Below are 72,089 nucleotides of genomic sequence, written 5' to 3'. Positions count from 1 at the left end.
GTGGAGGAGGGAATGGACCGGTGTTCTGCCTTACGGAAGTAGATCTTGTTCTGAGAGTCATATCTTTTCGACAGATATTGCGCCCACTATTCATTTCATTGGGTTATCGTTCACCTGTTGGACCAGTATGCCAGGAAGCATGGACTTGTCCACGGAAAACATAATATGGCTGTAAACAGCACCACAAAGAACATCATCGCTATAAATTTTCAACGGATCTCCGAACAGACCCTAAACTGCACTTGGACACAAATGTTGAGCTTTTGCGTGGGAGGTATCCTAAAGGGAGGACCGATATGGGCCATTTTAGAACATAAACTACGTTTTAACAAAATATGACGAAGGCCAAATTTTGGACCAAATCGGTTTATCAGTTCGAGACTTATTGTGCTCTCCAGCTATTACATAAGGTGCCATAGGGTTTTTTTATACCCTCCACCATAGTATGGAGGGTATATTAAGTTTGTTTTTCCGTTTGTAACGCATTGAAATACTCATTTGCGACCCTATAAAGTATATATATATTCTTGATCAGGGTAAAATTCTAAGTCGATCTGAGCACGTCCGTCCGTCCGTCCGTCTGTGGTAATCACGCTAGCATCCACAAAAATGGAATAGGACGCTGAAATTTTGGGAAAATGCGTCTTTTGTTTGCAGGCAGGTCAAGTTCGATGATGGGCTATATCGGTCCACGTTTTGGTATAGCCCCCATATAACGGTACCCCCCGATTTACGGTATTTTGAAGTTTTTAGCTACATTTTCAGACCGATTTGACTATAATTTGACATTTAGGGTTCCTAAGTGTCAATAAACATATATAACAAAACTTGTGGAGATAGGTCCACGTTTTGGTATAGCCCCCATATAACGGTACCCCCCGATTTGCGGTATTTTGACGTTTTTAGCTACATTTTTAGACCGATTTAGCTATAATTTAACATTTAGGGTTCTCAAGTATCAAAAAACTTATATAACAAAAGTTGTGGACATAGGTCCACGTTTTGGTATAGCCCCCATATAACGGTACCCCCAGATTTGCGGTATTTTGACGTTTTTAGCTACATTATCAGACCGATGTAGCTATAATTTGACATTTAGGGTTCTAAAGTGTTGATAAACGTATATATTAGAAGTTGTGGACATAGGTCCACGTTTTGGTATAGCCCCCATATAACGGTACACCCCGATTTACGGTATTTTGACGTTTTTAGCTACATTTTCAGACCGATATAGCTATAATTTGACATTTAGGGTTCTTAGGTGTAACTAAACTTATATATCAAAAGTCGTGGACATAGTTCCACGTTTTGGTATAGCCCCCATATAACTGTACCCCCCGATTTACGGTATTTTGACGGTTTTAGCTACATTTTCAGACCGATTTAGCTATAATTTGACATTTGAAGTTCTTAAATGTCAATAAACTTATGTGACAAAACTTGTGGACATAGGTCCACGCTTTGGTATAGCCCCCATATAACGGTACCCCCGATTTACGGCATTTTGACGTTTTTATCTACATTTTCAGACCGATTTAGCTATCAATTGACATTTAGCGTTCTTAAATGTCAATAAACTTATATAACTAGTGGACATAAGTTTTGGAATAGCCCCCATATAACGTAATTTGAACATTTGACATTTGAAATTCTTAGTGGTCACCACACCTCTCCACCAAAAATTGTCAAGAAAGCCCCCATATAACAGTACCTCCCGATTTTCAGTAATTTGATGATTTTAGCTACAATATTAAACCGAACTAGCAGTAATTTGACATTTGAAGTTCTTAGTGGTCGCAACACCTCTCCATCAAAAATTGTCACCATAGGTCCATGTTCGGATATAGCTCCCATGTAACGGTACCTCCCACTTTTCAGTAATTTGGCAATTTTAGCTACAATTTTTAACAGAACTAACTGTAATTTGACATTTGAAGGTTGTAGTGGTCACCACACATCTGCATCAACAATTTTCAACATAGCCCCAATATAACGATACTTCCCGATTTTCGGTACTTTGAGGATTTTACTTAAAATGTTTAACCGAACGTAGGTCCATGTTTTTGTATAGCCCCAAAAAAAACCTCCCGATTTTCCGTACCTTAGCTTTATTTTTTGGACGAACTTTCTGTAATTTGAAATTTAAAAGTCAACAAAAATTCTGCAACAAAAATTGTTAATTTAAGTTCATATTTTCGTATAGCCCACATACCTCCAAACTAGCTGTTAATGACATTTGAAGTTCCCATGTTATGTACCAATTTTCGGTATTTTAAGGATTCTAGCTGCAATTTTTAACCGAATTAGGAGTTATTTGACATTAAAGGCTCTCTTCAAAAACTGTCAACATAGGCCCATGTTTTATTATAACCCCTATATAACAGTACCTCCCAATTTCTAGCCCACCAAAAATTGTCAACAGTTAGATATAGGCACCATAAAAAAGGGCCTCCCGAATGAAGTACATGTACATGTACATTATCTGACATTTTAACGTACTCACTTAAAGTTGGGGACAGGAATGAATATTTTATGGTGGAGGGTATGAAAAGTTCGGCCCGGCCGAACTTAATGCTTTTTTACTTGTTAACTTTCGGGCTGTTTTCCCAAGAAGTATGGACTTGCCACTGAAAAAAACTTTTACCGTCGTAATTGAGGCAGCGATTGCAGGTTGCTTCTACAGAAATCAAATTTAGTAAAGAGCAGGTCTTAAAGTGAACTTATCCGAAATTTTGTGTGGGAGGTACCCAAATTAATGGGCAAATATAGTCCATATTCAAACCTGAACTATATCTGGTATATCTAGGATCCATATCGGTCCTTTTCTTCAAGAGTTATCGTGCGCACAATTTTTCGGATCATTTTTGAACTTTTGTATGGGAGGTACCTGAAGGAGTGAACCGATATGGCTTATCTTCGAACTTAAACTAAGTTTAGACAAAATATTATGAAGGGCAACTTTTGAATGGACAGAGCCGTTCGAGAGTTATCTTGCTCTCCAACCACCACACACAGTTTCATAGGGGTTTTTTTTGAACCTTTCAGGCTATTTTCTCAGGAAGTATGGTTTTGCCCTTGATGATACTTATACCGCCGTAGGGGGGGGGGGGGGGGGGGGGGGGTGGGAGTCGTTTGAATACAACTTGTTGCAACAAAATTCAAAACTAAAGTGAACTTTTCCGAAAACTTGTGTAGGAGGTACCCGAAGGAGTGGACCTTGAGTCCATATTAGAACCTCATCTATGTCTGGTATAAATTTCACGATGTGCACGGTAGGGACCAAATCGGTTACTCCCTTCAGCCAGCCAGACAGACGGACGGACATTGCTAAATCGACTCCAAAGTATCTGAAACACATTTTGTCCAAACATACTTGGGGTCTAAAACCATTATTTCGATGAGGCACATTTTGCCCGTATGAAAGTGTATATGGGAAATGTTGCCAATTATTTCATATTCCATTTCCAAAAAAATGATTTTTGTTCTTTTCGCGCTACATCAACGATTTTTGGTACACAGGTTAAGAAAAAATTCCTCAGTATAAATCCGCTCGCGAGCAAATTTTTGGTTGTTGCGGACAAATGTTATCGCGGTTTTACTTCTGCTTTTAAGAAAAAATTATTATAAAAACGCTAATTATTTAATTGAGCACAATTGTCACTAAAAAGTTACCACGAAGTGACGTCATTAAGTAGATTGCATAATATTTGTAAAATGTTACTCAGTATTCGCGGAATTTACAAATGTAATCCGAATTTTTTGAAAATATAGGTCCATTTGCCCTACAATAATTACAAAAAAATAACAGTTTTAAATAAAGACTCGACGGGGAATCAAATGAGACCAAACTTATAATCAGCGGGATAGTAGTTAGGATATTATAGCCAAAATAAGCACATATTTGTGTTACAAAAACAAATTTTGGTTTGGAATAATAGTTTTCACATGCATTCTAGAGTTGAAAATATTGGAAAAATTCTACAGGAGTATTTCTTTTATTTTTCTTGAAACTCCCACGAAAATGGACGAATTTTGCTTAATCAACATTCACATAGAAGGTTTCCCATTGAGGAAAGTTATCGGGTTGTTGAAATAAATCATTAGACTTCTTAAAGGGAAATAGAGTTCAAATAAAGCGCATTAACTTATTTGCATTATTAAAATATGTGTAAATCGCGTAATTATCAAAATCGTTTTGTCCACATGTGATTTTCATGTACAGCAAGACCATATCTTTTAATTTGTATATATTTTTCGAAATATAATTTGGACGCTAAGATGTAGCATCGGCTGCATCTTAGCATTAAAAAACCTATAAAACATCGCTAATTTGCGCAAGGTACAGTAAATTTTGTTCCGCATCCGGTTTCAGTCGATATATATCTATTTCAAGGCGATCAATCAGGAACCATGGATGTAGCATCATACACTATTTTTATACCCTCCACCATAGTATGGAGGGTATATTAAGTTTGTTTTTCCGTTTGTAACGCATTGAAATACTCATTTGCGACCCTATAAAGTATATATATTCTTGATCAGGGTAAAATTTTGAGTCGATCTGTGCACGTCAGTCCGTCCGTCCGTCCGTCCGTCTGTGGTAATCACTCTAGCATCCACAAAAATGGAGATAGGACGCTGAAATTTTAGGAAAATACGTCTTTTGTTTGCAGGCAGGTCAAGTTCGATGATGCGCTATATCGGTCCACGTTTTGGTATAGCCCCCATATAACGGTACCCCCCGATTTACGGTATTTCGATGTTTTTAGCTACATTTTCAGACCGATGTAGCTATAACTTGACATTTAGGGTTCTTAAGTGTCAATAAACTTATATAACAAAAGTTGCGGACATAGGTCCACGTTTTGGTATAGCCCCCATATAATGGTACCCTCCGATTTACGGTATTTTGACGTTTTTAGCTACATTTTCAGACCGATGTAGCTATAATTTGACATTTACGGTTCTTAAGTGTCAATAAACTTATATAACAAAAGTTGTGGACATAGGTCCACGTTTTGGTATAGCCCCCATATAACGGTACCCCCCGATTTACGGTATTTTGACGTTTTTAGCTACATTTTCAGATCGATGTAGCTATAATTTGACATTTAGGGTTCTTAAGTGTCAATAAACATATATAACAAAAGTTGTGGACATAGGTCCACGTTTTGGTATAGCCCCCATATAACGGTACCCCCCGATTTACGGTATTTTGACGTTTTTCAGCTACATTTTCAGACCGACCTAGCTATAATTTGACATTAAGGATTCTTAAGTGTCAATAAACTTATATAACTAAAGTTGTGGACATAGGTCCACGTTTTGGTATAGCTCCCATATAACGGTACCCCCGATTTACGGTATTTTGACGTTTTTAGCTACATTTTCAGACCGATTTAGTTATAAATTGACATTTAGGGTTCTTAAGTGTTAATAAACTTATATAACAAAACTAGTGGACATAGGTCCATGTTTTGGAATAGTCCCCGTATGACGTTACCGCTCGATTTCAGGTATTTTGACTTTTTAAGTCACATTTCTAGACCGAATTAGCTATAATTTGATATTTAGGGTTCTTAGTGACCAAAAAACTTACATTCGAAAAAATTATGAACATAAGTCCATGTTTTGGTATAGCCCCATATAACGGTACCTCCCGATTTTCGGTATTTTGAGATTTTTACCCACAAGTTTTAACCGAATTAGCTGTAATTTGAACATTTGACATTTGAAGTTCTTAGTGGTCACCACACCTCTCCACGAAATTTTTTTAAAATTTTGGGAAAATGCGTCTTTTGTTTGCAGGCAGGTCAATTTCGATGATGGGCTATATCGGTCCACGTTTTGGTATAGCCCCCTTATAACGGTACCCCCCGATTTACGGTATTTTGATGTTTTTAGCTACATTTTCAGCATACATAGTTAGATTGCATTTAATTTCTAGAATATCCAACCATATTACGCGAGTTATTAAAGGGTAAACCTTGGCTTCAACCCTGTTAAATTTTCAAAAATATTGCCCATATACCCTCGTTAGCATAAATACTGAGGGTTTAAATAGTAATGATGGTGAATTATTGCCAATATATGTAACCGTTTCACAAAATATAAAGAACGTGATTTACATGCGCAACCGCGACTTTACTAGGGTGTCCAAAAAACCGGTTTTTCCAAACAAAACGGTTTTCGGTTAACCGAAATTTTCAGTTTTTTCAAAAACCGGTTTTCGGGTTTCAAAAATTTTCAAAACCGGTTAACCGGTTTAAACCGGTTTTGTAAAATAAGTACAAAATTGATCATAATTGATAAATATTTGATTAAAAATGTGCGGCAAGGGGAAAATTAAGTATAACTAATTCTTTATTATATAATTATCTGATAATATCCTTGTTATTTAACATTCAACCTTAAAGTGGAGACTGCAAACATAAGTCAGAAATTGTGCTCTAAGAATAGTAAAAGCCCTTACAAATATACGATTGTGTACCAAAGGAATTAAATTTACATTTTATTAAGTCTGGATTCTCCTTCTTGCATTGAGAACCTCAAATTATCGTGCCGGAATCAAAATGTACTTTGTTATCGTTACCCTTTACAACCTTAAATTCGACAAGTTCTTAGTTTACTGTAATAATTCAAAAACGTATGAATAACGTCATTCAAACAACCGTGTGATATTACGTATACGCAGTTTTTTCATAGATCGTTCAATTGAACTATATTGGAGTTGTGCCATTTTACACTAAATATTTTCAAGTTTAAAAGTATCTGACATTTATAATTTAGCCGTACCTTTTGTTAGTTATGTTTAGTTTACTTTCAAGAATACAATTGTAATGAAATTTTAAAAATATTACTACTTTTTTAAAATCGGTTAACCGACACAAATAACCGGGTTTTTCGGTTAACCGAAAATGACGTTTTTGGCGAAAACCGGTTTCGGTTTTGGACACCCTAGACTTTACACAAGTCCAAAATTGACTGTTCGATATTTCACTGATGCTTATCCTATATCGGAAAAATGTTTTTAGTATATTTTTGACATCAGTGGTTCTTAGTTACCCTAAAAAGTATTTTTTACACCCTCAGCCTTTGTTCTTGTATATACCCTTTATACACTTTGATACGACCAAAAATGTGCCTCATCGAAATTACCGTTTAGACCCCAAGTATATTTGGACGAAATTCGCTTCAGACAATTTGGAGTCGATTTAGCCATGTCCGTGCGTCTGTCTGGCTGGCTGGTGCGCACGATAACTCTCGAACGGATCAACCGATTCGAACCAATTTTTTGGGTTATCGTAATATTTTGTCCAAACTTCGTTTAAGTTCGAATATGGGTCACATCGGTCCACTCCTTTGGGTACCTCCCCCACAAAAGTTCAAATTTTTGTATAAAATTGTGTAAACGATAACTCTTGAATGGAGCAATTGATTTGCAAACTTTGCCCATCATATTAGTCCTTTCAGATATAGATCGGGTTCGAATGTGGACTATATCGGTAATCTCTTTTGGGTTCCTCCCACACAAATTTCGGAAAAAATTATTAAAAGAGCGTTAAGTTCTGCCGGCCCGACACCATGAAATGTTCTGATTTTATATGGAATAATTGTCCATGACCACAGCTTTTGATAGAGAATATTTTTACCACTGGGTACCAAGGCACATCCAATCTGTATGTTAAATTACAGGTAGATCATTCAACAAATTATAGCCAAAACGTTAAAATACCGAAAATCGGAAGGTTCCGTTATATAGGGGTTATACCTAAATATGGACCTATACTCAAAACTTTTAATGCAGAAGTGATGTGAGCCCTAAGAATCTCAAATGTCAAATTACCGCTAGGTCGATTAAAAATTGTAGTTAAATTCCTCAAAATACCGAAAATCGGAAGGTACAGTTATATAGGAGCTATTCCAAAACATGGGCCTATGTTGACAATTGTTTGTGAATAAGTCTCGTGTCTCCTAATGCCAAATTTTGTTAACAAATCTAGTTAAAATCAACAAAATACCGAAAATCGTGAGGTACCGTTAAGGGGAAAAATAGACATATGTTGACAATTTTTGGTGCAGAAGTTTGCGAAAATCGGGAGGAACCGTTAATGGGGGCTATTCCAAAACATAGACCTATGTTGAAAATTGATGGTAGAGAAGTTCCTCAACTGCAGGGAATCTAAAATGTCTAAAAATTTGGCGCACTTTCCCCTAGACCAAATTCCGTCGCACACTTCAAATTTCATCAAAATTGGAGAGAATTTGCGTGTTTGTTTCACCAAATACCTAAAATCGGGCGAAACTGTATATGGGAGCTATATCCAAATCTGAACCGATTTTTTACAAAATAAAAAACGTTCATCCTTTGACAAAAAAAATATCTTACCCAATTTTGTGTTGAATCGGACAATAAATGCGACCTGTACTATTATTACAAAAATACATGGACAGGCGGACAGACGAACATGCATAAATCGACTCAGAAATTGATTCTATGTATATCACTTAAAGGAATTATGGGTCTATCTCGCTTCCTTTTAAATGTTACGGGGGGAATAAAAAAGTTTCTTGTCTAGGGAACACTTATACTTACCGGACGCCATTTGAACCTTTTTGTTTGGAAAATTTGATAGTTTTTAGTCCAAACGTACTCAGGGCAGTTTAACATACGATCATGTGTTGTAATGTTTACAGTGACTGAAAAAATCACTTTAGAAAAAAGGAAACTTGTAAAATTTTGGTCCCAACATTTTTGACAACTTTCGACGCATCAATCAAATTAAATCTTTGTGTACCGATAAAGGACCATCCTATAGCACTATGAAGAACTGCTATAATGAATTCAATCGTGGCCGACATTCGCTAAAAACGATGGTCGTGAGGGTCATCCAAAAACGGTTGTTGTGCCAGAAAAAAATTAAGCCATGCGTGAATGGATAATGCAAGATCGACAAGTTATGTACCGTGAGATAAGGCCATGCTTGAGCATTTCTTCCATCAACTAACATTTGATATTGCATAAATACCTGGCCGCAAAAATAGAGTTTTCTCCTTAGATCCAGCACAATGTGACACTCACTCAAAGAAATGCTCTTTTCAATTGGTGCAAAAGAATTGTGAAAAAATATCGCTCATTTACTCAAAAAGTGGCATGACTCAAAAAATGCGCTGAGTTAGTAATTTTTATTTTTTCTACGACTTCTACTTTTTCTTGTGTCAAACTTTCATGCTGCTATCTTTATATAGCTCATTTACTGCGGGATTCGCATGATTCAACAAAAAAGTTTTTTGAGTTTATGAACCAATAGAACACTTCAAATTATGCTTGATCTCTCCTATAAATTTAGCACTGATATCTGGCTATGGTCCAAGTAGTTATTTTAGTTTTTGTGTAATAGTATTTTTAAGTTGCGAAGTCAAATTTCAATCGCCAACTTAAAATTCATTTTTCTCGAAACTGGAATTTTTGAGATGTCTCACCCTTTGAGTAAATGAACGATATGATCACGGTGCTTCAAACGTTTATAAAAACAAAACTTCTGCATAAAGGACTAGAAATATTAAATTACGTTAAACTAAGTTTGGAAAAAATGTTTGAAAAATATTAGACTTATCTTGCACAATAGCCATTATGTGCAGGCAGGGTTTTTGATCTTTTGGGCCATTATCTCAGGAAGTATTGGCTAACTCCAGAAAAAATTGAACTGCTGTAAATGAGGCCGCTAGAACAACCTACTGAAAAAAGAATCAAAACAATGCGAGCTCTTAAACTTCACTTTTTATGATTTTTGTGTGGGAGGTACCCAAAGGATTGGACCATTATAGTCCATATTCTAACCTGATTCATGACTGGAACAAATAATATGATGTGCAAAGTCTGTGCCAATCAGAAACTCCATGCAGGATTTCATGGAGCTTTTAGGCTAATTTCTTAAGAAGTATGGACTTACGCAAGAAAAAAAAAATTGTATCATCGTAAAGTGAGCCGCAAGGACAACCTATTGAAAAAATTTCAACAAGATCCGAGAGTTGCTCTTGAAATTCACTTCATCCAAATTTTGTGTGGGAGGTACGCGGAGGAGTAGACCGATATACGATGTTCAAAGTTTGGACCAAATCAATTGCTCCCTTCAAGAGTTCTCGTTCATACCACTTTATAGAAAAATATTGAACTTTTGTGGGGGAGGTACCCGAAGGAGTGGACCTATATGGCCCATCTACGAACGTAAACTAAGTTTTGACAAAATATTACGATACCCAAAATTTGGTTCGAATCGGTTGATACGTTTGAGAGTTAACGTGCTCACCAGCCGGGCAGACAGACGGACATGGCTAAATCTAAATTTTCTGAAACGAATTTCGTCCAAACATACTTAGGGTCTAAAACCAGTTATTTTGATAAGCACATTTTTGGTCGTATCAAAGTGTATATACCCTTTCTAGCCTAAAGGCTGAGGGGATAAAAATTTTATGTCCGGATTATTGAGGTTAGAGATGGTATTTACCGGGTATTTACCCTATTAGCCACATTAAACAACCAAATTGGCTGTAATTTGGCACAGTGAGCCCTCAATGAGTGCAAAATATCTTTGCAAACATTTGTCAACGTAGGTCCACGATATCTTATAGCCCCCATATAAGGGTACCGCGATTTCGAGTATTTACCCAAATATAGGGTAAAAACTCTTTATCTGCCGAACCACTTTACGTAGGCTTACAAAAGGTATTGAAAATTGAGTCCCTGGGTCCATGTTTTGGTATAGCCCCCATATTAGGGTACTCCGGTTTCGAGTACTTACCCAAATATAGGGTAAAAACTCTTTATCTGTCGAACCACTTGACGTAGGCTAACAAAATTTTACTCAAAACTTTCTCCTATCAATAGTATTAAAGGTATTGAAAATGGAGTCCTTGGGTCCATGTTTTGGTATAGCCCCCATATAGCCGTACCTCACGATTTAAGGTATTTTTCACCTATTAGCCACATTATAGAACCAAATTGGCTGTAATTTGGCACAGTGAGTCGTCAATGAGTATAAAATATCCTTGCAAACATTTCTCAACGTAGGTCCACGATATCTTATAGCCCCCATATAAGGGTACCCCGATTTCGAGTATTTACCCAAATATAGGGTAAAAACTCTTTATTTGCCGAACCACTTGACGTAGGCTGACAAAATTTGGCTCAAAACTTTCTCATATCAATCGTATTGAAAATGGAGTCCCTGGGTCCATGTTTTGGTATAGCCCCCATATTAGGGTACCCCGTTTTCAATTTTCAATAGGTATTGAAAATGGGGTCTCTGGATCCATGTTTTGGTATAGCCCCCATATAGCCGTACCTCCCGATTTGAGGTATTTTTCACCTATTAGCCACATTATACAACCAAATTGGCTGTAATTTGGCACAGTGAGTCGTCAATGAGTATAAAATATCCTTGCAAACATTTCTCAACGTAGGTCCACGATATCTTAGAGCCCCCATATAAGGGTACCCCGATTTCGAGTATTTACGCAAATATAGGGTAAAAACTCTTTATCTGCCGAACCACTTGACGAAGGCTGACAAAATTTGGCACAGTGAGTTTTCAATATGTAGAAAATATCCTTACAACAAATTGTCAACATTGGTCTACGTTTCGTAATAGCCCCCATTTAAGGGTACCCCGATTTCGAGTATTTACCCAAAAGTTGGGTAAAAGCTATTTATCATCCGAACCAATTGACGTAGGGACTAAAATCTTTGTTTTATCAAATAACTTCTGGTACGGAAAAAGGGATCTTTGGGTCCACGTTCTGATATAGGCCCCATGTAACCGTACCTCCCGATTTCAGAAACCCATATAGGGGCTACTAGAAAACCTGGACTTCCGTCGACAATTTTTTGCAAGGATATTTTATACATATTGCGAGCTCACTGTACCAAATTACAGTCAGTATGAATGTAAAAAAACATGGACCCAGGGACTCCATTTTCAATACCTATAATACTATTGATATAAGCAAGTTTTGAGCCAAATTTTGTCAACCTACGTCAAGCGGTTCGGCAGATAAAGAGTTTTTACCCTATATTTGGGTAAATACTCGAAATCAGGGTACCCTTATATGGGGGCTATAAGAAAATGTGGACCTACGCTGACAACATTTTGCAAAGATATTTTATACTTATTGAGGACTCACTGTGCCAAATTACAGCCAATTTGGTTGTATATTGTGGCTAATAGGTGAAAAATACTTTAAATCGGGAGGTACGGCTATATGGGGGCTATATCAAAACATGGATCCAGAGACCCCATTTTCAATACCTATTGAAAATTGATATTGATATAAGATATAAGATAGTTAAGAGCCAAATTTTGTCAGCCTACAACAAGTGGTTCGGCAGATAAAGAGTTTTTACGCAATATTTGGGTAAATATGTACTCGAAATCGGGGTACCCTTATACGAGGGCTATAAGAAAACGTGGACCTACGCTGACAACATTTTGCAAGGATATATTATACTCATTGAGGACTCACTGCGCCAAATTACAGCCAATTTGGTTGAATAATGTGGCTAATAGGTGAAAAATACTTTAAATCGGGAGGTACGGCTATATGGGGGCTATATCAAAACATGGACCCAGAGCCTCCATTTTCAATATCAGATGTTCTCTTGATATAAGTTAGATTTCACCCAAATTTTGTTAGTCTACGTCAAGTGGTTCGACAGTTAAAGAGTTTTTACCCTATATTTGGGTAAATACTCGAAATCGGGGTACCCTTATATGGGGGCTATAAGATATCGTGGACCTACGTTGACAAATGTTTGCAAGGATATTTTATACTCATTGAGAACTCACTGTGCCAAATTACAGCCAATTTGGTTGTATAATGTGGCTAATAGGTGAAAAATACTTTAAATCGGGAGGTACGGCTATATGGGGGCTATATGAAAACATGGACCCAGAGATCCCATTTTCAATACCAGATGTTCTCTTGATATAAATAAGATTTGAGCCAAATTTCGTCAGACTACGTCAAGTGGTTCGGCTCGGGTATTTTTAACTATTGTTAAACTATCCATTTTGAAACGATTTCACAACCTAAACCCAGAAATAGGGTATGAGATGTTGTATTGCCGATTCAACATAGTAAATACCCAAATAAATACCCACAAATGGGTATTTGCCCGGTATTTACCCAATTTACCCAATTTACCGGGTATTTACATATTGGGTATTTACCCACTGTCCATCCCTAATTGAGGTAAAAAAATTGCCGTGTGTCCGGATTACAGAGTCTACTAGAGTTGTGCCAAAGGAACTATATGGAACTATCTAGTTCATTTGGAAGTTCCAATGACCCATATTTTTTCTTTGAACCAACTGCATATACTTAATATCACACGTTATATTTCATGATGTTACTCATACTCATACTAGTACAAGGAACAAGATTACCCAACTCTAGAGCATTGATGGCCAAAAACAAACATTTGCAGCTTATACATTGCGCTTGTGTGAGTATAAAAAATCCGAACGACCAAAATTAATTACACTAACAAACCAACGTTCTTTTCATCGACTGATTTGCAAAAAGTAAACAACACGCCAACCTAACGAAGCCACTCGGAGATGTTTACTCTATACGTGTGAGTACTATCGCTTTGCCTATGCCCGTGGGCATAGGAAATTTGTTGTTTCTGGCCATCACTGATCTAGAGTCTACAGTGTAAATATTTTTAGTGTCCGGATTAACGATTATCGAGACTACACTGTATTTGCGTTTTCATTGTTAGACCAGAAACTTTTCTAGTTCCCGTCGTACATACAAATGCACAAAGACATAACACCCCTTACAACAGTGTGGTGTAGGATAGGATACAAATCATCAATATAGAATTGTGATTGATTTCGATCTACTGTTTCACGATTATTTTTTCTCCGATAGTTTGCTGTAAAGCAATATTGTTTTAAAAATATTGAGTCTGTTGTGTACTTAACAAGCAATACAATGCAAAACTAGGTATTGTTTTCCGAAAGGCTATTGCATAAATGACAATGTGACAGAGCGTTTAAACAAAAGGTTTTTTTTACATTAAGTAAACTGGAAGGCTACATAGAATAAAATTTTATAATTTAATACCAAAAGTATTTAAAGTAAAATTGCTGAACCATAAGCTATGTTCGGGAAGTGGTTGACCTTGTCCTGTTGATCTATTTTGGGGTCAACATATCAGGAAGTATTGGCTTCAGGATCGCAAGGGGTATCTTCAGAAAAAGAAAATTCAGAAAGATCTCCGAACAGCTCTTCAACTGCAAATATATGCACAAATGTTGAACTTTTGTGATGGAGGTAAAGAGTTTTTGGGTTATTTTGAGGATGATGTTGATTTGGGATCGCATGGAAAGTAGTGAGTCAGGTTTTGCGGGTCGAAGTGAGCTACTTAAAAATTCCGCTGTATTCTGCTGTCCCAGTCTGTATTAGGGGCATATGACGTCGACAACCGCAATAGTTCTGAATTAGTCTGTGTTGTGGTGCTACCGATTGTAAATGTCCATGCCGAAACATACTGTTGACATAACAAGGCAGATGGGATGCCAGTAGCTACCTTCCCGTTAGCAGCAAGTAATGTTGCCTCATTGAGAGAATTCTCGTATATGGCTACGCTGGTCATCTGAACACACCAGGTGTATGATTTGCAAACCTCTCCATTGTGTATTGCTCTGAAACAATTCTGCATAATTAAGGAAGATTCTGCTTGCAACTTTATAGGTCACAGTCAGTAGCCGTTAAAAATTTGAGTAACTTCTTTCTATTGTAAACTTTAAATTTAAGGTGCATACTTGGAGGTTGTCAAATACACAGTCTAGTATATCCGGATATGCTTCGTAGCCAAAGACTACTAACGGTCCGGGACTATTGAATCTCAGCAAATCGACGTCTAAACCCACAATGATTTTCAATTATTTATTGTTCTGGCTGGTAGCCCAGCTGTATCTATGTTGAGCCAATATGGATCTCCTAAGTCTATGAAAGGACCCTGGTGGATGTTCATTGAACTTTATTTAGACTACAATTACACTGTACAACAAAATTGAACTTTTTTTTTTAAATTACAAGAAACCCCGCACAGATTATGAAAGAGGACAGAAAAAATGAAGACACGTGTATCGGCGTTTTGAAAGTTTACGTCGAAAAAAAAAACATTGTTCCACAACATCCCATACGGGACTTCTCTCATATCAATGAGTGCACCACGATTCATATTTTAGCTCAATGATATGGGACCTACTTTTTATCGCCGAGTCCGAACGGCGTGTCTTAAGACACCACTTGTGGAGAAGTTTTTCAAGGCTGAAATACTCAGGAAATGTCGCCAACATTACTGAGGGGTATTTTGCCACCGTTGAAAAATGTTTGATGTTGCTTGGCCGAGGAATCGAACCCCTGACCTTCTGCGTGCAAGGCGGGCGTGCATACCATTGCACCACGGTGGCACCGTCGAGAAGTAACCTAAATAGGCGTGGCAAGTTCCGCCCATTTCTACAGGTTTTGAAATATTCGACATCAGATTTCTTGGAATCCTTGCATTTTAGGTATAAAGTGTATTTGGCAATATTACAGACAACAATGCGGGGTATGGTTTTATGAAAAAATTAACCCTCATGCGAGTCACTAAAGTGGTCTTTTTGGTCCATTTTTTAAAAAACGTTTAAAAACTCCTTTAAAATGAGATCGTATCAGATCAAAATATTCTACAAAATTATTTGTCATAAAATTTTACTATAGGTCCCCGAATACACCAAAACTCTAAATCGTACCTAAACGCCTGGAATCTGCCAAAAGTAAAATCACGTTTTAGGGTTAATGTTGTACTTTATCTGAGTTTATTAAGTTTTGTCCCACAAAACTTCATTCTAGATAGAAGACGTCAAAGACAAAAATATTCTCCATCAAATTTCAATATAAGTCGCCGAATAAATGAAATATGTATTTACAATACATATCAAGAAAATATATACATCAAGTTTGCCAACAAAACACCCAAATATTATTTGAATAAATAAGTTTTGTTCTTTTTTCGGGTTGATGCATGAAAGTAACATGCAAGTTAGTTTTAGATGAAAGTTGTTAAGGAAATATTCTACATAAAATTTCACTATAAGTCCTAGAACAAACTATATATCTATGTAAAACACTTTGTTAAGAAAATGACGTTACAAAATTAGATATTATAGGTAGAAATTCTTTGTTAAACTTTTAGACTCTTAATTAAAATTTATTCCATACTGAGTCAAAATCTCCTAAAATACTTTACTTTTTGGGGATTGTGTCAAAAGAAGAAATATTCCAAATTAAATTTCATTATGAGTCTTTGAACAAATGAAATTTGTAGCTATAATATTTAACATCTCCCGAAGCTTTTGCTTTTTATATTTGAGTTAGGACCATATTCTACCGTTTTTATTCACATTTTCGTTATCTGAGGTCACAAAATATATTTTATTGATGTTTTTCATAATAAATTCTTTCAGAAGATTATGTGTGCTCGATCCAAACTGTTTTTGAAATATCTATGGTAAATATATATAGGGAAAATATTGACATCCCTGTTCGGACTTTGTAAAATTACGCATTTTAGTACTATAAACTAGAATAACGTCACCTGGATAAGTCATAGGTTCCTGATATTGTATGTGAAAATTCGGGGATATTCTACGGCTATTGTCCAGTGAATATTTTGTTTTTGAAAAATGGACCAAAAATATCCCTCTAGTGACTCGCATGAGGGTTAATTTTTTTCATAAAAACATACCCCGCATTGTTGTCTGTAATATTGCCAAAGACACTTTATACCTAAAATGCAAGGATTCCAAGAAATCTGATGTCGAATATTTCAAAACCTGTAGAAATGGGCGGAACTTGCCACGCCTATTTAGGTTACTTCTCGACGTAAACATTCAAAACGCCGATACACGTGTCTTCTTTTTTTCGGCCCTCTTTCATAATCTGTCCGAATTATCTTGTAATTATTTTTTGTGTTGTACAGTGTTATTGGTCGCTTGTTAGAGATCGTTGGCTTGTCGTAACCTGTATAGTGCTGCTGCCGATGGTAAGGCATCTTGGATGTATTGTCAGGCAAATGGGATGCCAGTAACTACTGCCTCGTTAGAAGAACGTAATGTTGCCTCATAGAAAGAATTCACGTCTGCTCGTTTGTATAGTTACACTCGTTATCTAAGCACACCAGGGTGATTCGCAGCGCATTACTGTATATGGTTTGTAACCCTTTGCATTGTGTTTTGCTCCATACTGGATCTGTATAATTAAGGAAGGATCTGCTAACAAATTTAAAGGTGGGTATAAGGATCTCGTCGTTCTTGTGCCTGCCAGTACCTGTTCGAATTTTGAGTAGCTTGTTTCTATTGTAAACTTTAAATTTGGACAAAGTCAGGAGTTTGTCAAATACACAGTCTAGTATGTTTGGAATTATGCATTAAGTCTTATGGCTTAATGTGAGCACCTATCATTCCGTCCATCACACACTGATCTTCATACCGTATTACGTCCACCAACGCGCCCACGATGATGTGTGAATACCACGCATTTGAACGTGATCGGCTCCTAAGATCGGAGCATATCTAATACTTTTGCCTTTCTTTGAATCAGGCACCCGGATCATAATGCAATTCCACATTCGAGCGAATATTCTACCCGCGATATGAGTCTTAATAATATCTGTTAGGCTAGACCCCAAGATCTAGCGGCACTTGGTACACGCGGTACAAGAATATTGTCTCCACTCATGCTTCGCAGACAAACACTTACTGATAGCTCGGGACTGGTGACCCCCAACGGATCAAACACGGAAAATCATACAACACCAACATGATATCCATATGGACTGCTTAATGCGCCCACAGTCAATGAGTAGCACTCACGGAGTAGCGACATCGACATCCACAAGCGAACAACACCCACTCCTACAACGTCGCAACAACTCTCCACCACACAAACACGTCCAACAGCTGAGATGATAGTATAATAGGATTATTTCCACTAAGTCTTATCTTTCTCCAGACAGACACTTCACGTGCAAAACTACTTCAACTTCTAAGGGCCAGACCGTGTCCAAAGGTCCTATGCAATTTCACCCCGCTCTTCCATCCATTTACTCACGTTTGCTCAATCTCTAATACCGTTATAATATGGAAATTACATTCCAAACCCACACAAATCTGTCTCGGACAGACCTATTACACTGTGCAACAAAATGGAGCTCAATGTCTGGGGGGTGGAAAATTCCTATTGGAGATGAAAGCCCTTGGTGAGTATATACAGAACCCAGAAGGACGGATTCGCCGTGAGTCGAACTTTAGCGATATGGCGTGATGAATATTTTGCTGGAGACCCTAAAAGCCATCTGGAATCAGCGTTATATCTTTGTTCGCTGTTGTTTAAGCTTATATTTAAGATGACATGTCTTCAGTCAAATCAATTTTCGTAGAACATTTCGACCTTCTAACTCGCTTCCTTCAATGTCCTTTTCGTCCTTTATTTCAAGAACCGCAATAAAAGTGGCAAAAGATGACATTTTTCAGCTTCGGAATATTCTACGCAAATGTCGCTCGGAAGATTTTAGCTACGGTTCCCAAAGGCATAAAATTGATAAAATCTTGTTTAAGCGGTTGTTTTTCACTTTTACCTTAATCTTGCTCAGACAGCCCTATATCTATTTATTTCAATATATTATTGTTAGCCTATTGATGACCTAGAATTCTCGGAGTCATTAAAACAGTTGTATCTTGTTTTGCTAAGCACGTTAATTTCATTATTTTTTGGAATGAAGATCCGGATATCCGAATTATGGACCGGTTATTCTGATATTAAAACCGAATTTGTATCCGGTTTTTATGAACCGATTAACCGTATATGTATATCATTAGAAAGCTATTAAAATTGACAATCAGATATGACTAATATGCATTAGACGTTTTAAGCGGTTATGATGGTGGAACAAAAAAACGTATTTTTGAACCGTTTCTTAACGTTTGTGAGGATACATTTCCGTGCGTGAAAAAAATTATGATAATGACCTGGGGGGTGGAAAATTCTTTTTGGAGGTGAAAGCCCTTGGTGTGGACATACAGAACCCTGAGGGGCAAATCCGCCGTGAGTCGAACCTTTGTGTTATGGCGGGTTGAATTCTGGGATGGTGATCCATAATTACAAGTGTTAAAAGTTACGTAACTGAATTTCAAGTGGGTTTAGGGTTCTACTGGGACAATATGTGCTAAGTCAAATCGATTTAAGACGATTTCTGTAGAACATTTATTGTCTTACTCTTATCCTGCCTTGTTGTTTATGTCCTTTTTGTTGAAGAAGGTATAAAAATATACTTTAAAGAAAAGGAAAGGTACAATTTCGGGGTTAAAATATTAAAACAAAAAAATACTCAGCCGATTTGGCTAGGGCATATCACGAAAATAATCTTACGCCGACATAGCACATATTATCCCAGTAGAACCCTAAACCCACTTGAAATTCAGTTACGTAACGTTTAACACTTGTAATTATGGATCACCATCCCAGAATTCAACCCGCCATAACACAAAGGTTCGACTCACGGCGGATCTGCCCTTCAGGGTTCTGTATGTCCACACCAAGGGCTTTCACCTCCAAAAAGAATTTTCCACCCCCCAGGTCATTATCATAATTTTTTTCACGCACGGAAATGTATCCTCACAAACGTTAAGAAACGGTTCAAAAATACGTTTTTTTGTTCCACCATCATAACCGCTTAAAACGTCTAATGCATATTAGTCATATCTGATTGTCAATTTTAATAGCTTTCTAATGATATACATATACGGTTAATCGGTTCATAAAAACCGGATAAAAATTCGGTTTTAATATCAGAATAACCGGTTCCATAATTCGGATATCCGGATCTTTATTCCAAAAAATAATGAAATTAACGTGCTTAGCAAAACATGATACAACTGTTTTAATAACTCCGAGAATTCTAGGTCATCAATAGGTTAACAATAATATATTGAAATAAATAGATATAGGGCTGTCTGAGCAAGATTAAGGTAAAAGTGAAAAACGACCGCTTGAACAAGATTTTATCGATTTTATGTCTATGGGAACCGTAGCTAAAATCTTCCGAGCGACATTTTCGTAGAATATTCCGAAGCTGGAAAATGTAATCTTGTGCCTCTTTCATTGCGTTTCTTAAAATAAAGGACGAAAAGGACATTGAAGGAAGCGAGTTAGAAGGTCGAAATGTTCTACGAAAAAAATCCTCATTTGATTTGACTGAAAACATGTCATCTTAAATATAAGAATAAGAACAGCGAATAAAGATATAACGCTGATTCCAGATGGCTTTTAGGGTCTCCAGCAAAATATTCATCACGCCATATCGCGAAAGTTCGACTCACGGCGAATCTGTCCTTCGGGGTTCTGTATATACTCACCAAGGGCTTTCATCACCAATAGGAATTTTCCACCCCCCAAAATTTCGGTTCACAGTGTTATGAATGCATTTTGAGACCCATCGTCCGCCCCTCCCCACAAGGTTAGGAAATGTGTTCCCGGCTTATGTTATATATCCGGCCACCTAATCAAATGAATGCCATCAGTAGCAAACATATTTAATCTTGGTGAAGATATTCTGCAACCAGACAACCAGGATTTAATCTGAAACATCCCCCAATTAGCCGGTACCGATATAAGGGTACTACAGCGATATTGTTTAATTCTGCTCTAACTTCCAAAGATTGTTCTTAATATTTGCCGGTCTTATCCTGATATTTCGAGCTGCAAAATACAAATAGGCAATTGCAAAAAATTAGATGTATGTGTCCAAATATACAAATTGTCCTATTCGATTTAACTCCTAACAAAACACATAACTTTCATTGCCTGAAGCCCAAACACTTGTGGAAAACTTAACAAACCGTATTTACAAATTTCTTAAAGAACTAAAAATAAACAACAGCAGTGTACATTGGAACAAATCAAATAAATGTCGGTAGAAAGGCAATAACATAATTTTAACCTTTGTTTTTTTTCCTTCCAACCAACCCCAAGCAGGGATAACTATAAACAAACCAACATACATCGATATTTATGTATGTAAAATACGTTACGATGAATGTGTTATGTGGTGAAAGATACATGCACAACATTTATGTTCAATTTTTGTCTTCAAGTTATCGTTGTTATTGCTTTGTGCTTCTTAAGAAAAACTTCTAACTTGTACAGCCAATTTGATTTTATTACTTTATCCGATTTTCGATTTCTGAAGAAAATTGATTTTACAATATATGTATGTATCTAAGGACTAAGGATATACATATGTACATTTGTATGCATGTATGTGTGTTGGTAAAATTGTATTTTAAGGGTTTGCCGCTTTTCCATTAGCCAGATTTGGTATTTTTCTTATTTTCAATTTTCACAATTGCTTTGCATTTCTTTAGTGGCTTTGACAATATATCTGGAGTAGAGAGACAGAGACGAGTGGAGTGGAGAAATAAAGGGAGTAAAAACAAGAAAATTGTAAAACAAATGTAATTTTCACAATATTATTGTGTTTACTGCTGTTGTTGTTGCCTTTATTTACATCCCTGGTACTCGATTCCCATACTTAATTCCCGGCCTCTACGGGAGAGTGGGCAAGTTCAATGCGATAAGGTAATAATTTTTGTTGTTGTCGTTGTTGCCAGCACTACAAGTGTTATGCATGGTGTTTTTTGCAGTTTTCATTTCCAATATTGAATTTGGGATCTTTTTTTATTTATTTATTTTTTCCTCCCTTTCCACTAGTGGAATAACACCATAACATCCTATGCCAAGGGATTCAATTGCCAATTTTTTATTGACAGACTTTTGCCTCTACCGTTTACAACATAAACAAATTATGTACGTGATTTTAAAGGTTTTTATCGAATTTCGTCAGTTTTTCGGAGATGTTGGAATTTGCCACACAAAAACCCCTTTAATGGCTGCCATACATCTACTGTATTTTTCGTGAATATATTCAATAACTTTTAGTGATTATTTCCAAAGGCAAGAAGGAGCACAGATACCAAAAAGCCGATGTCGGTACATTGAAAGAATTATGAAATCATTCAATGGATTTTATATGTATTCGATTCTCATGAATGTAAATTGGTGTTTAAGTAGTTAAATATCAGGAAAGGGTAATTGGAAACATGAAGAACTTAAAGACAACAAAACCTGAGTAAGTAAGAACAATATGGTCTGCTATTCACGAAAAGATCGTAAGTCCACTTTTTTTGGAAAATCGCGTTTTTGTTATAGAATGATAGTACAGGTCAAAACACGTCGATGATATAAAGAAAATGGTATTATGCCCCGTTTTTCTATATGTTTTGCCCTGTCGGAAAAGGTCGTAAGTGCACAAAATGTGGAAATTCGAGTACTAAAAGGTCGTAAGTCCACAGAAAAAGTTATACGTATTTTGAATGAACACGACAGCTAATGTAGTTCAGATATAATGATAAACGGCATCCATGGTTGGGGTACATTGCAAAGAAGCAGCCTACAACTTTGGACGATAATAGAATGATATTTGGCGGAGCCAAAAGTTCGAACTTTTGCATAAAAATCTGATAATTTCTGTCTAACAATTAGTAGCCTTGGGCAATATCGTTCGTTGAGCGGATCGATCTTTTTCATTCCGCTAACCAAAAAGATCCGGGTCGTTACTTCGTTCTTTGGCTCTTTTTCGTTCAATAAAAAACTTCAGTCTATTATATTCTTGTTCGTTCGTTCTCTGAATTAGTAGTCAATAGTCGTTTTATCTGTCTTATGCCCGTAATTTCTAGCACTAGGTAACCGGGTAGGTAGCTACCTATTAGTTATCTTTACCTACGCGTTTGGTAATTTCTACATGCCATTTACCGAAACGTGTACATTTTGAAAACATGTGGTAACATTGCCACATATAAGTGTTTTACAATTTTTAACACATTGACAACGATCAACGAGGCGAAATCCTTGGTGTAGGTAACACGGCCGTTTTCCACCCGGTAACGTTGTAACGTAATTACTTATGGATTGAAATTATGAAATTTTGCTTACACGGGTGATATCTATGAACTCATAGATAACTAAGCGTAGAAATTACGGGCATTGAGATGTTGTGACCACTAAGAACTTCAAATGTCAAATTACTGCTAGTTCGGTTTAATATTGTAGCTAAAATTATCAAATTACTGAAAATCGGGAGGTACTTTTATATGGGAGCTTTATCAATACATCGACCTTCCTTGACAATTTTTGGTGGAGAGGTGTGGTGACCACTAAGAATTTCAAATGTCAAATTACAGATAATTCGGTTAAAACTTGTAAACATGGACCTATGTTCAAAATTTTTTCGAATATAAGTTTTTTGGTCACTAAGAAGCCTAAATATCAAATTATATCTAATTCGGTCTAGAAATGTGACTTAAATGGGATGGGGGCTATTCCAAAACATGGACCTATGTCCACTAGTTATATAAGATTATTGATATTTAAGAACCCTAAAGGCCGTAAATCGGGGGTACCGTTATATGGGGACTATACCAAAACGTGGACCTATGTCCACAACTTTTGTTATATAAGTTTATTGACATTTAAGAACCCTAAATGTCAAATTATAGCTAAATCGGTCTGAAAATGTAGCTAAAAACGTCAAAATACCGTAAATCGGGGTCACCGTTATATGGGGGCTATACCAAAACGTGGACCTATGTCCACAAGTTTTGTTATATAAGTTTATTGACATTTAAGAACCATAAATGTCAAATTATAGCTACATCAGTCTGAAAATGTAGCTAAAAACGTCAAAGTACCGTAAATCGGGGGGTACCGTTATATGGGGGCTATACCAAAACGTGGACCGATATAGCCCATCATCGCTAGAGTGATTACCACAGACGGACGGACGGACGTGCACAGATCGACTCAGAATTTTACCCTGATCAAGAATATATATACCCTCCATACTATGGTGGAGGGTATAATAATAATAATAACACTGTGATACAAATGTGAACAAATATTTTTTGCAGGATTTCTGATGCACAAATTCGGTTTTGTGGGAGTCCATAGAAGACGAAAATACCTTTGGTTTCTTTGGGTCACTTCGGGTTTTGATTTTATAACGGTAAATGTAGTGTAAAATGGGCTTTCTTGGATTTTCAAATTTAAACGGACATTACTTCTTTTTTCCACAACCGATTTGCACACACTGTTTTTCATTATAAAGGGGAGAGTAATACCTTTCGAACAAGCCATAGATTTTTAAAATCGGTTAACAAATGGCTAAGTAATAGTGGTTTAAGTGTGACGAAAACGCATTAAAAAACAGTAAAATGTTTTTCCTTGTGGTCTAGGCTGCGTAAACGACACTTAAAAGTACAATTATTTACTGTTAACAAGTCGGAAATTTAGTTGGCTTTTCAAAATGGGGAAAACCAACGAAATCGGTTGAAAAATGAATGCGTTATGGCATTTTTCGTGTTTCAACTTTTTGGTTTTTTTCATATTTTCCTTTATAAAAGATGGGTATCTTAGCATGTATGATTCTAATTGTGATTATCCTGCTTAACAATTACGCACGAGGTATCAATGTTTTATAAAGGAAAATATGAAAAAAACCAAAAAGTTGAAACACAAAAAATGCCATAACGCATTCATTTTTCAACGGATTTTTTTTATTTTGCCCATTTTGGAAAGCCAACTAAATTTTCTACTTGCTTACTGTAAATAATTGCACTGTTAGGTGTCACTTACGCAGCCTAGAGCACAAGGAAAAACATTTTACTGTTTTTTAATGCGTTTTTGTCACACTTAAACCACTATTAATTAGCCATTTGTTAACCGATTTTAAAAATCTATGGCTTGTTCGAAAGGCATTACTCTCCCCTTTATAATGAAAAACAGTGTGTGCAAATCGGTTGTGGAAAAAAGAAGTAATGTCCGTTTAAAGTTCAAAATCCAAGAAAGCCCATTTTTCACTACATTTACCGTTATAAAATGAAAAACCGAAGTGACCCAAAGAAACCAAAGGCATTTTCGTCTTCTGTGGACTCCCACAAAACCGAATTTATGCATTAGAACCCCTGCAAATTTTCACTGTAGCACAGTGTAATTAATATACCCTCCATACTATGGTGGAGGGTATAAAAATGTTTCGTATATCCTATTTCCATTCAATTTTTTTTTAAATATATATTCATATATTTTAATTTATACACTAAAAATTAACTACAAATAACGAAATGTTTTTGTCGTAATAGGGAGATAGAGCGAAACTTAACACTCGTTCAACTTAATAAACTAAAAAATCAAGTGCTATAAGAACGAGTGAAGCAAAAAAAAAAAAAAACAATTAGGAAAACCGTTAAGTTCGGTCGGGCCGAACTTTTTATACCCTCCACCACAAATTTCAGCCATTTCGGTGGATTAATGTGTTCACAACCTTCAAAATACCGAAAATCGGAAGGTACCGTTCTATGGGAGCTATACGATGGCGTGGACCTATACCTAAAAATTTATGGGGGAAAGTTTTATACACCCAACGAAGACTAAATACCAAATTGCAGCCATCTCGGTGTGATAATGAGGTTAAAACCTTCAAAATACCGAAAATCGGGAGATATCGTCCTATGGGGGCTATATCAAAACGTGGACCTATATAAACACTTTACGGTGGAAATGTTTCTTAGCCTCTGGAAACACAAAATACAAAGTTACAACCGATTCTGTTGTCAAATGGGACTAATACATTCAAAATATATTAAAACAAGTGAGCCAAGGCTATAGTCTGGTCGGGGCCGACTATGTGATACCCTACACCACTACCCCTGTTCATAAGCTTTTGACTAATAAAATTCAAAATATTAAAATTTGGATAGCTTAGCGCCTTTGCTCTGAATGTCTTCATTAATACAGGTCAATTTTTTGAAACGCATTTAAGTGCATCGACAGTACAACCCAAATAAAAAATGGAAAAGTGGTATGTATGCCAACCATCAATAGGCTTCTTTCTCTGTTAGACCCCCATCAACCCCCAAAATTTCGTGAGGATCCGTTAAAAATTTCGTAGTGTGATTGCACAAAAATGGAAAAAGGGATGCATTACCGACTATTGCGATATCTCTGTTGTTTGACCACCTATGACAACCTACTTCACATCGTTGTAAAGGTGATATTTTCTAATTTCCTTGCCAGGTTTTGCTTTCGATATACCTCCTACAGAAGGGAGATATTAACTTTGAATTAAAACTTTGGTCTTTTTTCCAAATATTTCTTTTTCACATTCCGACCCCTAATTAATATCCGACCATTATCAAAAATCAAAAGGGTTTTTCCTCTGTGGGACCCCCAATAGCACCAAAAATTTCGTGACAATCCAATCAAAATTGCGACCTGTAGCGTGATTTCCAAAAAAGTGGAAAAATGGGATGTATTACCGTCTATTGCGATATCTCCGTTATTTGGATACCTACGCCAACCTGCTTTACATCATTGTAATGATGGGATTTTTTACTTTCATTGTCAGAAATTGCTTTTGGAAGGTTCCTAACCTGTGATATTCGTCATTATTATTAAAATCGCAAAAATGAAAAGTTGTGTTCTATTAGCGGCTTTTGCGATATCTTCGTTGTTTGACCACCTACGACAACCTACGTAACATCGTTGCAAAGATGATATTTTCTACTTTCATTAGCAGGTTTTGCTTTTGATATACCCCTTTTAGAAGAGGAAATATTCGCTTTGAAATAAAACGTTGACTTTTTCTCCAAATAAGTTTTTTGCTCATTCGACCCCTGAGTATTATCCGACCATCACCAAAATCAATAGGCTTCTTTCTCTGTAGGATCCCCATTAGCCCGCGAAATTTCGTGGCGATCCGATCAAAATTGCGACCTGTAGCGTGATTACAAAAAAATGAAAAAATGGGATGTATTGCCGACTATTGTGATAACTCCGTTATGTGGCCACCTACGCCAACCTACTTTGCATCATGTAAAGATGGGATTTTCTACTTTCATAGTCAGACTTTGTTTTTGGAAGATCCCCAACCGAAGCTGTGATATTCGTCATTATTATTAAAATCGCAAAAATAAAAAGTTGGGTTCTATTAGCGGCTATTGCTACTTTACATCATTAGAAAGGTGATATTTTCTACTTTTATTGTCAGGTTTTGCTTTTGGTGTACCCCGTATAGAAGGTGAAATATTCGCTTTGGAAAAAAAACGTTGTCTTTTTATTCGCATAAGTTTTTTGCCCATTCCGACCCCTAAATATTATCCAACCATCAGCAAAATCAATAGGCTTCTTCCCCTCCGGGACTCCCATCAACATCCAAAATTTCGTGACGATTCGATCAAAATTGCGACCTGTAGCGTGATTACAAGGTTTAGATGGACAGACGGACAGACGGACGGACGGACGGACTGACGGACGGACACACATAGCCAGATCGACTCAGCTCGTCGAGACATTAATTTTGGTATATGTATATAAGTATGGTCTACGACCATTATTTCGATGCGTTACAAACTTTTTGGCCAAAACCAACTTATAATACCCTCCCCACATAGTGGTGTAGGGTATAATGATGAGTACTTTACATGGGGCGTTATGTGGGGGCTATTTCCAAACGTGGACCTATATAAACCAACTTTGGTAGGAATATTTTTTGGCCTCTGGAGACACAAAATACCAATTAACAACCAATTCGGTGGTAAAATGGGACAAATATCTTACAAATTTCTTAAAACGACGACGCGTCACGCGTCATTTTGTATGGGGGCTACACGAAAGCGTCGACCTACATAGCCCGCTTTCAATACCAAAAGTCCTACGTACATATAATAGATTTTCCCAAAATTTCATCCACCTACGTCAATCCGTTCGGACGCTAGAGTGATTTCCACAGACGGACATGGCTATATCGATGTAGAATTGCACGCTGATCAAGAATATATGTATATAGTTTGTGGGGTCTACAATGATTTTTTCGAGTAGTTACAAACGTAGTGACAAACTTAATATACCCCCATCCTATGGTGGAGGGTATAAAAAAAACGAAAGAAGCCCACTGAACGAGATAAGCTGAATAACATAATCTAAAAAAATTATGTAAAAGTGTGTGCTTAATATGGCTCCGTTCCACAGTGGAAAAAAGTGCCAATCTAGCGCGCCAAAAGTGAAAAAAATCACATACGCCAATTTAAAAATTATTAGTGCAGTATTGATTTGAGTACTTTATAACTAGGGAGTGTCGCAGGATGGCGCCTAGGTATTTTATTTTATTTTTAGTACACATAGTTCTTAACAAATTTGCAAAATTTTAGCTGCAACAAAAATATTTTTTGTATTCATTTTTAGAAAACGTTTCAATTATGACATTATTTTGTATATTTCGCACCATATCTCCAAAACTGTTACATTTTTCGTTGACTTTCCTTTAGAAAAAATATCCGCTTTACTGTAATTCATAACTCTTCAGAACATTCCATTCTTGTAAAATGCTTATTTCACGCTGTTTTTGGCACAATGCATTGATATCCCAAATATGAAAATAAACAGCCTGTGAACACTGCTTGAAATATGTTTTGCATAAACTATGATATGAAATACCGCCTAAACAACATGAAATAAATATTTCAGAGTTTCGGAATGTTCCAAAAAATTAATGAGCACATTATTTTAAACATTTTTGCTAAAGGTTACTTGTTTGTTTTGCTAAAGGTTACTTGTTAGCTGCTACTGACCATAATTTCAGAAATAAGATAAACATTCGTATATTTTATCTATTATATAATAAAAATTGCCATATATATTAATAAATGAATTAAAATGATCCTTTTTTGAACCAAAATTATCTAAATCATGGATAAACATACGATAAAATATTGATTTTAATTTTTGGCGCGCTAAATCGGTACTTTTTTCCACTGTGCGATCGTTCTTTTGAAGAAGTTCGTTCATGAACGACACAACTCTGCAACCCAATGCATTCGTGTTGCTTGTTTGTGTACATAGCTAGCTAATGGTGGTGGTTTTTGTTTCTGCTGAAGTGATCTAAATGAACGATATAAACGAATGAGCTGGATACGGATCCGTTCGTTCTTTTCACGGAGTCGTTCATATGAGCCGGGTCGTTCACGAACGACACAACTCTAATAATTAGACAGCGGAATTTTATGCAACCCCTATTTTTGGTCCGATTGATGTCAAATGTTGGGAATGGGCATATTTTTGGCTTCTGATTACATTGCAATCGAAACATATGACGTATGCAAAATGCATAAATTTTGCATTCTTATGCAACAAATATTTCAATAATAGGTACAAAAATGTTTATGTGTAAAATTTTTCTGTTTAAAATTCTCTTCAGACAAGTCAATAAACTAGAGAAATGTATAACCACAGCCACAACCTTCAAAATACCAAAAATCGGGAGGTATCGTTTTATGGGGGCTATATGAAGGTCTGAACCTAAATCGGCAAATTTTAGGTGGAAAGTTTTTTATCCCCAAGGAAGACTTAATACCAAATTTCAGCCATGTCGGAGGGATATTGAGGGTACAACCTTCAAAATTCCAGAAATCCGGAGGTACCATTCTATGGGGGCTATATGAAGACGTGGACCTATATCGATAAATTTCAGCTGGAAAGTTTTATACCCACAACGAAGACAAAATGCCAAATTTCAGTCATTTCGGTGGGATATTGAGGCCACAACCTTCAAAATACCGAAAATCGGGAGGTACCATTCTATGGGGGCTATATGAAGTCGTGGACCTATATCGATAAATTTCAGCTGGAAAGTGTTATACCCCCAACGAAGACTTAATACCAAGTTTCAGCCATTTCGGTGTGATATTGAGGCTACAACTTTCAAAATACCGAATATCGGTTCTATGGGACGTGTACCTACGCGGACAGATTTCAGTTGTAAAGTTGCATACCCCTAACGAAGACTTAATACCAAATTTCAGCCATTTCGGTGGGATATTTAGACCACAAATCCTTGAATATATTTTTGCATGCTCATGTTACGCACGATATGCAAAATATGCAAAAAGTTCTGGGCCTAATTAGTTTTATTTTGTAATAAAACGAGTTTCTGTCTAAACAGATTTTCTCTACGACCATCCTAACCATAAATTTATACTTGACAGCTATTGTATAATTGTGGGGGCTAAACGACCGCATGCTGCAATATACAGTGTTGGTCACAGAATTAGCACACCCCTTTGGGGCAAAATGATTTCAGCCATATAAGTGTTTTGATAGGGCAAATTGAAATATTTTCGTAAACAAAATACTTTTCTATAATGTATTTAACAGATTTAATGATATATGTGAATAGTATTACCAGTGGTTTTTTGAAAATAAAAGTTTTGTGAAGACGCCCAAATGATCGCGGGGACATATAATTAGCACACCCTAAGATTTTTTAATTTAATTAAATTAATATACAAAAATTAATTTATATTGAAGTTAATTCATATTCAAAACGTATTGAACATATCATTTTTTGACAGAAAAAATAATTTATCACCCCGGAATCTCAAAATATATCCCAATAGCGGGCCATTTTTCGTAATGTACACTTAAACGCCAGAAAGTCGCCAAAACTTTAAAAACAAATGTATAATTGGATCTGAAATTATTGGAATTGTTAACCGATTACCGAAATTTAAATATAAAGTGCAACAACTTTTAAAAAAGTGTTTAAGGTCGATGATTCATTCAAGAAAATTTTCGATTTGGAAGGGGTTTATAGAAAGAAGATCAATAAAATGCACCCTTATGTAAAGAAAGATCAACTTATAAAACCATTTGTAATTCAAAATTAAACGTCTGAATAACACCAAAGACCTATCACTACAAAACTGTCAACAAAACACTGGGTGAACATGTAGCACATGAGTATGTTTAAAGGTATAACCCCTTTCTAAAAATAGAGGATTTTGAGGTTTGCTGAAATTGGTTAAAATCCATGAAAGAAGGCATATACTATTCAAGATAAATGTTTTCTGTATTATTGATTTTAAATTTAATCGTTTTAAGCTCCGGGAAACATATTATATTGCGGTCTCACTAGACTATCTCCCGTTTTCCTTATGTTTAGAAAATTATTGAAATTTGCGTAGGTCCCATAGAGATGAACATAGGTTTATCGTGGCATACATCACGACATGTCGGTAAAATTCAGTCCAGATGTATAAGTATTTATAAAATCAATAGCTCAAAGCATCATATTACAGTTTTTTAATGAAAATTTTTGTGTCAAACGGACTTTACAGATGCACACTGCTGGTGGGTACATCCCACTATTCGCAAATTTACAAAGATGAACACGAATATGATGTTTTATTTGATGTTTCTATGGACTACTTGTCTCAATGAATTTGTTTACATGTGAAAAAATCGATAAAAACACTAAAAATACTGAAATTTCTATCAGTCCTTGGGACCCAAGGTCCACCCCATATAATTCCCTTCTGACACTGAAATTTCGGAGACTGGTGGAGAGTATAACTAGCAGACTGGTACTTATTCCCAAACGAAAGGGATTTAAAACTGAATGTGGACGAAAATATTGAAACTATTCACAATATTAGTGATTCTTTTAAGGTGTGCTAATTACGTGTCCAGTGAATTTAGGAAATTTTTTACATTTTTGGAGGTTATTCATATTGACAGTTGTGTTTCAGTTTCTGTATTGCGTTGTATTCTTTAAGCATACTACTGAGAATATATTATCACAAATACTTTATTAAATACAACTGCTTTTGAAGGTCTTTTTAGGCAAAATAAATTTTGGTAGTGGGGTGTGCTAATTGTGTGACCAACACTGTATGTATAAAAACCCAATTGGACATGTAATTTTCAATAATGCCAGAACTGGAAATTTCTCTGTCATGATAGAGGCAATTTGTGGCATGGGAGGAAACTGTGGTTCTCTAAAAACACTATATATTTGGGAGTAGGCCCGTTATCTAGCAGACACATTATCGCAATTTGCATCTTGGGAAGCGTCAATAGGTCTTGTTTCAGATGTAGGCTACTTTGCCGGTAGACGAGGGGCACTAAAAAACCTTCTGGCCTAGGCAACACGCAGTGTCGCCAGGCGTCTTTTGACATTTTCGTTTAAAAGTTTAACAGTTTTTAGCCTTAGCGTACTCAGGACAGTTTGACATACGACCATGTGTTGTGTTGTTTACATTGACTTGAAAAAATCACTTTGCAAAAACATGGAATTTACTTGTGAACATTTTCGTCCTATAATTTTTCACAAATTTGGGCATGGATAATCACGGCAAGAATGCATCGATCAAATTAAATCTGTGTATGTCGATAAAGGGCCATCCTATCACTTCACTATGAAAAACTGACGTAATGAATTCAATCGTGGCCGACACTCGCGAAAAATCGAAGGTCGTGGGGGTCGTCCAAATAGGTCGTTGTGCCAGAAAAAATTAAACCGTGCGTGAACGGATAATGCAAGATCGCCATGTTGTATACCTTTAGTATTTCTTCCACCAACTAAGATTTAATATTGCATGAACACCTGGCCGCAAATATGGATTTTTCTCGATGGATGAAGCAAAATTGGTCAATCGCTCAAAAAAGGCTCTTGTGGATATGTGCAAAAAAATTGTGTATAAAAACGATCGAGGTGCTTCAATCGACATTTATAAATGGGTTCTTCTCGCTGGATCCAACAAAATTTGTCAATAGCTCAAAAAGGCACTTGTGCATAAAAACGATCGCGGTGCTTCTAACGACATTTATAAGATCGTCACAGACGAATTTTGGATCTATACGTAAGAGCCCGAAACAAAACAGGAATCGACCCCATTCCAATGAAAGTTGTTCATGGAAGAAGACCTTCAAAGCAAATGGTCCCCTGTTTCTTCGGCAAAACTGACAGTGTGGCGACTATACGGCTTGAGATATGTATGTGGGTCGGTTAATTCTGAGTGTTACACTACAATTGGTTTGGCCGAAGTCTCCTCAGAAATTCCAAAAACGAACAAGAGAAGACGAATCGTTCTGCATCAAAAGCTTTAAAAAACATATTTTGGGGTGTATCAATCAAGCCACTGAAAAAAAAAACAACAAACTGTCCAAAGTACGCTTAGGCTAAAAACTGCAAGCTTTACAAAAAATGTCAAATGACGCGTGGCGACACTGCGTGTTGCCTAGGCCCGAAGGTTTTTTAGTGCCCCTCGTATGCCCTACAGGAGTTAAAATATGGACCAAAATTAAATTTTGATATCTTTCATACAAAAGTAATGGTCCATTCACGCGATATTTGCAATTTGCTAGATTTTTCTTTGTCATATATTCTTACATTATTTAAAATTTCGAGGCGATCGGGCTATTATCGTGGGCTACAGAGCCAATAACAGTATGCGTATATTCTGGTCTGAATCCGAACTCCATGTAAAATTTCGTGGCGATCGGTCCATAATTGCTACCTGGAGTTTGATTGCAATTTGTAATGGATAGACGGACGGACGGATGGACGGACACACATCTCAAAAACGATTTATCTCGTCGAGATATGAAGATTGGTATACCACATTGGGGGTCTCCGACGAATATTTCGCGGTGTTACATGAATTTTTGCCAAAACAAACTAATAATACCCTTTCCACATAGTGGTGTAGAGTATTATGATATTCGCTTATATAATTCAAAGTGACGTTGAGTGAATGCGTGTGTCTATAGGTGCTAAGGAGTTAGGGACTGTGAAATTGATGTCAAGTTTTAAGTTTGTGTATTTCACATCACCAAAAGGCAAGTAAAATATTTACATTACATTCATATTGGAATTCATATTACATTAGATTGGCATTTATGGACAAAATTATAATATTTGAATAATAAAATGGTGTTTAAAATCTCGGAGGATTAATAGTCTTGATGATGTGAACTCACAACAATTTGCAGAACTGGGTAAGGCTTTTAATCAAAACGTTTATGATCTCCAAAGCTTATCAAGGTCCTCTTATCATTAAGTCACTTTGGCACATCAACTTAAATATAAATATTTAATTAATTGTTTAAAGTCCTAACATTTTATATAAAATATATTTGCGTTCACTTTTAAGTTGCTGCATTCGGCAGCACATATAAATCTACACACACGAGTATTCTTGCATGACTAAATACATACTTTTAATGAAATTAAATGCACACCTTGTGGACACAATGAGCACTAATGCCCGGCAATTAATTTCAATTGTATTCATGTACATTTGTTTCATCCTAAACTTCAACATAATTCTATTAGATGCCATTAGCTTAACTTGTGAAATAGCGCACGGAAAGTTGGGAAGAGAGGAAAGAAGTAGATGTTTAGTGTTTCATAGTTTTTATTCGGGTGTTAATTTATGTATTTGGAAAGGCCTTGAGGGTACAATAGACATAGAAAAACCCCACAACAGTGAAATTAAACTCCATTAGCAAAAATAGTTCCAGCGGTAAATATAGCATTAGTCTTATCATCATTACAATCATATTCAGTTAGCACTTGTCTATTGAACAGGGCAGTGAGATGGTGGGCAAAATTAGTTCGGTAGTTGGGTGCTGCTCTTCTGGGTCGATAAATGAATATTTCATTTGTTTCCTTTTTGTTTTGTTTTATCTACAAATTATAGAAACAATACCCTTGTGTATCCTGTACACCGTACTCATTACTAGCATAGCTAATGTTGTTCGCAGGAATAATGATGTTAATGATGATGCTCAGATAATAGCCACAACTATTGCCACATGACGTTTGAACAGCTCAGTTTCCTCTCAATTATCCCCTGCTTCCTGATTCCTTATTGCTCCATGTCACTTACAGCTAACCATTGATCCAAAGGACATGTGAGCTCACAATGAACTTCCAGCAAACAGTTAACACTAGCTTAACACATTGCTCAATTTTGGTATGCTTTTAATGTTTTATTTTTGGCTGTAACATTGTGCCATCCAGCTGAGCTCATCGTTAGGAGGGTTTTTGTCCTTTGGAGCCACTTAAATTGACCATTCTTTATGTTTAAGGTTATATATTTGGACCGTTTTTGTTCATGGTATATCATGCCGTCTACTTCACCAACAACTTCAACACCACCAACATATTCAAATATTGATTGCAGCCAAGCAGTTCTACAAAATTTTAGCCATCATTATATGGGGCTGGCTTTTTTTTTGTTCTTTCTTCACCATGTTCAGTGTTGTTGTTGGATATCGAAATTAGCCGATAAGAAGCTTGATAAGCATTTTGTTAATTCGCCAATATAGAAACAGGTGTTCAAAAAAGACACATCCGCAATTTTTTTACAATGGAAAAATTAGATATGCGTGCTGTCATTAAATATTTACATAAAAAAAGGTTTATCGGGACAGGAAATTCATAATGATATGGTGAATGTGTTAGGGGAAAGTGCTCCTTCATATGCAACAGTAAAAAATTTGATTGCTGAATTTAAACGTGGTCGTACAAGCATTGAAGATGAACCACGTAGTGGACGTCCAAAAACAGCAACAACAACAGAAATTGTAGCCAAAGTGCATGATATGGTATTAAATGATCGACGAATAAAAGTGCGTGAAATTGCTAATATCATGGGCATCTCAAATGATCGAGTCCATTTAATTTTGCATGAAGAACTACAGATGAAAAAGCTTTCTGCAAGATGGGTGCCGCATTTGTTACCAGTCGATCAAAAACGCATAAGAATGAACATTTCTCAAGCTTGTTTGGATCGTTTTAAGCGAAATAAAATGGATTTTAAGCGTCCTTTCATAACTGTTGATGAGACATGGATCCACCACTATACTCCAGAGACAAAAGAACAATCCAAACAATGGACTGAAGATTGAGGAAGTGCCCCAAAGAAGGCAAAAACAATTCAATCGGCTGGTAAGGTTATGGCAACGGTTTTTTGGAACTTCAAAGGTATTTTATTGATTGACTATCTGCAAAAGGGTAAAACAATAAATTCAGAGTACTATTGCAACCTTTTGGATCAATTAAATGTACAAATTCGAGAAAAACGTCCTGGCTTACAACAAAAAAATAATTTTTCATCAAGACAACGAACCAGCGCACAAGAGTGTTTTAACAATGGCTAATATCAACGAATTAAAGTACGAGTTGTTTGACCACCCACCTTATTCTCCTGATTTAGATCCCAGTGACTTTTACTTGTTCCCACATCTAAAAAAATCCTTGCTGGCAAGCTTTTTACCTCAAATGAAGATGCAATTACAGTTGTAAACCACTATTTTGAAGACCTTGAGGAAAACTATTTTAATCAAGGGATAGAATTGCTAGAAAAGCGTTGGACTAAGTGTATTATAGTTTCAGGAGATTATATTGAACAATAAAAATATTTTTAAAAAACTAACTATTCCCTTTCACTGATAGGCTAAGAAGTTTCCGAACCGCCCTCGTACTATTGGTATGGCGAAGGTGGAGTAAGTGAAATTGTTTTTGTCCTTTTTTCCTGCCAACAACATGCCTCAGATTCTGTAAGTGGAACTATGTAGTACTCCTACTAAATGATGTAGTATGTGGTTGCATATATCAACGTTATTTTATGTGAATTCTGAAGTGAGTAATGGGGAAGAGATTTATTGTTTGTTCCGAGCTCGATATTTTTGATAATTGGTATACTTGTACTTCATATATTCTTACATTTCCTTCAAAGTGCTCTTAGGTAAGGGTATGCAAAGACATACAACTATAAAGACTGGAAGAAATGCATTTGCCATACAAATTGTTTCAAAAACAAGTAAGAACGGCGTTAAGTTCGCCCGGGCCGGACTTTTTGTACCCTCCACCACGTGTTTTGTGGCAAAATGGAAAGTACTAATCTCTTTCGTCGCGTCATGGTTTATTCCTAACTGAAGAGTATCACTTTCTTTTAAACAAAGCTTAATTCCATTGGGACATCGATGTTTTCTAAACATTTAAAATCCGAAGTGCCACGTTACAGTCATTCCATTTGGAAGATGTGTGAATAATAGGGTTATGACTTGTTGCCTTTTTTATCTCAAATATGAGTTCCTGTAGCAGGAATAAATGAACTTTTGCCCATTAATGACTAAAAAACGTTTATTCCATTTAAGTATTAAACAAGTAAAAAAGGGCTATCGTCGGACGGATCCATCTGATACCCTTCCCCACTTCCCTTGGTCATCGATGTCGGATGACCGGTTGTTTTATGCGGCATCCCCCTAAAGTGTTTAGTTTTGTTAGATGCTAGTGAATCCGAAGATGAAAGCCAATCTACCCCTCAGAAAATGCTTTTATCCGAAATACATACGTTTCAAAAATAAAATTGCAAGTTTAAAAGTTGTGCATGCTTGTAAATCTTGTTTCGAGGAAACTCAAGAAAAACATAGCAACTGTAATATTGTGTCCATTTTGTCTACAAATTGTTGGAAAACCCGTAGAGATTTGTATATGATTTCAGTAAGCTTACCCAGCAAAATAAAATGGAAGTGGTTCCATGTGAAATCATGATTTCACTGGTTCTTTTGCATGAGTGCAAGGGAAGCCGTGAAAGATCCGATCCTTTTCATCGAATTTCCATGAGTGAAATAGAAGTGGTGAAAGATCCGATCTTTGTCATAATATTGTCATGAGTTCAAATAGATTTATGAGTACCTGTACAGTAAATGACAAAATAATCATGTACCCGAATAATTGTTTACTTACAAAAGTAATTGTTAAAATGAAAATAAAAGTCAGATAAAAGTGATTGGTAAAGGCAAAATTGGCATATTTTAATTAAAAATACTATGCAAGTTGTTATAAAATAAAAGGGAAATATATTTTGTGTTTGGAAACCTGTTTCGTTTGGCGGATATTAAAGAGATGTATGAAAGAGGCCCGATCTATAAAACACGAGCTGTACCAGCTGACCGGACACCGATACGCCCGATACGCAGTGGGATACGATTCAAATTTGTCAAAATGCCGCCCTGAGATCAGCATCATATACATGAGGAGGCAAAGATTCTTCCAGTAAAGCAACACAATGAGATGATTTCTTTGCAATACTTGCTCGGGTGTTACCGTAAGAGCCATCCCAATCACTATTAGCTGGCTACCGACACACCCAGGCATATCAAGAATGATATTCATGGTCTAGAGAGTGAGGTCCAACAATAGAGGAGAGAACCTCTAGATCAACAGGCATATCAGGTAGGTTTGAATAGCATTCACACGGACACAGTTGCTAAGGCCATAAGCAAATACAGTGTGAATTATGTCCTCGGAGTACATCCCACATCTACCGCAGCTGAAGAGCGTCAGCTGCCACGAGAGTAGTATTGGCTCAACAACGCTGGAGATAGACCTAGAGCCAGATGGAACAGAAGAACGAACATACAAACAATAATAAACACTGTTACAACAACCGACACCGATATATAACGTATCGAGCTGTAACAATTGCATTGGATGGGCCATGTCAATGTCAACATGATGGATAATTACACTGTTCTTACAGTAAAATTTTGCAGGGCTTCTAATGCATAAATTCGGTATTGTGGGAGTTCATGGAAGACGAAAATACCTTTGGTTTCTTTGGGTCACTTCGTTTGTTGATTTTATAACCGTAAATGTAGTGAAAAACGGGGTTACTTGGATTTTGAAAATCATTTATTTCGAAAAAGCCATAGTTTTTAAAAATCGGGTAATAAATGGTTATGTTATAGTGATTTAAGTGTGACAAAACCGCATTAAAAAACAGGAAAATGCCAGTTCATAAACTACTCGTTAAGTACTAAACGTTTGTAATATAAAACATGTTAGGAGTTCTACTCTACACCACTTCCCCTGGGCACTAGTTTTCCGCGAAATTAATTTATATGATTGCGAAGTCTCCCTTGTTCCTTCGGGGATGTTGTGGGAATATATGTATCTATGTATGGTATGTATGTATGTATGTGGGTATGGTGACCTCAGGTACAATAAAAACACTTTGTTTATTGTTTAATTATAATAGTTCATTTGATTTATTTATTAATTTAGGTTCATTAAATTAAACTTAGGTGAAGTAAACTTAACATAAATATTTACATAGTTATTTTTATTAATTCTTAAGACAAAGTTCAAATGGATTATGTAAAACTTCTTTTACACACTTCAAAAGTTCTTATTGAGTATTTATTGACATATTTAAACTTCAAATTTGATCTTCTAGAAAACTTCTTTTATTCACACTTCAAAACTCTTTTGCTTCTAACTTCTTCAAATTGACTACAGCGACTGTGTGTGGTTGTCGTTCGTCGGCGGTCATTTCACTTCTTGTGAAGTTCTCTTTGCTGTCGTGGTGTGTGTAGTGTGTCTCATCTGTTGTGCTGTGTTTAGTGTATGTCTTTAAATAAAACGTATGTCGTATGTCTGATGTGTTTATTTCGCATTAGCGAGTACATTTAGCAGGTAGTGGGGAGCGCAAAGTAGTGTCTGCGTAACCCGTTCCTACATTCGGCCATCCTGACCTACATTCGCCCTCGAATGTAGTACCCAAGGCTTCATGTACTCGGCCACCGTCGTACAACGCCTAGGCCCTTCATGATCCCCTACCCTCTCGACGACGTATCTCCCATGGTTCAACTTTCGGACATCTTCACACGAATCCCTAGTCTTCGATTTCAACTTCACACCTGTACCTAATTGGTTTTGCTTAATGGCTACCAATTCGTTACTGCAATGTGAAGTTCCATACTTTCTTCTACCTGAACAGTCTTTTAAATTTATTTGACGTATTTTCTCCGTATCATTCTATATTTCCTCTCTTCTTGACTTACACTAGTCACTGACATTTTCTTTTACCTATCCTGTAGTTTTATTAAAATACTGTACCTTCGTACCTACTATTGAGCTTCCTTCCAAAACTTCTACACTTGTACAATGTCGGGGCACATATCTATCAACATGTTTCTTCCTTTCGAACATTCGATTCTTGTATCATCTTGGCCAAGATCCTGAATAGAAATCACTTGTAAGACATTTTGAAACTGTTTCCTCAATTTCGGGGTAGGATTGAAGTCCATTGGATAAGAGTCTTTGTTTACAAATGCTTTAACTTTCTCCTTATTTGATTTTGATGTACAGTTTCTACTCAAAAATCTTGCTCCATTTTTGTCAACAATAAGATCTACTTCATTCAGCACATCATTGCCTATCACAACTTGGAACGTTATATCAGATGTCTCTATTATATGAAAGGTGATTTCAATTTCATTATTGTCAATAATTGCTCCGGTATTTAGATTTCCACTAGTGCAGATACTTTTACCAGCAATACCATATAGGGATTTTTCTTTTCCCCACAATGTCTACTCTGCCTACAATATCAAGCACATCTTTTCGTATTAGGCAAACATCACTGCTGTGTCTACCAAAGCTACGAACTTTATGCCCAGAATTTCAACTTCTTTGAATATTCTGTTCGTAGACTGTGAAATCTCTTCGGTCACGGAGTTGTTGACTCTATCTTTCCTATTGGCGACAGTCTTTCCATCTGCATCTATTTCCCTCGACTCCATCTTACACTCGTAAGATTTATGTCCTAAACCTTTACATCTAAGCATTTTGTCTCTGGGACCTTTCATTTATTTGACAGGTGTCCCTTATCACCGCACTTAAAACAACGTACTGAGGTTTGCTGAAAATTACGTTCGCCTATACCTGCCTGAGATACTGTAGGGCTTGATAAGTCACATATCAGTGACCTAATATGAATACATTGATATAAGAGATGCCTCCCTTATCCCTACTGCGATGTTTTTGGAACAATTATATAAATTATACATTTCTAAAAAATATGCCAAAATTAGAATGTTTAATGTTTAATTTATTGAGCCTTTTTTACAAACGTTATAATTACAGTGAGTGGTAGTGATAATAAGTAAACTTAGGATTTTAATGTGTTATCTAAATTTACAATGTTGGTAGAAATGTGGACAGCACCATGCTTTTACAAATATTAGAAAAAACACACACACACAATAAAATAATGACAACAAAGTCATAAAATCCTTGCTCCCGAGCACCGACGTAGCCGGGGGCCCGGGCCCCCCCCGAAATGATTTTAGTTCCCATAGGATATTAGCTTATGTTACACATTTTTTTAATTTTTGAGTAAAATTTTAAACCGTTTTAAATTATTCAAGAAATATGTAATGTATTTGGAAGCATTACAGAGAATTATTTAACTACATTGGTACACTTATTGTCCAACATATTTGAAAATATAATAATAATGAACAAGTTAGGCTTTTTGAGCAATTTTATGCACAGTTCTTGTTAAGTTTTAAGGTGTTGTTTAATCGGAATTTTAGGCTGACGGTGTTACTAAGTTCAGAACAATACGTATATTTGTGTTTATTGAACGTTTGTTTGTAGGTCCAATACTTTGGCTTATAAACAACATCCAGAAAAACATTTTTGCGATATTTCGTTTTTGAAATTTTTTATAAGAGCAATTCAACAAAAAAATGTAAAACTGTTACTTAATCTTTGAGGTTTTAAGTATTTGTATATTTTCTCTAACACGTTGTTATGATGAACTATTTTGAAATTCATAACAATTACAAATTCTTTATTATGTTTGAAATTTGCAATAAAAATACTATTTTTTTGATATAATTTTTGTTCCACCGCAGTGTCCTAAATGTCTATTGGACAAAATGATTTTTCTGCCGAATTTTTATGTTTTGTTCCACCTTTCGAATGTTAATAAAATCAAGATTATTGAGCTTGAGGTCAATGTTTGTATTTTACTAGCTGAACCCGGTGCGGTTCGCTACCCTGAATAAGGTAAAATATATTTTAACAAATTTATTTGTTGGCCAATTTTTCGTCACTCATTGCAACTTTCATTAAAATCGGGTATATAAAGCGTGTTTGGTGCATCAAATACATGAAATCGGAGGAAAATATATATGGGAGCTATATCCAAATCTGAACCGATTTCAATATAATTTGAAAAATTTATTTCTAGACCCAATTCAGTCACACATTCCAAATTTCATTGAAAGTGGACCTACATAGCGTGTGTGCATAAAATACATGAAATCGGCCGAAAATATATATAGGCGCTATATCCAAATCTGAACTGATTTCAATATAATTTGAAAATTTTATTTCTAGACCCAATTCCGTCACACATTCCAAATTTCATTGAAAGTGGACCTACATAGCGTGTGTGCATAAAATACATGAAATCGGCCGAAAATATATATAGGCGCTATATCCAAATCTGAACCGATTTGAATTCTAGACCATTTTAGACCGATTTATTTTTAGACCAAATTCTTACACACATCCAAAATTGGGAGACATTATCTGTTACCATTCTATAGATACTTGCATAAAAAATCTAAATTTTTTGGAGGTACCTCCGATTCTTATGATATATCTCCGGATCAACGCGGAATTTCAGAAATTTTTATAGCCTCTGTTATCTTCAGGCCATGTAGTGATATACTCTGAAAATTTAAGGAAAATCGGTTTAGCGGTTTTTGAGTCCAAAATTACAATGAATTTCATCTTCATAGATTTTTCTGTGGATTACTCTTTGAATAAAACCAGAAGAAAACGGCATAGAAACCCACAGCAATTGTATTTTTGGGAAGTACTTTTAATGGATGCACATTTCTAGAAATGTTAATTTTTCCTGCTTCGGTAAAGGACCTTGTGACGACAAACGAAATCTAAAAACTGATCGGAAACAGGATCTTCTTCGTCAAAATCTCAACAAGTACCACTCGACTTTGCGGACAGGAATATACCATGAGTCTGTGTGAGTTGAAACTTTCATCTATAGACAGATCGAATAGCGGCTACACAGCCAAAATCCTTAAACCCAAAAACTATGCATTGGGAGATTTTCAGAAATTTGTAGCCAATTTCGGACGTATGAACATGCAAACAAAATATGGATTTGTATCATTGATCACAAGTGTTGCGGAGAAGGTATGGAGAAATGGACCGGACCGACATAGTTCATTTTTGGAGTAGATCTTATTTTGGGAGTCATTCCTTTTAAAAGATATTGCGCCCACCAGACATTTCAGTTCGCCACAGTATTATTTTCACCTTTTGACTCTTATGTCAGGAAATATGGACTTGCCCACGATAAACTTAATACCGCTCTAAACTGCACTTAAACAACTATTTTGAATGTTTGTGAGGGAGGTACCCCAGTATGGCCCATTTTCGAGCAAAAACTAAGTTTGGAAAAAATATTACTAAATCCAAAGTTTGGACCAAATCTGTTGCTTCGTTCAAGAAAACTCGCGCATACCACTTTAGCTAAAATTCTTGAAATTTGGGGGGAAATACCAGAAGAAGTAGACCGAAAAGCACCATCGAATTTTGTATATATAAGGCTCGCTGAAATATTGCGATAAACAAAGTTTGGACCAACGCAGTATCCGGTTCGAAAGGTGTCGTGTGCACTAGCCACTACACATTTTCTCTGGAAGTATAGACTTGCCTCTGAAAAACCTGTACGGTAGTAATAGGAGCCCCGAGAACACTTGTTGCAAAAAAGCAATGCGTTTCCAGAGAGTTTTTTTTATTTATTAATTTATTTATTTTATATTTTTACTTATAACTAATTATTAGCATAAAGGGAGTAAAGCCATGAACATTGAGGTCTTAAGCTTACACAGCTTATCCAGAGAGGTCTTAATCTGCACTTAGCTGAAAATTTTTGAAAAGCTCTGCGGAAGTTTGCCGAAAGAGTAGATAGATCAAAATATCACGAAGGCCAAATTTTGGACCGAATCGGTTGATCTGTTTGAGAATTATCGTGCTCCCCAGGCGACTACCCAGACGAACGGACATAACTAAGTCGACTCCAAGTTTTCTGAAACAGATTTCTTCCAAACACACTTTTGCCCTAAAGCCATTATAGAGTATAAAAAATGTGGGAAAAATTGTGTTTATGGATTTTTGCTAAAGGAATGTATACATGTATAGACCTTGGATTGGGCGACATAATTTAATTTTAAACGAAGTTAAGACTGGATTCCAGAGATTCCCTTGTTCCTGGTAAATTTATGAGAAGATCCAGAATTTCTATAAGTGAAGTCCGACGATTGGGCGCCAAAATTAGTCTTTCATAACCGCGATTAGGTGCTAGAATTTCTTGATGGATAGACTAACTATTGCTCAGCATTAGTTCTCAGCCTTCAGAAATTCTTTGCGATATGTAGACATCGGATTTTTGCATATTTTTGAAAATTATAATGTTAAGATATTTGAAAATTAAATGTTATGATATTTCTAAGGTTTTCCATTGTATTCGCTTTCTTTTGGCCTTACCGAAGTGATATCACTGAATTTCATAACATTCGCTGTAGTTTTGAATTATTTGATAAATGATACGCCCAAAAATATATGGCATTATAAATATATTCATTGTTTTGACCATATATCAACTGTGACATATTGTAAAAAAGTTCTAAAAACAAGATAAAATTGGCCAAGAAGTCTTGCGCCATATCGCTCATTTACTCAAAGAATGACACATCTCAAAAAATCGACTTTCGAGAAAAACGCGTTTTAAGTTGGCGATTGAAACTTGACTTCCCAACCTAAAAAGGTTATTATACAAAAACTAAAATAACTATTTGGACCATATTTTGCAAAAAGCTCGACAGATATCAGTGCTAAATTTCTGTGCAAGATCAAGCATGATTTGAAGTGGTTTAGTGCTTCATAAATTCAAAAATTGTTTGTGTTGAATTATGCGAAACTCGTAGTAAAGAAGCTGCAACTCGTCGAGTTTTAGAGATATCAGCACGAAAATTTGACACAAGATAAAGTAGAAATCGTAGAAAAAATAGAAATTTCTAACTCAGAAAACGCATTTTTTGAGTTATGTCACTCTTTGAATAAATGAGCGATATGAACTAAAAAATAGTATTATTTCATTAGTAGAGTAAGTCTAAAATAAGGTTTGCATCTTTGCTAAACATGAACTTTCAAAATTTTGGTCAGGTGGGCCCCCCCCGAAATGAAATCCTGGCTACGTCCCTGCTCCCGAGAATACATTTTTTCATTGCCTCAGGAAGTATGGCCTTACTCCGGAAAAATTATACCGTTGCAAAGAACCTTCTTCAAAACAATTCAAATAGATCTGAGACGTGTCCTTAAACTGCACTTTTCCCAAATTTCGTGTGGGATGTACTAGAAGGACGGTGCCGATATAGTCCATATTCCAGCCTGATACATGACTGGATGAAATAATCTCAGGAAGTATGGACTTGCCATTGCAATTGTAGCATCGTAAAGGAGGCCGCAAGGACAATCTGCTGAAAAAATTTAAAAGGATTCGAGAGGACTCTTAGATTTCACTTTTCAGAATTTCTTGTGGGAGGTACTCGAAGGTGTGGACAGAAATAGTCTTACCGGATCTATATCTGGAAGGATTAATATTATATTGAAAGTTTGGACCAAATAGATTGCTCACTTCAACAGTCATCCTTCACACAATTTTTCAGAAAAATTTTGAACTTTTGCGGGGGAGGTGACCGAAGGAGTGAACCGATATAGCCCATATTTGAAATTAAACTAAGCTTGAGCAAAATATTACGAAGTGTAAAATGTGGTTCGAATCGGTAGATCAGTTCGGGAGTATAATATATGTGGCGAAGCGGCACCAAGCTGAAATATTTGTATAAAAAATCCTATTATGCAACAGAACTGAAAATTTCTCTGTCATGATAGAGACAATTAGTAGTATAGGAAGAAGTTGTGGTTCTCTACGCAAAACCCATTATATATTAGGCAGTAGGGCCGTTATCCAGCAGAAACATAATTGCAATTTGCATCAGGGGAAATGTCAGTAGTTGTTTTTCCATATAAACTGCTTTTTCGGTATATGCCATCCATTATTTAAAATATAAACCAAAAATAAAATTTGTATATTTTTTATACATTTAATACAAAATATCAAATTATCATCCACAATTGTGGGCATCTTCTTCGACCTAATCTCTAACCTCGTGCAAAATTTCGTGACTATTGAGCTATAATTGCGACCTCTAGCGTGTTTATAATAACACTACAAACAAAAACAGGATATATTAGGCTGTAACTCTGTAATGTGATCACGTACATCAACATAATTGACATCAATGGAAAGGTCAAGAGATAGTCTTCCAAGTATAGCTAACTTGCTCGGAATGTCTCTTCCAGGAATAAAGATATAAGCTGTATATTACAAATTTACACAATTTTCACACAGAAGTTGTGGTCCATTTTACCCTCTTAATATTATCTGATCGCCATCTCATATTGCAAGCTTCTTCTTTGTCATACACTCTTAACTCACTTAAAATTTCGCGTTGATCGGACTATTATTGCGACCTACAGAGCAGCTACAAAATTGGATAAAAATTATGTTTTTCGTCCATTTCACCCGCTAAATATTTCACGATCATCACCAATTAAAATAGCGATCTATTCTGATGTGAAACCGACCTCCATACCAAATTTCGTGACGGTCGGTCCATAATTGCGGCCTGGAGTTTGATTACAATTTATAATGGACAGAATGGACACACGGACGGACGGACACGCATCTCAAAATCGCTTTATCTCGCCGAGATATGAAGATTGGTATACCACATTTGGGGTCTCCGACGAATATTTCACGGTGTTACATGCATTTTTACCAAAACAAACTTATAATACCCTTTCCACATAGTGGTGTAGGGTATAATGAGATACAGAATTCCAATACTGAAGTTAGAAAATATCGAAGTCTCATTGGTATTAAACTTTGGTTAAATGTAATATCCCTCAGATAATGTGGCGGAACAGCTTAGCACTTTCAAAAAACAGTTGTTTCATTTTACAACAATACTCGTGGTGGAGGGCATAAAATGTTCGCCCCTGCCGAACTTGTTTCATCTTTTTCATTATATTTGGATGTTTCGAAGAATTGGTGAAGTTTTCCCAATTTTTTGTTTAAGCTGTATGAGAACTTGCAATGATGGCGGACATATCAATATCGGTAGTAGTTTTTCCAATGTCCTGCCCATGACATTATAATTTTTCCGCGCTATATTAATGTCTACATTTCAAAGGAGAAAATCGTTCCTCAATCGGTCGGAAAATTTAGTCTTCACAATGAAACATCTGACAATGAGACAGATAGACTTCGGAGCCTCAAAACACATGAACTAAAGCCCCTCGACATTAATAAAGGCATGTGAACATCGGTAAGCTCAATTCATAACAGATAAGCACATCATATTCCGTTCAACTGGCCCAACTGTTTTATGAAAGTACTCCTTTTCCCCATGAGATATCAGCAAAGTATTGTCCACTCCATGCAAAAAGCCACAAAATCCATACTTGAAATTCATTCATTCTCGCTACATGAAATCATTTTTGAAAATGTTCATCAGTCATATTAGTTGGTGATGTCGAGGTTTTTAGAACTTTTGGGCCATTTCATTAGGTAATATGAATTTCTCAACGAAAATACCTGTGGCTTAATATAAATTTGAAAGAAATATTACTGTATAGAAATTTTGTTCATGGCTACATTCATTTAAATTTGTCTTAAAATTGCCTCCTGCAGCTATGTAAGGTATTATATAATGTCAATTACGAAAAACATACAAGGAACTGACTGAAAATTGTCAGTACGAACAACTTTTTTTCTATTTCCACTCCCGTAAGCTCTTTTTCCGTCAAATAAAGACTTGCCGCAAGTGAACTTGCATAATCTAAATTTTGACTTACAATACCAAAAAGACTCCCATGAGGATGTTTAACAACAAAGTTTTGGAATTAACATTATTTCCAGGATTAGAACCCTTGAAAATGTCTGTTGGTGGTGGTAAATTCAATGGATCCCCAAAAACTCAGCCAATTTCCTTGTAATTTCTGTCTCTCGTTGTAGGTATGTATGTACATTGAATTTCAATATTCACTTGACGTCATTTCCGGTTGGAAAGTTTGCCCAACCTTTCACCAATAAAAGTGTCTGTCAATCAAAAAACCTTTGGTGTAGTTTTTGGCAAAACTCGTTCATTTGTTTGGTTTTTGTTTATATTTTTAGGAAATCACGTTTTTATTCGCGTTTTAGATTAAATGTATTATTTTTTTTACCAAATTTTTTTGTTCACACTTTTAGTTCCCACGAATAACTTTAATGAAATTGGTTTTCCTTTTTTTTCCTTTTTCAGTTCATATTGACTTTTTGCCACTATTGTTGCTATTGTTGAATTTGTCGTCGTGGTGGTTGCCTTTATACAAAAACAAAAAAAAAAAAAAACTTATTTATTGCAACCTTTGTGACTAAATGATGAATTCATGTATTGTTGTTGTGTTTAATTTTCAATAGCAACTGGTAGTGCTTAATGCTGTTGTTATGGATGTTTTTAAAGGCTAAATTAAAAGGTGAACAATTGTTGACCGCCATAAGTTTTTTGTCGTTAAACGATGCGGATAATGAAAGTTCGATTATGTATTTTAATTCAGAGCTCAATGAATTAATGGAAAAATTGTCTAAAAAAGTTAACTCGGCTATATGAGTTGTGGGTAATGTTAAGTTCATTTTAAATCCTCTTATGGTGAATATTTTTTAAAATAGGGTTGAATAAAAAATGTGCTTCCTCGAAAGTGACAAATGCGAATATTTAAGCTGGCTTAATGACAATGAACTAAAAGGCGTTAAGTTCGTTCAAGGCAAACTTTTTTATGTCCTCCCACTTTCTCTATGGAAATCATTGAAAGTATTATCTAACATAATAATAGCAAAACGCTAAAAAGGTACAATAAATTGTGGTCTTATACATTGAGAACCCGAAGTGCCAAATAAAAACGTGAATAATCACGGCAAGAGTGCATCGATCAAATTGAATCTTTGTATGTCGATAGAGGACCATCCTTTAGCACTGTGGAAAACTGGTTTAATGAATTTAATCGCGGCCGACACTCTCTAAATAAAGATCGTAAGGGTCGACCAAAAACAGCCGTTGTTTCACAAAAAATTACGCCGTGCGTGAACGGATTATGCAAGATCGCCATGTTATATACCGTGAGCTAAAGTCATTCAGGTGACGAATCATGGAATTATGCGTATGAGCACGAAAAATAAAATAACAGCAAAATGCTGTGAAAGCGTTCAAGAACCATGTCCTTAAAGTGTTTCAATCGGAGTGGAAAAAGTGCTTCGTCAATGGGTTTGAGCGTATGAAAAAGTGTATAAATAATGCTGGAGACTATTTAAGAAAACAATAAATCTATTTTTGATGGTAAGAAGAATATATTATATTCTTTTATGTCATAAAAATGCCAAATTTGTTTTTTACCACAAGTGATAAGAGTCTACGTAAACCAATTAAAAGCTTAAGAAACTTAAAATCGGAAGATACAGACCCGAATCCTTCTCGCATCCTTCTTCAGAAACCAATCGGCAAACTCTTTGCTAAGTCAGGACAAAATACTGAAGTCGAAAATGTTCATGACTGTTGTCCGGCTACTTTCCCTACTTTTGGTATTATGTTAAAGAAGAAGCGTTATTATTATTTTTTACAACGAATTACAAATAAAATGATTCGAATTACAAATGGAATAATTCAAATTTCATTACAAATTAAATAATTCGAATTACAAACGGAAAACAAGTGAAATAATTCGAATTACAAATGGAATTCAAGAATTACAAGTGAAATGGTTTGAATTACAACTAAACTGTTTCGAATTACATTTGAAAAAGGTGTACAATTTAAATATTTCTTAAATTAAAATAATTGTTTCAAATGTTATATAGTTTTGACAAATAACAATCGATCCTTAAAGAACCCCACATAATTTTTCGCTAATAAAAATCAACAAGGACTATACACTTCTCCACTGACCACTTGTATCCAAAAGTGTTTTATATTTGTCATAATTTGTAAACGTTTGGAAACAAACTAAAAAAACGTGCATTTTGATTTCTGAAAAATAAGTCAAAAAAGTATCAATCGCCTTTGCCGACCGACATGTGCCTTCAGCCTGTGTCAATTAGGGTCTATAAACAACTCGAATATCGACCACACAACTGAAATATTTTTCTCATAATTATGTATTTAGGGAGTTTTTAGAATGTTGTGAACTTTTTGGACGAATTAAATTGCCAATAAAACAAGTAGAAAGGTATCAGTCGGCTTTGCCGACAGAGATATACCCTCAGCCTATGTGAATTGAAACTGTCATCTACGGTCAGATCGAATGTATTTATGGTATTTTCATTATTTTGTGGCCTTTTTCTGGACATTTGAGCTTGCCGACGAAAATATGGATTAGAATTAAAGTTCAAAAGTGTTGCAGAGGATGTACTTAAAAGAATGGACCGACATAGTCCATTATCGAAGTGGATCTTATTTTGGGAGTCATATCTTTTCGATTGATATCGCGACCGTTGTAAGCAGGACAACAACGAACAGCATCGGCATACATTTCCAAAGGATCTTCGAACAGACCTTAAACTGTACTTATACACAAATGTTGAACTTTTGTGGAGGAGGTACCCTTTTTAGAAGTTAAACTAAATGTGAACAAAATATTAGGAGATCCAAACTTTGGACACAATTTGTTCAAGAGATATCGTGCATACCATGGGCTGTTTCGGGCTGTTTTCTCAAGAAGTATGGACTTGCCCCTGAAAAAACTTTTACCGTCTTAATTGAGGCAGCGAATGCTAGTTGCTTCAAGAAAAAAAAACAGAGTGATTCGAGAGCAGTTCTTAAAGTAAACTTATCCGTAATTTTGTGTCATAGGTACCCAAAGGAGTGGACAAACATAGTCCATATTCGAACCTGATGTGTAAAGTATGGACCAAATCGGTCACTCCCCTCAAGAGTTATAGTGCGAACAATTTTTCCGAACATTTTTTAACTTTTGTGGGGGAGGTGCCTGAAGGAGTGGACCGATATGGCTTATGTTACGAAGGCCAAATTTAGGACCGAATCGGTTGATCCGTTCGAGAGTTGTCTTAGGCTCCAACCACTACACACGGTGTCATAAGGGTTTTTTCATCTTTCGTGCTGTTTTCTCAGGAAAAATGGACTTGCCCCTAATGAGATATGTTCCGTCGTAAGCGGGGCAGTGAAACAAGTTGCTACAACAAAAAATCAAAGAGATTCAAGAACAGGTCCTAAACTAAACTTTTCCGAAATTTTGTGTGGGAGGTACCCGAAGGAGTGGACCGATTGAGTCCACACTAGAACCTCATCTAAGTCTGGTAGAAATTTCACGATATGCAACGTATGAACATAATCGGTTTTTCCCTTCAAGAGTTATGGTGCGCACAAAATTTCCGAACATTTCCGAACTTTTGTGGGTGAGGTACCGGAAGAAGTGGGCCGATATAACCCATCTTCGAACTTAAACTAAGTTTGGACAAAATATTACGAAAGCCATATTTTGGACCAAATCGGTTCATCCGTTTGAGAGTTATCGTGCGCACCAGCCAGACAGACAGACGGACGGACATAGCTAAATCGACTCCAAATTGTCTGAAACACATTTCGTCCAAACATACTTGGAGTCTAATACCATTATTTCAATGAGGCATATTTTGCCCGTATGAAAGTGTATATGAAGAAAAGACAAAATTTTTTAGTTTTCCATAAAAAAAAAATTAAAAATTTTTTTTTAAGCTACATAAATGATTTTTGTTACATACATTGGGAAAAAAATCCCATTCTTAAATCTGTTCGAGATACTAATTTTGGTTGTTGCGCGCAAAAGTTATGGCGGTTTCAATTCTGATAAAAAGAAAAAAATCTTTAAAAGACTCTAATCATTATATTGAGAAACTCTCTTAATTAGGGGCTCCCTACATACTATATGGTTACTGAGGTCCCATAACTTTAGTGAAAAAGTTGTAAATTTTCGCGGAAATTAGGAAAGCATTCAAAACAATTGGTAGTTTACAACTTGTTGTAATAAAATTCAAGCTGTTTATGCATCTGAAAAATATATAAAAAATATGTACGTAATCTAAACATCGCGAAGATTCAAATGAAACCAAAACTATACAAATCCGTTTAGCGGTTTGCATATTATAGCAAAAAACAAAAAATATATTGAGGAAATTTATAAAATTTTTGTAAGAGAAAATATTTATTAAAATTTATTTTGTGAGTTAGTTGAACAAAATGTAAGAAAAATAGGTCGGAGTTTTTCTTCTATTTTAGTTAAATTCCACGCAATAAATCACATTTTTTATTCTAATCACTTCTCGAAAACACGCTAACATCTAGCAGAAGATATGGATATCTTTCAAATAAATGTTGGGTTCCTTTAAATGGGGTATAATCTTGAAATAAAATTGTATCGGGTAATGTTCATTTTGAAATGCGTGTTAATCGCGAAATCCTCAAAATCACTTGATGCGCATGCGGTTTACCAATACAGCGAATTCTTCTCTTTTAATTTGTACACATTTGCCAGGATTTACTTTGGCCGCTAAGATGTAGCATCGTCTGCAGTTTAGTGTGCAACAAACTGTATAACGCTTATATTTTGCACAAAGTGCATACACTTTTTATGCGCATCCGATTTCACTATCAACCGTGAAAAAATACATCGATCTGAACATATTTCAATAAAATCCATCAAGAACCGTGGATGTAGCATCACACAGTATTTTTTGGATAAATCGGATACAGCTCCCATGCCACTAAATTTTTCAAACCGCTGTTTTCGCACAAACGCGAGTGATGATTCACTTTCTTCATTGAAATGGAAACGATCCACATAAAACGCGAATTAGTCAGCGATATTTTGAAAAACATTTTTTGCAAATTTTTCAATTTTTGCAGTAGCCATTTCCGCCGTTCTAGTAGATGGATTTTTACGATCTGTGATTCATATGATCCGGATCGTCGAAAAACTAAAATATCGCGGGGTACCAGCACACTCAAAACGAGATTGTAAATACTGTACCCAAAAAATAGGTTTTTTAGAAAAAATATCGCACTAAATTTTGGCCTTTGGCAGTAGATTACTCTGCTGCTGTGTGGGCTACATACTCAATATACATATCAGATTATGCGAAATCGCGAGTTCTTTAGTCCTATAATTGGTTTTTCGAAATATCCGAATGCGCGTCCCAGTTACATAAAAAATACAAAAAACACCTGAAATCCGGCTTCAAAATGTCAGCATCCATAAAAGGTGGATGCAGTGGAAATTTTGGAAAGTGATGCATTAGAAGTGTAATCTTCATTTTGTATTCTCCAACTTTTACTTTGGACAGATGTCCGTCATTTGAATGGTTTAATCAGAAATCGAATAGCAATGTAAAAAACCTGTTTAGATTCAACGTGTTTTTACCTATGGTTTTTCCTTTACGCGGTCGTAACTACCACGTAAATTAAATTGTTTTGCTAAATTTTTGAGCTTTGTACGAAAACATCTAAATTAATCCAGCAATAGTCATAGTTACTGGCAAACTACAATAATTCGCGTATTATAATAGTGCAAACCTTGGCTTCATGGAAACTAAAAAATTTTGACTTTTCCTCATATACCCTCGTTAGCATAAATGCTGAGGGTATAAACATTAAAACAACATATTTATCTTAATGATTGTGGACGTTCCGAATAGATGCATACGCTTTGCTAATAAATTTAATTTAGGTTAAAGCACAGAAGTTTTAAACTTTTGCTGACACGGTACCTTTTTTGAAATGGATCTTTTTTGGAGAGGCACTCGTTTCGATAGCTACCCCGCCCAAACGTCATTTTAGTTGGTCACCGTAGTATTTAGAGCTTTGTCAGGAAGCATGGAGATTGGATATTGCAGTAAAATTGGATATCGCAGTAAATAAGACAACAAATATCCAAAAAAGTAAAAAGGATCCTCGAAGAGTCTTTAATATGTCTTTGGCCATACATATTCTCTTGGAAATTGATGTGCGTTTAGAAGTAGTTTTATTTGAATGAATGGACCGATATAATCAATATAAGGCTCGATCTTTTTCTGGAAGAAACATTGCTATGTGCAAGGTTTAGATCGAATCGATTACTCCCTTTTGGATATATCGTATGAACCGATTTAGCGAAAAATTTAGAACTTTTATGGCGGAAGTACCGATGTAACTTAAATTTAATTTGGACAAATTTTTCCAAGGTCCAAAACATGTTTGGGTGCAAACAAATAATATGTTTGGATCCAAACATATTATTTGTTTTCAACATTTTCTAACATAACATATGTTTGCATCTAAACATACATATGTTAGAAACTGTTGCAAACAAATAATATGTTTGGATCCAAACATATTATTTGTTTGCACTCAAACATATTATTTGTTTTCTGAATTTTTTCTCCTTGTAAGTACTTCCAGCTTGTCTGAAACAATTTCGTCAATTTCACCTGCTAAATACTATTCGATCATTATCCATAATAAATTCAATGGAAAAGTCAAGAGTTCCTCTTCTGAATGTAATTTTCTTGTGTGGATCATATTTTCCAGTAGTCATTATAATAAAAATGTCAGCAATTTTTACACAAAAGTTCTAGTCCATTTAACCAGCTAAATATTATCTGATCATCACGTTAAATTGCAAGCTGCTTTTTTGTCGTAAACCCAAACCTTACATTAAATTTCGCGCATATCAGACTACCATTGTGACCTACTGAGTCGCCACAAAATTGGATGAAAATTGTTTTTGGCCCATTTCACCCCCTAAATATTTCACGATCATTACCAAAAACAATAGGGGTGTATTCTGGTCTGAACCCAATCTCCGTGCAAAATTTCGTAAAGATTGGTCAAAAATTGAGGCCTATAGAAAGATTTCAATTTTTAATGGACCGACGGACACACATCTCAAAATCGATTTATGCACTATAGGGACTAAGATCAATCTTCGACCGTCACCTCAACAAGTGTAGGTTTGAGTTCGTGCGTTTATTCACCATGTAAGCGGCACTATTTCCCATAAGGCCTTATTCAAAATTTTTGGTCCCCAAGTTATGGATTTGTTCCTGCCAACATCGTTGACATGTAATGTATATATTGGCTTTGTATGTATATATTTGGCGATTATCTAACTCATTTTTTTAGTTACCGCCAAAAAAAGGTAACATTAAAATGCCTGTAATTTCTTTACATAACCCTATTTTGAGTTAGCGACAAATAAAAAGTAGTCGTAAACTACTATCGATATCGAGAGTGCTCTCAACTTCAACTTGGCTTTGTTTTCTAGAGCACTGACTGAGCAAATTCATAGTTCCACATTAAGTACGGTGAATGAAGACGTTCCTAATAGTATAAGAGTAGATTGCCACCGCTCACCAGATATTTCCTGGCAACCCATCACTTCGCTTGGCCCAGACCACGTTCCTTTAATAGTCTTTTTTTCTTATTTTCTATTTATTTTCTAAACCATGGAACAGCTGATTAGCAAGGGCTCAGAGAATTTTCCAACCACCCTTTCAGGCAGTTACCCAGTACCGCAAATCCTTGGGTAGTTGAACTTTTTTTCGGGACTGTATCACAGCTGCAGCCACTCGCTAAATACATGCTGGTCGAACACAGAAAATTAAACCAAATTTCCAGCAGAGGCTTCGTCGTACGCAGTGTTCGAAAATAAACACTATGGTATCGTACCGTACCGTTCTGTACCGTACCAAGGTGGATAGGTACACAACGATAGTGTACCGCTCCGGAACACAAACACTAAAAAATATTTTAGTGATACTGTACCGGAACACAACGATAATCGTAGTGTACCGCATGCCGGAGCACTAAAAATCGTAGTGCTCCGACTGCGGAGGACTAAAAATCGTAGTGCTCCGACTGCCGGATCACTAAAAATCGTAGTGCACCACGTGTTGGAACACTAAAAAATAACAAAGGAATTATGTTTTCTTAGGAAAATGAAATATTTGGTTAAATTTGATTAATAAAAATTAAGATAAACTGTTACATCCATGTATGTTTAAATTAGTTAAACACATTGCGAAATATGGACAAAATTATGAAAAAACAATATTTAGTTTTTGTGGAATGAAGCAGAAAGATCGTCGTGCCGGAGCACTAAAAATCGTTTTGTACCACGTTTTGAAACTATAAGGTAATGAACCATACATTAATTTATTATGATTTCTGAGGAAATTAAATATTATATATATATATATATATATATATATATATATATATATATATATATATATATATATATATATATATATATATATATATTTTTTTTTTTTTTTAATAAATAAAAATTAAAAGAAAATGTGAAAAACATCTGATTTGGTTTTTGGACAATGGAGCACTAAGAAAGAAAATGTGTAAAACATCTGATTTGATTTTTAGACAATGGAGCACCAAATATCGTAGTGTTCCGACTGCCGGATCACTAAAAATCGTAGTGTTCCGACTGCCGGATCACTAAAAATTGTAGTGTTCCGACTGCCGAATCTCTAAAAATCGAAACAATGGAGCACTAAAAATCGTAGTGTTCGACTGCAGAACATTAAACATCGTAGTGTTCCGACTGTCGGAACACTAAAAATTGTAGCGTACCACGAGCCGAAACGCTAAAAAGTAACGTTAAGGTAATCATCTGTTTATTATGATTTATGAGGGAAATTAAATATTTTATGTTTTTAGGATAAATAAACACATATTAATAAATAAAAATTAGAAGTAAATGTGTAAAATATCTGATTTGATTTTTGGACAATGGAGCACTAAATCGTAGTATTCGACTGTGGAGCACTAAATATCGTAGTGCTGGATCACTAAAAATTGTAGTGTTCCCACTGCTGGATATCTAAAAATCGAAACAATGGAACAATAAAAATCGTGGTGTTCGGTTGTGGAGCACTAAAAATCGTAGTGTTCCTACTGCCGCATCACTAAAAATCGTAGTGTGCCGACTGCCGGATAACTAAAAATCGTAGTGTACCACGTGCAATACGAGGGCGGTTCGGAAAATTTTTAGCCTATTAATGGAAGAGAATAGTTAGTTTTTCAAAAATATTTTTAGTTTTCAATATAATCTCCTGAAACTTCAATACACTTAGTCCAACGCTTTTCTAGCAATTCTATCCCTTGATTAAAATAGTTTTCCTCAAGGTCTTCAAAATATTGGTTTACAACTGTAATTGCATCTTCATTTGAGGTAAAACGCTTGCCAGCTAGGAATTTTTTTAAATTTGGGAACAAGTAAACGACACTTGGAGCTAAATCAGGAGAATAAGGTGGGTGGTCAAGCAACTCGTACTTTAATTCGTTGACTTTAGCCATTGTAAAAACACTCTTGTGCGCTGGTGTGTTGTCTTGATGAAAAATATTTTTTTTGTGTTGTAAGCCAGGACGTTTTTCTCGAATTTGTACATTTTATTGATCCAAAAGGTTGCAATAGTACTCTGAATTTATTGTTTTACCCTTTTGCAGACAGTCAATCAATAAAATACCTTTGAAGTCCCATAACCTTGCCATAACCTTATCAGCCGATTGAATTGTTTTTGCCTTCTTTGGGGCACTTCCTCCAGCTTCAGTCCATTGTTTCGATTTTTAGAGATCCGGCAGTTGGAACACTACGATTTTTAGTGATCCGGCAGTCGGAACACTACGATTTTTAGTGATCCGGCAGTCTGGACACTACGATTTTTAGTGCTCCGCAACCGAACACTACGATTTATTGTTCCATTGTTTCGATTTTTAGAGATCCGGCAGTCGGAACACTAAAATTTTTAGTGATCCGGCAGTCGGAACACGACGATTTTTAGTGATCCGGCAGTCGGAACACGACGTTTTTTAGAGATCCGGCAGTCGGAACACTACAATTTTTAGTGATCCGGCAGTCGGAACACTACGATTTTTAGTGATCCGGCAGTCGGAACACTACGATTTTTAGTACTCCGCAGCCGAACACTACGATTTATTGTTCCATTGTTTCGATTTTTAGAGATCCGGCAGTCGGAACACTAAAATTTTTAGTGATCCGGCAGTCGGAACACTACGATTTTTAGTGATCCGGCAGTCTGGACACTACGATTTTTAGTGCTCCGCAACCGAACACTACGATTTATTGTTCCATTGTTTCGATTTTTAGAGATCCGGCAGTCGGAACACTAAAATTTTTAGTGATCCGGCAGTCGGAACACTACGATTTGTAGTGATCCGGCAGTCGGAACACGACGATTTTTAGTACTCCGCAGCCGAACACTACGATTTTTATTGTTCCATTCTTTGGTTTTTTAGAGATCCGGCAGTCGGAACACTACAATTTTTAGTGATCCGGCAGTCGGAACACTACGATTTTTAGTGATCCGGCAGTCGGAACACTACGATTTTTAGTACTCCGCAGCCGAACACTACGATTTATTGTTCCATTGTTTCGATTTTTAGAGATCCGGCAGTCGGAACACTAAAATTTTTAGTGATCCGGCAGTCGGAACACTACGATTTTTAGTGATCCGGCAGTCTGAACACTACGATTTTTAGTGCTCCGCAAACTAACACTACGATTTTTATTGATCCATTGTCCAAAAATCAAATCAGGCGTTTTTCACGTGTTCTATTAAATTTTATTTTTTAATTTGTATTTATTAAAAAAATTGTAAAATATTTAATTTTCCTCACAAATCATAATAAACTCATGTATCCACAGTCAGAACACTACAATTTGTAGTGCGCCAATGTACAACAACCGCATCAATGTTTTTCATATTTTCTACTTAAGATCCCAACGTAATTAATTAATATGTATACATACGTGGATTTAAGAGGTGTATCTGAGTTTTTATGTCTTAATTTGTACTTATCTCAAAAATTATAAATATTTAATTTTTCTCGCAAATCATAATAAACTCGTGTGTGGTACATTATCATTACGTTATTTTTTAGTGTTCCGACATGTGGTACACAACGATTTTTTAGTGCTCCGACTGCGGAACACTACGATTTTTAGTGTTCCGACTGCGGAGCACTACGATTTTTAGTGTTCCGACTGCGGAGCACTACGATTTTTAGTGCTCCGACTGCGGAGCACTACGATTTTTAGTGCTCCGACTGCGGAGCACTACGATTTTTAGTGTTCCGACTGCGGTACCCAACGTTTTTAGTGTACCAAAATGTGGAACACTACGTTTATCGTTGTGCTCCGGATCAGTATCACTAAAATATTTTTTAGTGTTTGTGTTCCGGAACACTAACGCTAAAAATATTTTAGTGATACTGTTCTCGGAGCGGTACACTATGTTAGTGTACTGTTTATTTTCGAACTCTGGTCGTACGAACCCTGAAGTTCCGAACATAAGCGGAAAATGTGGCTGGACCAGCTCAAGCACTGCAATATTGGTACAGGATCTAGAAAATTAAAGGCAAGGTTAAATCACTTTCGAATCCGGGAAAGAAGGATACAACGGTTGTTACTTTCAACGGCGTGAGAAGCCGTTGTTTTTTCAAACGCAAATAATAGAGCCGGAGAGTGAAAGGGCGAAGAGGAGTGTGCTATGCCGTATTATAGTCCTTTCAGCCGGTGAGGTACAAACTCAAATTACGATGAGCGATGTTGCAGAAGTCATCCGAAATACGAAATTATCCAAAGTCCACACGGAATCTCAATGGTAATGCTTAAGCAAATACACAGAAAAAATATTTTATGAATTTTACATATTTTCGTTCGTGATGTAGTTTTCTCATACTGTACATGTACCTCACATAAGATACATGTGCAGTTATATCCATCCGAAAGCCATTATTTTTTCAGAAATATGTATGTAAGATTTTTATGAGATGCAAAATCACTTTCCTATTTTTCCCTACATTCCCATTATTTGCTGTCATATTTACTCCCTTGTTGGGTAAGTTCTCTCATCTTTGTTCTCTTTTTCTTTTGAATGATCTTATCGTTTCACCATCACATTGACACTGTATCAACAAAATACAACACAGTAACCTCACTAAAATACATCTAAACGCTTTACGATAAACTACCATTGTCGCAACAACTAACAAACCAAACATCTACAGTGCGTTTGGTTTTGAAAAAACAAAATGATTGGCTGTACGATATAGTTCGCGTTTACAATTTTTTAATATCTTTTAATTTGGTTGTTAGTCAATAAAAACAAAACAATTCGCCAAAATTGTTTTTTTTTTTTCAATCTCCCAGAAAAAGCAGTATTTTTGCTTTATGAAAGGCGTTTCTGAAATGCAGATATTTGAACCTCGGCATGACTTTATGAACACTATTCCTAAAATTCAGTATTTTTTTCTGTGTAGACGAATCCGGTGTTGAGGATTTGTCAGATGTCCTCAATGTATCGATAGCCACAGTTAGCGACTCGATCGGGCCGATTTCCTTTCTGTCGCCATTAGCGCAGATTATAATGGCTTTACTCATCTCCATGATGTGATAATGTTTCTAGTAGTCCAAAAATCAGCATGGATTCAAAGAAATTCAGAGTACCACAACAGTATTACATCTCCACATAGCTGACTTGGTGCAGTTCTTCCATCAGAGGAATATGAAATTGTCCGCCGCTATATGTATTGAACATACTAATCGATGATGTCCTGATTACCACCGTTGATAATGTGATGCTGTGTGGCCTAGTAATCGAACGCGAGCATTCAGACGCAAGGAGGATTTTCTTATCACTGCATTACGGTGTTTAAACGTTGTTGAGAATATTCAAACCTCATCAAAATGTCGATAAGTTGCCTCCTCATGACACAGTAGACCATTTTCATTAGGAGTCTAAGTTTTTGCCGGTGCATCAGCCTAACAACACGTTCACGATGCATTTCTTGCTTGAGGGTTATCACAGTGAATATGTGAAAATCGAGTTGAAGAAATGCTATCTGAGGAAGGCTGGTGGTGATATTTATCCTGCAGTTACACATGGGTGACGTAGGGGATGAATGATACCAAGGAACGGTCTTGACCGGCTTTAACATGACAAAGCCCAGGACTTATCTTGGTCCCTCATTCATCTCAAGTGGACACTGACCTCCCCGTGGTGTCACCTGGGGAGCTGCCTTTAACGCCCGTTAAACGTAGTGAGCTAACATGTGCCGCGCGTTCACCCATAAGAACGATAAAAACTTGGGTTGGGCGTTGGGCTAGTAACTCACCCCGTCAAAAACTGCTTACTATGAAAAAAAAAAAGAAAAAGAAGAAAAACAAACCCCTCTAAAGTTGCGACCCCCGCAAACGTATTGCACCTGGAATGTCAGGACTCTTTACAGAGTAGGTGCAGTTTACGCATTGGCGGATGTACTTGACAAGTACAATGCTGATATTATCGCCTTACAGGAAGTGCGATGGAATCGGGCAGACGTAAAGGTCACAAACGATTACGCAATGTATTATAGCTGCCATGAAACGAAGCATGAGCTAGGTGTTGGATTCATGGTAAACCGGAGGCTTAAAAATCTTGTATCCAGTTTTACTCCGGTTGATGAGAGAATTGCCACAATCCATCTGCGCCCATGCTCCGATCGAAGAGAAAGACGAACAGACCAAGGATATATTCTGCGAGCGCCTAGAGAGAGTATATGACCGCTGCCCTGGCCACGACATTAAGATTGTTCTAGGAGATTTTAATGCTAAAATTGGAAGGGAAAATATATTCGGTCCCACGGTCGGCAAATTCAGTCTTCATGAGGTAACATCCGATCCGAATGAGGCTGATTGATTTTGCAGCTGCAAAGAACATGGTAGTGAGCAGCACCAGATTCCCACACCTCGACATACACAAGGCTACGTGGATATCCCCGGATGGGAAAACAAAAAATCAGATTGATCATGTTGTGATAAATGGAAGACACTCGTCCAGTGTGTTAGATGTCCGATCGATTCGAGATGCGAACATCGATTCGGACCATTTCCTTGTAGCAGCCAAGGTACGCACTCGTCTTAATGCTGCGGCAAAAGTGCGATCTAACACAGGACAGAAGTTGGATGTCGAGAAGCTGCAAACACAACAGACAGCACAAGCCTACTCCGCTCAACTGACTCGCATGCTGGAAAACAGCACTCCTTGCCCCGATAATGTAGAAGCACGTTGGCAAAGAATAGCCCTCTCCCTTCAGATTGCCGCAAAAACCATACTTGGGTACCAAAAACCTCCACCTAAAAATTTATGGTACGACCAGGAGTGTCGTAAAGCTACAGAAGAAAAGAACGCGGCATATAGATCAACACTGCATTCAGTAGCAACACGAAGAACGAAAGAAACTTATGGGGAGAAGAGGAGAGAGGAAAAGCGTATTTTCAGGAGAAAAAAGAAGGAGCAAGAAAAACGTGAGCGTGAGAAACTCGAGATGTTCAGGAGTCAGAATGAAGTCCGAAAATTTTACCAGAGTGTAAAACACCAGACTGAAGGATATGGTGCAGGCACATTGTCCTGCAAAGATGACCAAGGGAATCTGGTAACTGATACAGATAGCGTACTGAGGATCTGGAAGGAGCACTTTATGAAGCTTTGGTATCGAATATGGATGGCGATGAAGATACCCCAGAACCAATCGTAAATGACGATGTTGAATGTCTGCCACCTTAATCGGCTGAAAAACAATAAGGCAGCAGGAGCTGATGGACTTCCCGCCGAATTGTTCAAGACCGCGGTTTTAGACCTGGTAAGTCGACAATTGAGCAAATCTTCACACTGCGCCCAATATTGGAGAAGAGCCACGAAAGACAGATCGACACACATACCACCTATTCGTCGACTATAAGGCCGCGTTCGACAGCCCAATTAGAGCAAAGGTGTTTCAAGCCATGTCTGAGTTTGGCATCCCTGCAAAACTAATTCGACTATGCAGGATGGCATTGGCTGACACAAGATCAGCGGTTAAAATAGGACAGAACCTCTCCGAGCCTTTCAACACAAAACGAGGTTTCAGACAAGGTGACAGTCTATCGTGTGACCTATTTAATATCCTACTGGAAAAGGTCATACGAGATGCGAATATACATACGGCCATAGACAAAAACAGCACGATATACAATAAAGATGTAATGTTGCTTGCATACGCAGATGACATAGACCGCGAGCCGTAACAGCCACCTTTGCAAAAATTGAAAAAGAGTCTGCCAAAGTGGGTCTGGCAGTCAACGGCGATAAGACGAAGTTTATGCTATCAACACGCAAGTCGTCCAGTAGACTCGGACCAACTGTGATGTTGGTAATTATAAATTTGAGATAGTAAATGACTTTATCTACCTCGGCACCGCCATAAATAAAACCAACAATATAAGCCTTGAAATAAAGAGAAAAATAATATTGGCCAACAGATGCTACTCTGGTCTAAATAAACAGTTTAAAAGCAAAACCACCTCTCGTCAAACAAAACTTACACTTAACCGGACACTGATACTAGACGTTCTTTTGTATGGATCTGAAGCATGGGTACTTGCGAAAGCAGATGAGGCAGAACTTGGTGTGTTTGAGAGAAAAATTCTTCGAAAGATTTATGGACCAATATGCGTTGAAGCTGAATACCGACGTGGTATGAACCACGAGTTATACCAGCCGACCGTCATCGATATAGTAAAACGAATCGAAATACAACGATTTCGTTGGTTTGGCCATGTCAGCAGGATGGATAAAAATGCCCCCGCCAAAAAGGCATTTGAATACGAACCACTCGACGGTATAAGCCCCAAGGGAAGGCCAAAACTCCGATGGAAAGACCAAGTTGAAGAAGATATCACAAAACATGGCATCCAAAATTGGAGAAGTAAAGTAAAAGATCGGTGCGTTTGGAAATCTATTCTTAGTTCGGCTTATGGAACAAGACGTTCTGTTTAGTATAAAAGCCATCTAAGTAAGTAAGTACACATGCCAGTAAATTGGTGCCAGTTGAGTACATGTATTATACTCGTAAATGCCGAAAAATTGTTCTACTGGTATGCAGTTTTCTTGTGTGTTTGCGCATGCCAGTGCAAGTTCAATTTCAAAATTATTTTAAGCCGCATATAACACACAAAATTTCATTATATTTCAAATTGAAAACACAATTCACAGCATATTTTATTACTTTTATTTTATTTCGTTTTAAATTTTTTTTTAATCATAAACATAATGAATCTGGTATTACCGTCTTTTCAATATTGTATAATCCCAGAGGGAAAATTATTTGTCAACATCAAAATTAAACAAAACATCAAAATTATGGCTTCATTTACCACTAGTATATTGCAGCTAGCGAGATGTATTATTTGTATTTCATAACTTTTTGAAAATATACATTAAATCTTTGCATTCCTAAAAGAAACAAAAATGTACATGGATTAAAAAATAGTGTCGGCAACTCTAGAAACTATTTAGCAAGATTAGGCAGATTGATTGAAAATTGAGTATCTTACGTATCGGAAAAAAATGATTCTGAATCAACATGCGACGCCCGAAAATGGTATTTTGGCTTGTCAATTATATCAGTATAATCAACATTCTTACAGAAATGTGAAAACTTTTCTAATAGTCAAATCGTTCCTCTGAAAGTATATCACTTTGCATTTGTTTCTATACATCCCTTATTGATGGCTGCAGTTTATTACAAGAATACTTAACAAAAAACTACCATATAAAACTACCCGTTTAATGTTTTTCACATGCCACATATGGTTTTAATAATATTTTGCTTATAACAATAACAATTTATGTAACCACCGACATTAACCGCTACAACTTTCTAAATGAGTAAAGTTATGGCCCGTAAACATTTTGGTAATCACAAAGTTTCCAACTGACACAGTCATCTGATGTTGTCAACTACAAATTAAATCATCTTACAAGATGTCCGTAGCATGGACGACTCATTAGAAATATAAATCGCAACTAATAAAAATAAAACGTAATTGCTGTAACTGCTGATGTTGTTACTGCAGATACAGCGACCACTGCCGTTGCTGTAACTGATTTTGCCACTTGTAATGCAGCGGAAACTTGTCAAGAGTTGTTCTCACTTAGAATTATTTGGAGAAAATTATTTATTATTCGCTTCTGTGCTACCGTCACCACCACCATAATCAACATTTACCAGAAAAGGTCCTCGCTCTTGGCAAGATGAAGACATAGATAAGATAGAATGAATGGTGCGGTCATAAAAACCCCGAAACTCCACCATCCTTTACGTAGAGATGAATAGACAAATTTCTAGCATTTTATTAAAATAAACACCAACAAAAAACGTAAGGAAAATCCAGGCACAAAGTTGCAATAAGATATCTTTCATCATAAATCTCGATATTATGCACTTACATACACCAATATACATGATGGTTGTCTCAGTAAGTAAATGTCATTCTCCTATTTTATTACCCCCGATTCCGAGAGAAGAATCGTTCGATCTATCCATTTTAATACCCTCAGCCTTTAGGCTAGAAAGTATGTTAAGACAAAATTTGTTTCAGACAATATAGAGCCAATTTAGCCATGTCCGTCAGTCTGTCTGTCTTTCTACCTTCGCACGATAACTCTCGAACGGATCAACCGATTCCAACCAAATTTTGGGTATCGTAATATTTTGGCCAAACTTAGTTTAAGTTCGGGTACCTTCCCCACAAAAGTTAAAAATTTGTCTGTAAAATGGAGTGAACGATAACTCTCGAAGGGACCAATCGATTTGGTCCAAACTTCCAACTTTGCACATCGTATTATTCCTTCTAGATATATGTAGATCGGGTTCGAATACGGAGTATATTGGTTTACTCCTTCGGATACCTCCCACACAAAATTCGGTTAAAGTGAAGTTTAAGAGCTCCGGTAGAATTTTTTTCTGGCGCAAGTCCGTTCTTCCTGAGATATTGGCTTAAAAGTTCCAAGTTCAATACGCCTGAAGATCGGCTTAATCACCCGTGAAACGTAGCGTATGGTTGAATGTGTGGGACTTCGGTAGACTCCTAATTTTTCAATGTATGTAATAGGTCTTAGAAGCTCAACTCGAAAGAGAATTAATTAAATATAATGTTTTTTGTTTTATTCAATATTTTTATTTATTTTGAAAATTGTGAGAAATTCAGTTCCTAATTCGATCATATCGGTCAACTCCTTCGGGTACCTTTCCCACAAATGTTAAAAATTTTTCTGTAAAATTATGTGAACTATAACTTTAAATGGAGCAATCTATTTGGTCCAAGCTTCGCACATAGTATTATTCCTTCCAGATATAGATCGGGATAAGGATTGTTTTGAATTTTTTTCAGTAGGTTGTCCTTGCTGTTCTCTTTATGACGGTATAATTTGTTTCTTACGCAAGTCCATACCTCCTGAGATAATGGTCCAAAAGCTCCAAAACCCTGCCGGCATATACTGAAATGGATGTTGTGCAAGATAACCCAAACAATTTTTCAAAATTTTCTTCCAAACTTAGTTTAACGTACTTATATTTCGAGACCTATATGAAGAAGTTTAGAAACTAAAAATGTTTGGTATATGTCAATGATTTGGTATAGCCCCACATTACGGGAATTTACAATTGCTGGGAATCTACAATTGTGACGAAGTGAAAGACTTCAAAATACAAGACACACAACGTCTAAACTGGTCTAAGCCTAACAAATAAAAAAAAATATTAAGTTATTTTATATTTGATCAAATACATCACAGAGTTACCCTCGATTTTAAAATGTTCTATATGTTTTCATACCCTTCACCATAATAAGGAGAGTATAATTAAATTTGTACTTCCGATTGTAACACTTCCAAATATTTGGTATTTAGTCTTCTTTGGGACAAAAAACAAAACATACCCCCAGAAATTTTCAGTATAGGTTTACGTTTTGATATAGTCACGATTTTCGATATTTTGAAGGTTTTACAAACAAACTTTCCCCCGGAAGTTTATAAGTATAGGTCCACATTTTGTTATAGCCCACATATAGCTGTACCTCCGAATTTCCGATATTTTGAAGGTTTTAGCCATATTGTCTCACAGAATTAATTGAAATTTAGTCTTTCTTTGGAAAAATAACTTTCCCCCGGAAAATTTTCGGTATAGGTCCACGTTTTGATATAGCCCCCACAGAACTGTAGCTCCCGATTCTCAGTGTTTTGAAGGCATTATTCCACAAAAATGTCAAAAATCTATACGTTGTCTTTGTTGTATGTACAAAATTCCCACGAAGAATTATCGGTAAAGGTAGGTGCCTTTCGATTTGTGGTATTTTCAAGGTTTTACACGCATTATCCTACAAAAATTGGTAAAATTCAGTATATTGTCTTCGTTGGGGATATGCATCATTCCTGTCAGTTGCTGTAACCACATAGAAGGTACCGCCCGATTTGCGTTATTTGATGGTTTTGGCCACATTATCCTAAAGAAATGGTTGGAATTTAGCATATTTTTTAGGCATGCTTATAAAACGTGCCTACAGAGAATTATGGGTATAGATGCACGTTTTAATATAGCTCCATTTTAAGAGGTATTGTGGGCTCATAGAAATCGGTAGAAAACCTCTACGCAGGAAATGATCAATATAGGTCAATATTTTGACATGTATGTAGAATAGGGTTATGACTTTTTGATGTGTTTTCTCAAAAATTATTTCCTGTAGCACGGATGAATGAACTTTAGCCTATTAATAACTAAACTAACGTTTATTCCATTGAAACCTAAAAAAGTGCAGGCACAAATCGATTTTAAAAAATTAAAAAAATATTTTTTTTAAAATGTATGAAATGAAAAAAAAATTTTCTCAAAAATTATTTTCTGTTGCACAAATTAATACGCTCAAGCCTACTAATAACTAAAATAATGTTTATTCCATTCAAATATTGAAAATTATCATGTACCAACCACCTTGAAAAAATTTTGATGTTTATACCCTACACCACTATGTGGGGAGGGTATTATAAGTTGGTTTTGGCCAAAAAGTTTGTAACGCATCGAAATAATGGTCGTAGACCCATATTTATATATACCAAAAGGAATGTCTCGACGAGCTGAGTCGATCTGGCTATGTGTGTCCGTCTGTCCATCTAAACATTGTAATCACGCTACAGGTCGCAATTTTGATCGGATTGTCACGAAATTTCGGATGATGATGGGGGTCGGTAATACATCCCATTTTTCAATTTTTTTGGAAATAACGCTATTGATTTGGTGATGGTCGGGGTATTTATGGGTCGGAATGAGCAAAAAAGTTATTTTGAGAAAAAGTCTACATTTTATTCCAAAGCAAATATCTCAGCTTCTATAAGGGGTATACCAAAAGCAAAATCTGACAATGAAAGTAGAAAATATCATTGTAGGTTCCCGTAAGTGATCAAAGAACCAAGATATCACAATAGTCGCAAATAAAACCCAACTTTTACTTTTTGCGATTTTAATAATAATGACGGATATCACACCTTTGGTTGGGGACCATCTAAAAGCTAAGCCTGACTGAGAAAGTAGAAAATCCGATCTTTAAAATTATGCAAAGTAGGTAGGCGTAGGTTATAAAATAATAGAGATATCGCAATAGTCGGCAATATATCATTTTTTCCACTCTTTCTGCAATCACACTACAGGTCGGAATTTTGATCGGATCATCACGAAATTGGTGATGTCGATAGTAGTCAAATATAAAATTAAAAAATTTTAATTATTTTGGTTCAGTTCGCATTAAGTCATTTGGTATAAAAGCCAGATAGGTGAAAACTTTCGTATCTCCCTAAAAAAAATGTTTTCGAGTGAAAAGATATTGCACAGAGGTAGTGGTGAAGGGTATCACATAGTCGGCACCGTACCGACTATAGCCTTTTCTCACTTGTTTTATTTTTATTTTGTTTTATTTATTTTTTGTAAAAAAGTATATCTTTGAAAGAAGTGTTAACGTAATTTTTTGATTCTCAGAATTAAAGAAGATTAGTGAGAAACGAATGGTTGGTTATCTTATTTTCAATTATATATCGGCCTGCAGTGATTTCATAAAATTTCCCATATTTCAGATAAATTCAAATTTCAAGATTGTAAAAATGTAAAACCCTAATGGTGGAGCGTATAAAAAATTTAGCCTGGCCAAACTTAAAGCGGTTTTTACTTTTTTTTTCATAAAAGTTGTTTTCAAATTGTTTAACGATTATAATTTTTATAGTAAGAACATTTGCTCTACTTCACTGGACGGACGGCCGTAGAAAAAGTTCTTGCCATTATATGTTCTTACTTTCACTTATAAATTAATTTTCATTACAGTTGCAGGACCTTTGTAAGGGGGAAGAAAGCTGTTTCTCGTTTTCTTTTTGATACGATTTCTTATTTCATCTTAATTTTTTACAATACTCGTATTAAAAGGATCGGTGGGTTGAATGGTGGCATGGATTAGCTCAGTTACTCAGAGTGAGCTGGGTAGTTAGAAGACTTTTGTTCTACTGATGTTTATTAGCCTGGTGGTGTGCTGCCCACCGTTGTACGATATATTGTTTAAAGTTTTTCAATAGAAAAATACTTTTTCTTTTGTTTTCAAATAATTACAATGTTTAAGCAGTTTTATTTTGCTTAAATAAATAAAAGTTGCTTTTCGGACGCTTAACTCGTTTGCCATTACGACGTTTTGGCTTTTAACAAAAACTATTGTCACTATTGTCTACCCTGAGATAAGGAGCAAGTACCTTAATGGGGGCAAATGGCGGTGACTGCAGCTGGTCCTTAAATTTAAACAAGTACCAAATACATGAAGACGATTGCGTTGGATAGAGGTAAAGATAAACAATTGATTTAGTGTAGACGTTAAGTTCGGCCGGACCGAACTTTTTATACCCTCCACCACCACTGTATAATTGTTCCACAAACATCCCATAGGGGACAAGGGAGGCTTCTCTCAAATCAATGAGTGCATCCCAATTCATATTAGCTCAATGATAAGGGACCTACTGTTTATTGCCGAGTCCGAACGGCGCGCCCCGGCGTGTCCTAAGACACCACTTGTAGAGAAGTTTTACATGGCTGAAATACTCAGGAAATGTCGCCAACATTGCTGAGGAGTATTTTGCCAACGTTGAAATTTTTGATGTTGCCTGGCCGGGGAATCGAACCCACGACCTTTAGCGTGCAAGGCGGGTAAGCATACCATTGCACCACGGCGGCACCCCCACCACTGTATTGAAATAAATATGAATAATTAGTAACGACTAGGCTCTTTCTCTACGTTAAGTGTAATTCCTTGGCGGAATTCAATGTTTTATTAACCATATTCTGACTCTTGTTGCGCGTCCGGATTATTAAAAAATTCAAAAAACCCCGAAATTCCGGCTTCAAAATGTCAGCATCAAATTTAGGTGGATGCGGTGGATACATCGAAAAATCATGTTGCCCATGGAGTATTCTTTGAGTCTTTCTTTGGGTATAGGTTTATAACATGTAAGGTTAAGCCAGAAATCGGAAGGGAACATAAAAAAACTTGTTGGCTTCAACCCATTTTTACCTATTTTTCTACATTGATGCCAACACAGCTTCCACGAAAATTAATTTTAATGGTCGATATTATGGGATCACACTTCATTTTAAAGAATTTCAGTCATATTATATAGAATATGTTAACAGTTTGCGAATTCTGAATGGGTGAAACTCGGATTCATCGATTGCAAAACATTTTTGGTTTTTACCATATACTTTATAAGGCCTCCGACGAATACTTCGATGTGTTACAAACGGAATGACAGGGTTCGCAGAAGGATTTATGTTCACCACCTGTTGTACATTGTCTTATTAGACAATGTAATAAATTAAAATTAATATTGGGGATTTTAATGCCCAAATTGCAATCAGAATATCATTGGGCAAACTGTAGGCAAATTCAATCAACACAATAAAATGGAATTATTGTGAATATTCGCCGCGTTATCTGCACTAGGATGCATATAATTATGTATTTTGAAATGCATAAAACACCACTAAGAATATGCTCCCAATATAATTTTTTTGGTTCATAACATTTTCTAACAAACGTTTACCCCTTTACAAAAAATTCAAGAACATGCGAAAAACATAACGATAAACTGCAACCGAGCAACGTTATCCATAGAATAACATCATCGATTACAATATTTTTGTTTTTTGTTGTTTTTATACCCTCCACCATATGGAGGGTATAATTAAATTTGTCATTCCGTTTGTAACACATCGAAATATTCGTCGGAGACCCTATAAAGTATATATATTATTGATCAGCATAAAATTCTATGTCGATTTGACCATGTCCGTCTGTCCGTCCGTCCGTCCGTCTGTCTGTCTGTTGAAATCAAGATATAGCTCGCAATTTTAAAGATAGAGAGTCAAAGTTTGGTACAGAAGTTTTTATTACTTGCAGGATGGTTGGTATTGAAAATGGGATATATCGGTCCACGTTTTGATATAGCCCCCATAGAACGGTACCTCCCGATTTTCGGTATTTTTAAGGTTTTAGCTTCATTATCCTATCAAAATGGCTGAAATTTGGTACGTAGTCTTCTTTAGGGGTATAAAACTTTCCCCCAGAATTTTGTCGGTATCGGTCCGCACCTTCATATAGCCCCCATAGAACGGTACCTCCCGATTTTCGGTATTTTTAGGGTTTTAGCTTCATTATCCTACCAAAATGGCTGAAATTTGGTACGTAGTCTTCCTTAGTGGTATAAAACTTTCCCCCAGAATTTTGTCGGTATCGGTCCGCACCTTCATATAGCCCCCCTAGAACGGTACCTCCCGATTTTCGGTATTTTTAAGGTTTTAGCTTCATTATCCTACCAAAATGGCTAAAATTTGGTACGTAGTCTTCTTTAGGGGTATAAAACTTTCCCCCAGAATTTTGTCGGTATCGGTCCGCACCTTCATATAGCCCCCATAGAACGGTACCTCCCGATTTTCGGTATTTTCAAGTTTTTAACTTCATTATCCTAACAAAGTGACTGAAATTTGGTACGTAGTCTTCCATAGGGGTATAAAACTTTCCCCTAGAATTTTGTCGGTATCGGTTCACACCTTCATATAGCCCCCATAGAACGGTACCTCCCGATTTTCGGTATTTTTAAGGACATAGATTCATTATCACACTGAAATGGCTGAAATGTGGT

Source organism: Musca autumnalis, unplaced genomic scaffold, assembly GCF_047663935.1.
Source record: "Musca autumnalis isolate F117 unplaced genomic scaffold, ASM4766393v1 scaffold_1, whole genome shotgun sequence".
Lineage (NCBI taxonomy): Eukaryota > Metazoa > Arthropoda > Insecta > Diptera > Muscidae > Musca > Musca autumnalis.
This window is presented reverse-complemented; position numbering follows the sequence as displayed.